Raw genomic sequence first — 71,401 nt, 5'->3', positions numbered from 1 at the left:
GCGTGGTGGCCTCTGCACGCTGGTTAGTTATTGTAGGGTGGCTTGATATTGCTGCACCATGCACTCTGCTTTCTTCTTGCAGGGTCATTATGTGCACTCAGCTGCTGTCACTTAAGTGTTTCAATGTTTAAAATAAATCTCTGGTTTAGAAAAGAAAACAGCCCAAATTGTACAGACTGCTCTTGCAAACTGACAGGCAAGAGAAAAGGACACTCTTCTACCCCCTCCCCCACCGACCCACCTTGCCTGTGTCCCTTTAAATGTGTGAGGCTGCAGCCATGCCAGCAGCCGAGCTGAGCAAGTCTCTCCATGCTGTGCCAGAACATAATCGAAATCTTATTCTCTCCCAGGGTGACAGTGAAATTCATTTTCCAGCCTTTACTTAACGTGGGGGGCGGCTCTAGGTTGCTTTAGTTATTAATATAATGCAAGCCTGATGCACAGCGCAAAGCAAGAGACATGTCTGGAGGGAGGGGGATGAGGAACGGATCCCCTCCTGCTTCGTGTAATCCTGCGTTTCTAGGTTATCTAAACAGCGGCTGACACTGGTGTCCTGCCCCTGTGTGAACTGCAGCGGCTACTTCTCAGATTAAAGGGCTAATTTTATCTCGCTCAGAGCTGGGCTGAAAATACATGAATGATCCATGGCTCAGCCATCTGGGGACGGGGCGGGGGAAAAGAGTGGATGGAAAAATCCAGACTCAGCTGGGGGGGAGAGGAGGGGAGTGCCAGGGCTGGGCTAGGTAGAGATGGCCCCTCGCTAGCTGGAGCTGGAAATCACATTGAAAGGAAGTCACGCCTAAGAGCCAGGGGCAGGTTGTGCAAAAGCAAGACCTGCCTGCTTTCTGGTCTTAAGTCACGCACACAGCAAACCAGCACCCACAAGTGGTGAGGCCCTGCATCCCTAACCCACTAGTAGGGACAGACAAGCTTTGGGGAGAATGGGTGGGGGGGGGGGTGGCTCTTGCCCTGTGAGGCCTTTGCGCCAGCTTGGGGGTGTAAAGGGGCAGCTGAGCAGCTGGAAGCCCCCCGCCAAGCAGTGTATGGCAGGGGTCAGTGCCCTCCAGGCACGATGGGACCCTGCTGTAGGAGCCGTTGGTGCAGGGGGCATGCCAGGGCCTTCCTACTGCTCCCAGGTAGTGCAACAGCCCATGGGGGGCCAGTGCAGCTAGGGTGCAAGTTAAGGCAACCCTCAGAACGGCTCTAATCTGGGCCAGGGCCTGAAGCGGCCCTGGGGAGCCCCACAATAGGGAAAAGTGCATTGCCTATGCCCCTGGCCTATCTCCCAGGCTCAGCACCTACTGGAAGCGAAGAGAGGCCGCAGTCAGCTCTGGCTTTGATCTTCTCTCCAGAAGAAAATTCCAGACCTGCAACTCCCCACCAGTGGCTGCTGCATTAGCAGCAGCAACAGCGGAAGCACTATCCTACACTGCCACTTCCACCGCCAGAGCTGCACCGGGAGTGAATCACAGGCCCCAATGTGTTAGGAGAGGCACAGCCCCTTTGTCACTGGCTCTTGCTTAAAGCGCTTGGTACAGCAGGAAACATCAGATTCCTCAGGCTGTCTGCAGCAAGAGCGTTCTTTGCATAGGGAGTTGTCTGCACAAGGAAACTCAGGAGCGTGTGATACTACTTTGTTTCCCCAGAGCATCTGATGCAAGTTTCATGCAGGAGAAAGCCAACTGGCATATCTCCCCCTTGGAATTCTTTTCTTTTCCTGCAAGGATGTGCCTGCATTTTGCAGTCACCACCAGAAGGTGGAGCTTCCTTTAGTGAGTCCCTCCCCGCTGAGTAGCACAAAGGTGTTCAAATACTCCACTCTGACTTTGCATTCTCAATACCCTTACTGTTGTGTATTTGGTTGTCATGGGTTTTGTTACTATGGCAACTGAGTTAGACTATTAAGGGATAGCTCAGCCGGTTTCAACCGGCTGAGTGAGCTCTCTGTTTCTGTAAATAAAATGGAGGTTTTGGTTAGCTGTCTGCTCTCTGGCCTCAAGTGATTGTTTCCTACACCGGCTGCCCCAAGGACTTAACACTGGCGACGAGGATGGGATCCTGGTGCTGCTCCAGTAACAGAAGGAAGTAGAAGTCAAGGTAAAGACCAAACAAAGAAAAAAAGCTGATTGTTTGCACTGACTGTGAAAGTGAAACTAAAAATCATGGCTACTCTGACCAGGCCCCTGGAGCCTTTTGATGAGACTACAGAGCAGTGGCATGTGTATACTGAGCGTTTTGAGCTTTTTGGTATTGCAAATGACATTACAGAAGCGAAGAAGGTGCCAATATTCTTAACTGTTGTAGGGGCTAAAACCTACTCTCTGCTACACAGCTTACTGCACCCTGTTAAGCCTGAGACTAAATCTTACAGTGACATTGTGGAAATCCTGGGGTCTCATTTCTCCCCAAAACCACTGGTAATTGCTGAAAGATATAGGTTCCACAAAAGAGACCAAAAGGAAGATGAAACAGTTGTACAATTTGTAGCCATTTTAAAAAAGCTAGCAGAACACTGTGAATTTAAAGAGATGTTAAATGATGCCCTGCGTGACAGGTTAGTGTGTGGCCTCTGCAGTGAAGCTATACGGAAGCGCCTACTGACAGAGGCTCAGCTTACATTACAGAAGGCTGTTGATATTGCTGTCTCCATGGAACTGGCTACAAGAGAGGCACAATACATCGGTGCATCCCCTAGGGTGCAAAAAGTGTCACAAGAACTGACCCACAAAACGGTGCAGAGTCAAGAATGTTACCGCTGTGGTAAGCTGGGTCACCAGGCATCAGAATGCTGGTGTAAGGACCTGGTGTGTCGACACTGTGGCAAAAAGGGACACATTGAGTATGCCTGTAAACAAAAGAAAAAGAGGCCTGTGGTCTGGCCGACAAAAAGAGGAACCTTGCATACCCTAGAGCAGACCCAGGATGATCAAGGTGACACCTCCTCACAAGAGGAAGTGCCACTGCATGTTTTGTCTTTGGCAGCGGGCTCACATGAATACTGGGTAACCCCCTTATTGGAGGGCAAACCTATACGCATGGAACTAGACACCGGTGCAGCTGTCTCGCTGGTTCCTGAGACTGTGTATAAGGAAAAGCTACAGCATCTTCCGCTTAAGGCAACAAAAACTGTTCTGAAGACGTATACAGGTGAAGCTGTGCCCATGTTGGGCACTATTGATGTTAAGGTGGAGCTCAATGGAAAGGCGGCTAAATTGCCACTGTTTGTGGTGAGAGGTAACTACCCAGCCTTAATGGGTAGGTCTTGGCTTGGGAAGATTCAGCTGAACTGGGCAGAAGTGCACCGGATGACTAAAGAAGAAACCAGTCTAACCCCTATACTAAGGAAACATGCTGCTGTTTTTGGAGATGATTTGGGAAGTATGAAGGGAATCACAGTGACATTGAACATTAAACCTGGCAGTCCACCAAAATATCTGAAAGCCCGAACTGTGCCATATGCCATCAGGCCAAAAGTTGAAGCAGACCTGGAGCGCCTGGTCACCAATGGAGTCCTAATACCAGTTACCCATAGCTCATGGGCCACTCCTATCGTTCCAATAGTGAAGAAAGATGGCTCTCTCCGGATTTGCGGTGATTTTAAAGTCACTGTCAACCCAGTGTTGTGTGCAGAGCAATACCCGCTTCCCGCATCGATGACCTCTTCGCAGGCCTGGCTGGGGGACAAAAGTTCAGTAAGATTGATCTGAGTCAAGCATATTTACAGATGCACGTCGATGAAAAGTCCCAAGAGCTGTTGACTATTGTGACTCATAAGGGGCTTTATCGATACTGTCGCATACCCTTCAGAATCACATCGGCTCCCGCCCTGTTCCAGAGGGCTATGGACCAGATCTTGTGTGGCTTGTCAGGAGTTCAGTGCTATCTGGATGATATCCTGGTCACTGGAAGAAATGAAGAGGATCACTTAAGGAATTTAGAGGCTACCCTACAAAGACTGGAAGAGTATGGCCTACGAGTTCGCAAAGACAAGTGTGAATTCTTCAAGCCCTCTGTTGAATATTTGGGACACATCATCGATTCTGCAGGTCTTCATAAGGCCCCTGCAAAAGTTAAAGCTATTGTGGAGGCTCCCCCACCTCGAAATGTAAGCCAGCTGCGCTCATTTCTAGGACTACTGAACTATTATGGAAAGTTCATCTCACAGTTAGCCACACTGCTAAAACCACTTCATGAGCTCCTTGGGCAGAACAAGGCCTGGAAGTGGACTGAAGCCTGTGATGTTGCATTTAACAAAGCTAAGGATGCATTGTTAAATTCTGAAGTTCTAACGCACTTTGATCCATCCTTACCCCTGCAATTGGCCTGCGATGCTTCCCCTTATGGAGTGGGAGCGGTCGTGTCACACATTATGCCTTCGGAGAAGAAAGACCTATTGCTTTTGCTTCACGCACTCTAAGCAAAGCAGAAACTAACTACGCCCAAATCGAACGTGAGGCATTAGGAATTGTTTTTGGAATTAGGAAGTTTCATCAGTACCTGTTTGGGCGAAAGTTTACTCTTCTTACAGACCATCAACCTCTGACATCAATTTTTGGACCCTACACAGGCATTCCCCCATTAGCTGCTAGTCGTATGCAACGTTGGGCATTGATACTTTCTGCACACACATATGAAATCAAATATCGGAAATCCACTCTGCACGGCAATGCAGATGGCCTCTCAAGGTTGCCTTTACCGGTCAAACATCAAGATAGTGCCCAAAAGGAAATCTTCTACTTTGAACAGGTAGAGAATACACCCATCACTGCTACTCAGATAAAGAAGGCAACCCGCGTTGACCCAGTATTATCCCAAGTTATGGACCTGGTGATGCATGGAAAATCTCGACAAACCTCTCCGGTCTCACCCGACCTCGTTCCCTACATGTCCAGGCGGACGGAGTTATCGGTCCAATCTGGTTGTTTGTTGTGGGGGAGGCGTGTCATTATTCCACCACCCCTGAGATCACAGATGTTAGAACAGCTACATTCTGGTCACTGTGGAATAGTGCGCATGAAGGAAATTGCACAAAGCTATTTTTGGTGGCCTAGATTGGACAGTGCTATTGAAGAGAAGGCAAAAGCTTGTATGTCATGTCAGAGTGTAAGAAATGCATCCCAGTGGGCACCCCTACACCCATGGGACTGGCCTGAAAACCCGTGGCAACGTATTCACGTTGACTTTGCTGGCCCCCTTGAAGGAAGCATGTTCTTGGTGGCAGTAGATGCCCATTCTAAATGGCCAGAAGTCTCTATAATGCAGTCCACTACTGCAGCGAGTACTATCCAAAAACTACGAGGACTCTTTAGTCGTTTTGGTCTGCCAGAACAACTTGTGAGCGACAACGGACCGTAGTTCGTCTCTCAGGAGTTTCAAAATTTTATGAAGGCAAATGGGATACACCACATCACGTCAGCACCATATCATCCGTCCACCAACGGATTAGCTGAAAGATTTGTGCAGACAATGAAAAATGCTTTGAAATCAGCAAAGGGACAACACTCCATTCAAAAGCGTCTGGATACCTTCTTACTTTCCTATAGAAACACACCTCATGCTACGACCCAGGCTTCCCCAGCCTTTCTAATGATGGGACGACAGCTACGCACTTGCTTTGATCTGCTGAAACCTTCTGAACCCAGACAAACTGTGCAACATCAGCAGCAATATCAAGTCATCAGACGGGCACCCAGAGCAAAAGACCGAACCTTTAGCCCAGGACAGCCAGTTTTGGCTCGGAATTATACTTCCAGAGCTAAATGGGTCCCGGCCACAGTCATCACTCAAACAGGACCTGTTTCCTATACAGTCCGGACTGCAGAGAATCTTACCTGGCGGCGACATGTAGATCAGCTGTTGCCAGGTCATGCCAGTCTTCAGGACCCATCTGCAGTTGAGGGGTCTGACTTCACCCCTCCTGGTGAGACACCGAATCATGAGTCACCTGTTCCTGACTGTTCTCCTCCATTACTGCCGGCAGCTGAGATACCCCTTTGCCCAGCACGAGCTGATACCACCTCCTCACCTATTCGTGCTGCGGACCCTGAGCCCCTAGTACTTTCGGGTGCAACAACACCAGAAGTTCGCCGTAATCCACCTAGAGACAGAAGGCCTCCTCATCGGCTGGATCTTTAGTTAGGGCGAACCCACGGTTATGGGGCAAAATAATCCCCAGGGTTTAGCCGGGAATGGAGGCAGTCTACCCTCCTTCTCTAGTTTAGTGTGTGTTTTATTTAGGGGTTGTTCTTATTAGGGGGGGAGGAATATGTTGTGTATTTGGTTGTCATGGGTTTTGTTACTATGGCAACTGAGTTAGACTATTAAGGGATAGCTCAGCCGGTTTCAACCGGCTGAGTGAGCTCTCTGTTTCTGTAAATAAAATGGAGGTTTTGGTTAGCTGTCTGCTCTCTGGCCTCAAGTGATTGTTTCCTACACCGGCTGCCCCAAGGACTTAACACTTACCTCTTGTAAATGAATGCAATTCAGGCTGGGCCATTTATAATCCTGCTGAATCTGCCATGCACGGGGAAGTACAATGAAGGCCAGCACTTGGTCTGGAGACCAGGAGGCATGAGCCCGATAGAATGATCCTTAGGAATGATGCACACGGAGTGATTTATGAGCTAACGCCCCGGCACCAATCTGCGGTGCCTGCTCCTTTTCTCGCTCACACGCAGACGTCTCAAGGCTCAGCTTTCGGTGTGAAACTCAAAGAGTTTTCAGACCGTGCCTGGCTGTTCGATGTCGATGCACAGATGATCCCCATGTTCCACTCAGCTGGTGGAGTACCTCTTAGGCACTAGGCGGGCCGTTTGAGAGCATTTTGACAGCAGGACTGCGGAACTCCCATGTGGTGATCTGACCACCTGGCTGAGAACAAGTCTTTTCTTCTTAGGTGGGAACGTAGGGGGTGGTGCTGACTTGACACTCGCAGATGCTGATGTTTCATTTGCCCATGTAGAGCCGTGCACATCCATGACACAGAGAGAACAATCAGGAGAGCCTCTATTTACCTACAGGATGGGAAACGCAAGGGTTGTGCAGGCATGGCCCGTGCTGCCAGTGCACTTTGCCCCGGAGCTGGAGTGAGAGGGGAGTTCAACTTCCATGGCCCAATCTAGTCTTGCCTCCTCTGCTGAGCCCAGTAACAGTGGGGCTGTCGGGTGCCAGTCATGGCACTTACCCACCCACCCAGGGTGGCGTGGGTGGTTAATGTCAATGGAGGGTTTGACCCTTGGTCTCCAAAGCTCTGATTGGCCAACTGCGTCCTTCTGATGCTGTCACTAACTCAGAAAATTGCATATATGGGACCTTATGCCTAGGGAAAAAAACATGTAAACAAACCAACAATCACTATGCCACCGCCTGGCTTCCAGCAGGACACACCCTTAACCCATGCTGCTTCTGAGCCTGGGGCTGCTTTACTGCACCGGCGAGGGATGACAGCCACCTATCATCCACTCACTGTCTCCTTTCATGTCTCCATTAACCTGCTGGTACGATAGCCCCTTTTTTTGTACCATGAAATGTCCCCTCCCGACATTCTAATTTTTCTTCTTCTAGAATCCAGCTGTTTTTCTGGAGTAGTTAGTGCTACATACAATACTAGAGCCTGGCCCTAAAGGAGATTTCCAGGAGCTAAATGTTATTCAATGGCAAAGACACTTTCTCCCACTAGGAAAGGTGATACTGAGAGACTCCCTATACTCCCAGCAAAGTTGCTAGAGGATATTTAAGTATCTCCAGGGGAGCCACTCCCATTACAGTGGGAGAATAGGGATCCAGGCCCATAGAAAAAGTTCTGTGCTTGCTATAGTTAAGTTATGCCGTGAGGCATTAAACTATCCCTAACATACCACCACAGGGTGTGCATTACTTAACCACTGAGGCCTTGCTCTGGGATCTGAGCACAAAGCCAAACGCAACCCCAGCCACGCCATTCCAGCTCTGTTGGGGCTGATTGTTTAATTCTCATAAATACTTTGCCAAGTGATGTTTAGGGGAAGGCTGAGAAGTCCAGGGGGGCAAGGTACAGTCTCCCACTTCCAGCTTTTGGCACAGGGCTCTTAGGCTGCGATAGGCGCTGTCAATGACATTTGCTATAGGAGGTGGATGAACAGGTAGGTCTTATGCTGCCATCAACCCATCTGTGGCCCAGTGGGAGAGCTAAATCTACTCAGCGTAGAGCTCCTGGTGGATGAATAGTGCCAGGTTCGAATGACAAGCTACAAGCAAAGGAGGGAAGCTCTTTTAACATCAGCTGAGGGCTAACAGACCAAGCTGGAGGTACATGAGCACTAGAGGCCTGATCAAAACCACTAAATCAATGGGCATCAGTGGGCTTTGGATCAGGCTCTATCTGAACCCTCTAGGAATGGTCCGAGCTGCAGCAGTCTGCCTTAAGAATAATTTGCTCCAGAGAGGTTGTTTTTTGGTGAAGCAGCATGGGCTAGTGGTTAAAGCACAGGATGGGAAGCCCAGGGATCTGGCTTCTATGTAGCCTTTTGCCACCTTTTCTACCTGTCACCAGTGGCACCTGTCTCACCGTGGCGTTGAGGCTTAATTCACTGGAGCATGTAAAGGCTTTTCTGATGCTTGTCCTGAAGGTACTGTACAAGTGCAAAGTGTCATTCTCGAAAGGCTGAACGAAGTTGCAGTGGAAACCCCGGAGCTGCTCGGGAGGGATCGCTTGAGACAAGGGGGCAGCCCTTTGGAGGTGGGTCCCTTTGGGCTGATTTCACTGGATGTTCTTTTTATTCTTTAGTTCATGATGCTCTTTCCAGCAGAACTGGCACTGCTCCCTAACTATGCTTCCCATAAATAAAGCACAGCATCAGCTGTCATGTCAGTGGGAGACAAAAACATTTAATATGAAAGCCTTTAAACGGAAGAAGGAAATAAAAAGATAAAGGGCAAATTTTATTTTAGTTTCCTTGCTGGTACATTTTTTTTTTTTTGACAACAAGGGGATGTGAAGGCTTTATCAGCCCACCGTTTGAGGATTTATTCACAGAGTCTTAATGCTTACAGAGAGTGGGGGAGACTTTAAAAACGATAAAGTCAGTACAAGTGGTAAGGAAAGCACTGAACAGATGAGATTGATCAAGTGGCTGAATGACCATATGGAAAATGGGGACTATTCTTCACCTTTTGTATAAGCACTCTGGGATCTATAAAAAGTGCTGTACAGGTGTTCTGAATTGTCAGTACAGTTTTACAGAGCAAGCAGGAACTAGGGTTCCTAATGGAGACAGACAGGAAGGACAGCCGTAAATTAGTTATATAGGGTTAAAGCCCTCTTCATTTTCAAAAAGTTTTATTACCCAAAGCTTCCCCAGGCCCATTCTCCAAGGGATCATTACGGGGGAGTTATTGGCAGTTCGGGTTTGAAGCAGGCAGACAGACTGCACACCTAGGTACACCAAACCCCCAGACTATTTCCTAACCCCGCATCTATCCCAGCTGTAACTTAGCAACCTGTGCTGGGCACTAGCATCTAAACAGAAATGCAGTCTTGGAGGAGGGAGGTTTAACCTTTCATTAAGCACCACTCCTCTTTCTACCCCTTTCTGTTCACATACCTAGCAACAAGAGAGGCACTTCAGAGAATATTTTCCAAAACAGCAAAAGGAGTTAGGTACCCAATTCCTGTCGGCTTTCAATGGGAGATGGGCAGCTAATTCTCTTTTATGCCATTGAAGATCTGCCTCTTTGTCACCAAGACACACATTATGAGATAAACAAACATATCTCACCAACCCAGAGCCTATGAGTCAGCTGTGGCCATAGACGTTAAGTGTTGATGATTCAAACTCTGCTCGTTTCAAGAGCCTGCTTGTGAAAGCTACAAGTTAAACCCACCGTCAGCTTGTGATGCACAGTCATGCTGACCCACAGGTACTCAGCTAACAGAGATGCATTAGAAATACTTGGATGGATGGATACTAGCAGGAACTTAGAAGGATTAATTCAGGCTTGCTAGTGTTCTTGCAAGATTTAGAAACTATTTCTACCTGGCAGACTCTTTTGAAGGATGGCCTTTCAGTTATCTAGGAGGTAGGCTGGGACTTTCTGACCTTTTCCCTTCACCCCTGTCATGGCTATTTTCTCCCTGCTGTCCTTGGCAGAAGTGCTACCATGACATGAGTCTTCTACGTCAGACACACAAGGGTAAAGAAAATAGTACTATCTACCACTCATACAGCCATTTCAACAGTAAGTCTCAAACTGCTTTACAAAGGAGGTCAGTATCATTAGTCCATCTGTAAAATGGAGAAACAGAGGTGCAGAGAGGGGAAGTGACTTGCCCATGGTCTCTCAGCAGGCCAGCGGTGGGAACAGAATTCAGATCTCCTGAGTCCCAGTCCAGTATCCTATCCACTAAGCAACACACTCGCTTCCCAGTTTTTCCTACAATAGTTCTTGGCATTTAAATAGCACTTTTCATCTGAAGATCTCATGGCACTTTGGTCAGGCAGGTGTCGTCCTGTCTCTCAATTAAGAGTAGAAGTCAAGTGACTTGTCCAAGGCATCACCGTGAGTCAGTGACAGGTTGGAATAGAACCCGGGACCACGATTTTCAGAAGTGACCAATGATTATGGCTGCCCAACCTGAGCTGCCTTAAAGGGACCTGGCTTTCAGAGAGTGGGTACATGACACCCTAAATGCATGGCACCCAAAATCAATAATCACTTTTAAACATATTACCTATCTCCTTGCTCCCACGTCTGCAGCTTTAACCACTGATGTTGTGGCCAAGTGTTGGTCAATCGGCTGTTAGAAGTTAATGTTGGTAATATTTCATTACATATAAAGCTGTCAACCCCTTTTACACAAGTGTCCTCATAGGATTAATCCTTCTCAGTCTACACCTTTCATGGATATCATCATCATTTCCCCACAGAAATCAGTCCTGCCTACCAAGAACCTGGCAACAGCTAGGCTCCTGGTGTGCTAAGACCACTGATTATCATGCTGACCAGTAGCGTCTCACTGGTTCCTTGCGCTTGCCTGTTGGCTCGTCTTATACTTAAGACAGTAGGCTCTTTGGGGCAGGGACCGTCTTTTTGTTCTGTTTGTACAGCGCCTAGCACACCTGGATCTTGGACCTTGACTACTGCAATACAAACATTAATAAATAATATTAACAAATTTATTCGGCAATTAAGTGTATAGACACAAGTTAAATGTGTAATAAATAGCACCAACTCAGTGAGATTCATCCTACAAAAAGAGAATTTCATCAACAGTACAAAAGATACGTGCAGTGTTTGGCCTTTTTCGCTCTAGATCAGGTGGTTTAAAAAAATTACAAAATCCATATGTATTTTAAAAAGATATAAGACAGGAGGCACGATGGGAGTTGTCGCAAGCACCAATGGATATGAAGAGCTTGTCCTAGCACATTAAAAGAATAAATGCTGCCTTTGTTTATCAACTGTTTTAATCAATAAGGTGTGGGAAAGATGGTTAATGTCTTGGACACAGCTGTTGAGTTTCCTCTTTTGTTCAAACACCCTGCCTATGCCATAAAAGGGAACACGGGGATAAAATTCAACTCAACATGAGATTTCTCCTACTTAACTAATAAGACCTCCTGTTGCTTTGTTTCTGGAGACTGCTTCTCTGTACTGAGTTTCTCTGACAAGCCAGCAGGATATATAATGAATCTGAGGCAACCAGCAGAATGCATAGGTGAAAAAGCCCCAGCAATCCTTCAATCTTCAGCGTGGCCAGCAGGGGATGCAGAAGTGCAAGCTTCATGGTTAGAACACACTTCCATACATTAAGGAACCAGTTCAAACCTTCCTGGGTACTTTATAAAATTACTTCTCAATGCAGTTCCATGGACAGGGAAGCCAGGATTCAGTGGCCTTGTGAAGCTTGCCTGCTGATCCCGAATGTTGAAGCAGCTCTCCATGAACATGGGCACACATGTATCATATTTAGGACACTAATGGAAATAAAATCCACTGGTTATAATGGGTCCGATCACTGCTGGCATAAGGGGGTTAAGCCAATGGAGTTATGCCAGAAGTGAATTTGGTCGTGGCTGTCTGAGTGGAGATTGGGATAACAAGTTTATGATGTTGGGAAGCCTGAGAACAACAGTATCTCAGTCCTGCCTAGGTCACTACACTCTGGTGCTATTTTCTCCTCAAAACAAACACTTCTTAATTGTACATAAAACCAAATATATGTAGCCAAACAGCTGTATACACAAAATACAATGCCTGCAGTGCTCATGGAGAATTGATCTCTGCTCATTAAGTGTTGTGGCACTGCCACATTAACACCCGCAAACTAGCCCTCCATCAACATCATAAGCATTGTGTATCTGCTCTCCAAAAGAATACAAACACATTGCAGCTGCCCGGTATAGACATGTACATTCACCCTGGATGTTCGTTCCCAAGTTCTTTTTTTGTACATACGGAGCGATCGCTTTTGGCTGCAGCCATAAGAACATGCTCCTTATGTACACCTGTGTTCTGTCATTTGCCACCTGTTCCCGGTATAAGACACAGCACAACGAAAGCAGACATACAAAGCATAAGAGATCATCACCTCTCCTCCACCCCCCGCCCCCATATCCCAAATCTTTCAAGGCACATGACACTGCCCTCACTCAATCCCACCCACCCCTTATAAGGGCAAAACAAATACACAACTCTTCTCTGTTAAGCGTCAGTTAAATGCTTGATTCTTGGTGTGCTAGTGAGATAAAAGCATTTTTTAAACTAATGGATCCTAACTCCCATTCCTGATGTTTCCATGGGAAATATTAATTCTTTTAAAAAACATTTGCTGAGGGGTAAAACCACTTGTTGGTCTTCCCACAGTAAAGGTCAGCTTTAAACCTTCTACCCCTTGGGCAAAGAGATCCCTTGCCCCTTTCTATTAGGTATTAAAAAGAGTGATTATATGTTTGTTTACTCATGGAGCTCAAACACTCACTGGACAGCTAGCTTTGGTGTGCTTCTGGCTCCTTCTCTAGCTCAAGTCCATCTTCTCACAAGCCAAGATTATTGCCCCAAAAATAATTTGTTAAGTGTCTCTCAGAAACAGAGGGAAAGGGGGTTGGGGTGATTCTAAACTGAGAAATTTAGAACTCCTGTCCACCTCTTCCCACATCCAGAGAGGGAATTGTCCCTTTGCACAGACTGAACCAACGGCTCCTCCTTTGCTCCTGGTTAGTGCTCTGAATCAGAGACGTAAGAGGGCTGAGTCCATCTCCACACCAGCATATCCTCTCCTGCTATCCTGTGTGACTCTGTCTGAATCCGTGATTCGTTCGAAGCCAGGAAGTCCACAGCTCTGTTCCAGACCCGCTTCATTTTTTTCCTGAAAGCGGGAGCAAAACGGAATAGTCATCTCTGCCTTATGTTTTCTTGCTTAGCGCACTTGTCACTGCCTGCAAAGTGACTCTTAACCTCCTCCCGTTGCCTCTCAAGATAGAGTAAAGGAGATCAAAGCTAACATTCAGAGCTAAACCTGAGACAGGGCGTCAAGGCACAAACTCTTTATACACAGTTCTAATACTGTGGAAGCTGAGCCCTCCAGGCACTACAAGCAGGCTTATAGATTGCACAGAATTCCAAACCTGAATTGTGGTGCAAGGAGACCCCAATTAGTAATTTTCCCCAAGGACACCTGCAATAACGTTTGCAGAGCTCCCTTAGATTTTAGAACACAAAGTGGAGCTTGCCCTGTTCTGGATCTGTGTCTAGTTATGCTCCCAACTTTCAGTTCAGGATCCCATGCAGGCAAATGAGCTCAAACCTTTTTGATCAGATCAAACCACATCAGACCTTTTTCCTACTGGTAGTACTGTGACTGATTATGGATGAGAATGATTAAGGCTTTGTACTTCATAACAGCATGGATCTCAAAGTACCCTACAAAGCAGGGATGATCTCCATTTTACTGAAGAGGAAACTCAACTTTAGAGACGAGGCAAATGGCATACTGCAGCAAAGAAAAAACAGAACCCCGTCTACTAACTCCCCATCTTGTGATCCCGCTACTCAACCATGCTGCCTCCTTGAAGAGCAACAAACCCAGCAACCTACCTGTAACTGGACAGCATCTCCCATTTACATCTGCCTAATTAGCAATTGCTTTGCTCTGGCCAGTGGGAAACCCAAATTTGATTAGTGATCTTAGTCTCACTCCCATGGCAGGCAATGCACAGAGCCATCCAGGAAAGAGCTACTCTGATGCTCTGGCTACACACTGGATGCCTCATTCTGAAAGGCACAGCACTGCAGTCCTCCTGGTCAGATGATATGACAGAGCAGTGGTGATGTTCAGGAGAACATCTGATTCAAGTTTAGATGACGGAACACAAATAGAACACCCCAACACCCAGGAAAAGCAAACAAAAGCCAATTTCTGCTTGATATGACAATGACAGTACACCTGTGAGAGTGTTCAAAACGTCAGCACTAGGAGAAGAGCTCTGCGTGGCTCGAAAACTTGTCTCTCTTGTCAACAGATGCTGGTCCAACAAAAGATTATCTCACCCACCTTCTCTCTCTAATATCCTAGGACTGACATGGCTACAACTACACTGCATAGCACTAGGAGTGTCACATTTATCCCCAGTGGGTTACAACAATAGTCTGGGTTATGTCAGAATCCTTTACAATCCCAAAGGCCAGACTCATTCCTCTAAAATTCCTCACACCCCGCTCCCCAAGAAGTCCGCTTCCAGTCTGTTACCCACAAAGTGCACTATGACCTGAGCTGAAGGCCCCCTTCCTAAAGGAAAAGAATTTGCTCACCTGCTTTGGGGTGGAATGAGGGTGTCTCGAACGTGAAGGATTCCTACATATGGGTATCGCTCCAACCTCTGTTCCCACTCTTTGTAGTGATCCTGGACAGCATCTGTAGGAGGAAACAGAATGAGGCAAAGGGGAGTGAAATTATCTGAAATGAAGAGACCATTTTAAATCAGATCGCCAAAATGCTGTTGGGTTCTACCTATGATTTTCTTCACCATTTCATACATGGCCTGCTCCTCTTCTTCCATCTTCCGCCAGCGATACTTCAGGAGTAACAGGATCCCCCAGAGGGCAATTAGACCTATGAGTGGACGAACAAAATGGAAGCATATTCATGTGTTCAGTGGATGTTAGCTGCTCTATTTTCTACTCTTATCAGAGACAGTTTTTATTCTCTGCTCTCCAGGACCTGCCCAGAACTATATCTGTGTTATTCATGTTGTTTATTGTGGCAATCACAACTCATGGGAATTCTGAAAATGACAGTGCCTGAGTCAAACTCCCAAGGGGGGAGGGATTTCTTGGCAGACCTCACCTGTAGTGTTCCCTTTCTGCCAGAAAACTCAGGATGACTACTGGTCTCTACAGCATTAAAATTCAAGACACCTCACTTTGACAAAGCCTACCCCACAATGATCCAGAAGAACAGACAGGCTTCACTGCTCTCAAAATAAGGGGTCAGAAAGGAGAGGAAGCAAGGCCTTGTGGTTAAGGCACCGGACTGGGACTCATGATATGTAGATTTAAGTCATCACTTTGCCACTGACCCCCTTTATGACCATGAACAAGTCACTCAGTCTCTCTGTGCCTCAGTTACCTATCCATAAAATGGGAATAATGATACTTCCTTTGTCTGTCTTGTCTATTTAGATTATAGGCTCTTCACAGCATGGCAGGAACTGCCTCTCACTATGTGTCTGTACAGCACCCGGCAGTTGGGCCCTGATCTCAGCTGAAGCATTTGGGCACTACCACAATACAAATTGACACAGAAATACTACAACTCATTAACAGATGCCAGAAAACTGAATAGTGTTGTACATGGAAGGGATGAGAACAGTTTTTGGACAGGTTATTAATAGACTAACTTTGCAGGCCACCATAACAAATGCTTGAGAAACACTTAAATGAGATGGACAGCTCATGTACTTGCTGATTTGAAATAAAGGAAAAGCACTTACTGCATGACAATGTGTCTCTACAGGTCTCCTTCTATTGCTAGATCACAGGTTAGAGAGAAATTAACTCACCAATTCCTTTAACATTTACCACTAGTTTAATGTGGTTGTGGGAGTGTGAGTAGGGACAGGGAAAGCTCAGCTATTAAGGCTAAGGACTTACTCCAGAAGAAGATGAAAAGGTTCATAATGGCGGTGCTTACTGCCCGGCGGAAACGACAGCCTAACCCCATCCGAGGACGGGTGGATTCGAGGCACACCACCTGGTCTACACTGGTAACCGGTTCTGATGGGTCTTCCCCTTTTAACCTGATGGGGAAAGGCAGAAAACCACCCCTGAAGAGTGCACAGACTCCAGCAACAGACTTTAATCAGGACAAGGTGAGCAAACATATTGCAGCAGCTGTAACTCTTTCAGCACACTACGTAGAAAACACTAAAGCATTCTCACTGCTGGTCTTTCCAGAACATTTCAGCACTGGCTGCTTAGCAAGGGAGGAATATGGCTTTAGAAAAGGCAGCAGGATCAGAACTCCCACTGGTAAACTGAAGTCTCCCTCTGCAGACACTTTGACAGCACTTCTCAGTGTGCAGAAGATTAAACTTTAAATTGGATTCCCATCTCTCAGCATAGAGAAATGGAAATGTTTACTGAGTCACTCATCAGCAGTTGTGCAGAGAGCAGCTGAGAGAGTGTGAATGTCTGTGGAGGCTGTACTGTTTTCCTTGCTACAGATGAGTATAAACAGTTTAGCTGGAAAAGTGACACCAAATCAAATATGGCTAACGTAAACCAGACAACTTGGAAAACATATATGGCACAGTTCATAACACATTCCCAACTTCACTCGTACATGCACTATTCAATCAGATACCCTTTGCACTTATAGCACAGATAGATAGATTAATCTACATCTACGTTTGCTTCCTTATTGGATCTATTAAATCAGTAGGCATTAGGTAAATTCAGCCTAAAGTGGTCCAATTTGTAAGAGATGGATTAAGAATTTTTTTAAAGCTACCAATTCACTGTAGGGTTGTAATGAATAGCCCACTGTAGACAGGCAGTGCAAATTACTTGAACCCTTAGTCTGGCAGCATGCAAACAACAAGCCACTGGCAGGTTATAGTTGTTTAACTGAGCCTTGCTGTAACTGGAGATATCCAACTGTTTCACAACCACTTTGTCTGATTTATAGTCCAAATCTTAAATGAATGTATAGAACAGGCAGCAGAATTACCAAGCACAACGATCTTATTTTGTTCCGTTTTTACCAGTGCGCAGTCAAAATAACTTCACTTAATGTCTGTTAAAAAGCCAATAGCAGTTTTTTAGCACACTGTACATTCTTATTGAGTTTCATAATGAGCTGCCAAACACTGGATCAATTTGGTGAGCTGTTGATGAAGTTGTTAATAATGCATCTGAAGAAGTGGGTTTTTACCCACGAAAGCTTATGCCCAAATAAATCTGTTAGTCTTTAAGGTGACATCAGACTCTTTTTTTTTTTTTTAAAGAAATAGACAACACTTGGAACATTAGATTACAGCAGTAGCTGTAGGGGGCAGGTTAGGAGAAAAAAACCAATGGAATTCTACTCAAGCTATGCCCACAACTCCAGTGTTTCTGCTGAAATGAGATAAATAGCAGTGAAACAGCTAACTATGTTGACATTTAAATTATCATTACTAGACCCCAGAGTTAATACTGAATGGAGACAGGTCACATCTTTGTGAGCTATGTTAGTATGTCCACTGACTCAGGAAGACAATACCGCATTAGGCTACATTAGAATGTTATATTCAACTATAAGGGCTACAGATTTAATATTCTGTTTCCCTGCATCTATCAGAAACTGATAGAAACATGAAATGTGCTGGTATGGCATAACAATTCACGCTAGTTCAATATAATCTCTGATAACTGCAAAGGGGGCAACTTCAGATTGCTAATATTTTCCCACCTTGACAGTTCTCCAAAGAAAGTTTGCTTTCAAATAATGTATCAGCATTTTGGTGCTTTAAACTACATTTATAATGGGTCCCTGCCTACAATTAGTGGTTCTTAATATCTCCCACACAGTCCATGAGGACATCCGAATGAGACAGGCATAGGAGCCTTTATAAATATACAGAAAGCACTTATACAGCATTTTATATTTTTCAAAGGGCTGAACAAAACCTTAAGCTGATTTTCACAGGATGATAATTTTGTCTAGTTAGAAATCCAAGATTGTCAAACACAAATATTCCTCACTCTCCTCTCAAGTGTTAAAATCATGGCTATCCATGAAGCATAAGAGGAAATACTCTATCTTAGACAGACCCAGCACCCAGTGAAGGTAATGGGAGCCTTTCCATTGATCAGGTATTCTGTTAGTAATACATACTTATGCTGACACACTCTGAAGATGCCATTCACATTTTTTTTTTTTAAATAGCAACCTTCATCCTCAGATCGCACAGCATTTTACTAACTAACAGGATTGCTTCAGTCAGTAATGACATTCAGTCACCTCAGCGGTGGAATGTGGCTGCACATTAGAACACCAAAGCCCCATTTTGCAGCAGAAATACTGAAGAGAGCAGTATCCAATGAAAAGAGTTGGGGAGAATTTTACAAGGCAGATTCTAATCACACAGATTTGGAACACGGGCAGGACATGTGGACTAACACTTCAAAAATTTTTGCAGCACTGTTGTAGCAGGGTTGATCCCCAGATATTCGAGAGAAACAGTCGGTGAGGTAATATATTTTGCTGGACTAACGTCCCGGTTGGTGAAAGAGACAAGCTTTCGAGCTACACAGACCTGAAGTAGAGCTCTGTGTGCTTGAAAGCTTGTCTCTTTCACCAACAGAAGTTAGTCTAATAAAAGGTACTACCTCACCCCTAAATCTTGCAGTAAGTGCCAGGGGATCTTTAATAACCACAAGAATTCAGGACCTCAGATTTATCCATCATTTGAAAGACAGCAGCTCCATGAGCACAATGCACCCTAACGCAACGCTGGGACACTGACTCACCTATCGAATCACCAACAGTTACTGCAGCACACTATTTTTAATTTGGAGGTTCTCCCATTCAAGTACTGACAACCCCAATCCTGGATTATTTTATGAGATCTAACAGGATAGGTGATAGTCCAACAAGCCAATATACACTAAATATCAAATTACATCAGAGCAGCCAGTGCTGTGAATTATAACGTGAACAGCTTGTACTGCTACTCACTCACCATATCCCTAAATCATTGTTACTGTTCAGTATCCATTGCAGGGCATCTTCAAACTTCTCTGGGGAACTGCCGGTTACATTCTACATAGAAGAATCCATAAGAAGATTAATTCTGCATTCATTTGAGAAGGTGGAATAACATTATTGCCTTGCTGTAATGGGAGAAATTGCTCTACCTGCATCCTCCCCCCCCCCCGCCCCCCCAGCCCCGATTACCTCTTATCATCAATTTAACTAACTCGGCAAACTGGCAGAGAGGTAAACCAAATCTACACACCGGCCTGGAATCTTGACTATAATTTATAACTTGGTATATCATACATGAAGCACACTGTAAAACAATATTCTCCCTACACTTCTGCTAAATACAACATAATCTTGCTGACAATTTTCTATGAAGAAGTGGAACATTAGGTCAAAGCAGCCTGCCTTCTATCACTTCGGGGTGAGTTGGGGAAAACCTTACTGCTGCCAGTACAGTACAATACAGGGACATTTCTGGCATCAGAAGACTGACAACTAAGGAACAATCATTAGTTAGATTTACAACAGCTAAATCAGTGTTGTCAGAGAGATGGAGTAGAAGATTGTTTTCTGAAAGAAATGCGGAGAACAGGACTGGCCAAAGGAACGACTGGAAAGACTCAGAACCAGATGAAGAAATGAACCAGATGGTACATTGTTTTATAAAGCAATAAATAACTGATAGAAAGACATTAACTACAATACACAACAATTAACACTCATTCCCATCCTACTTACCGCCACATGATCCTTTGCTTCACTAACCAGAATGCATTTACTTTTTAGCTTCTCAGGGTTTCCACACTCAAAACTACCTAGAAAACAAGTCAAGGAGATAGAAACAACCCATAAAAAAACCACAACTTAGACAATCAGGAAATGCCCTGAACGATCTGGAAGCGTTATTCTTTTAAATCAGTTTTAGCTGTAGCCAAAATGCTTACACAGAAGATTGGAGTTAAATATTCTAGCCAGATAATGTTATGACCTTTAATAAAATTTGTAGCTACTGTATATAGGCTAAGACAAGGGTTCTCAAACTGGGGGTTGACCCCCTCACAAGGTTCTTATATGGGGGGTCATGAGCTGTCAGTCTCCACCCCAAGCCCCACTTTGCAGCCAGCATTTATAATGGTGTTAAATATATAAAAAGTGTTTTTAATTTATAAGGAGGGGTCGCACTCAGAGGCTTGCTATGTGAAAGGGGTCACCAGTACAGAAGTTGGAGAACCACTGGCCTAAGATAAGGGCAATCAAATCTATTGCTTCAAGGTATATGCTACCCACCACAGGAGCCAAGAAGAATACCATCATCTCAGTCTACAAAACTGCGCATTTGGCCAAATGCACTAGGAACACTTTCCATCAGGTATGGTGCATGTTCAACTTGACTGATCAATGTTACAGTGGAGTATACCTCCCTGCTTCAACCTTCTACTAGAACAAAGACAAATGTTGAAGGAAAGTCCACAAACCCAGAGTATGAAAACCTGACTTGAAAAGAAATCTGAACATATTAAATAACTGCTACTATGCTATTGAGTACAATTTTTAAAAGTGATTTAGGCACTTAGGCGCATAAGACTCACTGAACATGTAAAGGAGTTGGGCTCCTAAGTTACTAAATCACTTTTCAAAATGGAACTCAAGCACTTTTGACAATTCTACGCATTAGCACAATATTAATAAGATTTGCTTGACTGAATAATGAGAAGATATAAGAAACTTCTAACTGCATTTCCTTCTCCAACATGAAACCATTAGTCATTGACCTGGGTAGCCACTTGTATTCTAATGTTTAGTTGGACTGTTTTGGCCAGTGTTCTAAGACAATGTTTTATATAAATATATGGAAAAGCTCTGCTGTTGGACTCTGGTATCTTGCAAGCATTTGAGGCACTGGGGTAAAAAAGTTATAAAGTTGAGTATTTGCATCTCAAATTCCCAGTATATGATCTGCAAACAACAGCTCCATACAAACACAGGTACCTAGGCAGTGACATAAGTGCATTAGTAAAGCACAATTCACATTTAAAGAAAACATTTTCTTCACCTTTTGCCTGCTTTCTCCGTGCCCCTCAAGTCATTTGCACAAGGAAAATGTCCAGCCAGCTGGGAGATGCAGTTTGCTGAACCCTCCTAAGTGCTTTATAATGACAATCAGAACTTACCAGCTTGTATTGCCAGGTAGTTATATAATTCATACAGCATGGTCATTAAAATGTCCTTCTGTTTAGCTTGACAGAACTGAAAATCAAAAATAAATAATAAACATCAAAACATCAATAGCAACAAGATTGCAATTAGATCAGCCAAAATACAAAAATAAAATGCTAATGAAAGTGTATGTTCAGTTGTGCTCTACTTCATCTGGTAAAATTAAAATACAGGATTACTGAGGCAAAAAGTCTAAGGGCCTAATCCTGTAAATTGCTGAGCACCTCCCGTGAAATGCAATTACTTCAAAGTCCCAAACATCACAGCCTTCTACTCCAACAGCAGCTGAGGGAGCAGTTCCTTCAAACTCAGGTACAGTAAATAGATTTATGATAGACTTCCCCAGAACATCACAAGAGACCAACTATCAATTTACCAGCATATATCACCACACTGAATTTGATACAGAAGTCTGTCTCTCTCAATAGTGCATTATGGAATAAATCAGGGCTGCACAAACACATCTCAACAGAGATTAGGGATTTAGCTTTATTAAAGCGTCTATTAGAAAAGCTGACTATATAGGTAAAATCTCTGTCACAAATCAAAGTCACTTATGTTACAATTAACTAAAGAAAATAATACCAAGTGATTCAGATCTTCAGTAGTTTAAATCTACAACTTTCAGATTCTTCTATACAGTCACAATCTAGTCTGGCCTAAAAACAAAAAACAAAACAAACAAAAAGCCTATTAAATCTAACTTTGGTAAACCACTACATTCCTCCTGTAAAATGATACAGGCTATTTGGCAGTGATATTGACAGTAACTGATTTGTGAAATTTGCTAGAATAGTTAACTGTCTGTGAGATGGATGCCCCTACCCTACGGATTTTTAAAAAACGAACTTTAAATTTACACTTACATCATCTGTCCTTGTCTCACAATCCACAGTTAACAGTTTAACTGAGAGAGAGAAGAAAATAAGGGTTAGTCAGCTGGAAAATAAAAACTCTGACAGAGAAAATAACTAGTGATTAAAGCAGTGGTTAAAAATAGCTACTTTTAAAACATCTGATTCTTCTACCATTCATCCCATTGAGTATTACCTTACTAGTCAAACGATGCTTTTGAAACAACTAAAGTAGGCCATATCGAAACCTAAATTAGTAACATACACATATCAGAGCAGAAACAAGGAATTTTGTTTAATAGGCAAATAGGCTGGAGTTTACAAACCATTTTGCAAATAATTCTAGAGAGAAATGTTTTATGCTCTTGCCGTATTCACTGACTTTGAGAAAACAGGGCAGCGTGCTCACCTAGTCAATGCACAAAACACTCACACCCGTGTTGCGTTTTGGCAACCACACTTTGCAACCTCCTTCCACATACCCTTTTCCTTCATTTTGGAACCAGGCAAACAACATTTCTGTGAATTTAATCTGCTACAGTAGGGCTATAGGATGTCACTTTTTTTTTTGCATATTTAAGATCAAATATTCTTGGAGGTAAGCAGCAGAAGGCAATTTCAAGTCTTGTACTTTTGAAGTGGACAAGATCAAGGACACTGGATGACTGTGCTTTGTAGAAAATGACATTAAAACAGATGATGGGCAATTACACGGGTAGTACATCATTATGATGGAGGATCATAAAATATGTCCTCAGTGCTAGATGAAAATTTAACTCCCCATAAAAATCTATGGATTTGAAGAATCTCAAGCCAAGTTCACCTGAGAGGAAAGAGGGAAAAAAAGAAGGAAAAAACCCCACCCACAAGACACTTTTCCATGACTAACAAGGTGTCCCAAGGTTTGGGGAGACAAGAGGCAAAGACAACACATGAAGACAGGGAGAAGAAAAATAAATGCAGTGAAGATGGACAATAGAGGGGATGGAAACAAGAGGGGACTGAAGAGAAAGGAGAGAGGAAAAGGGGGGAAGCGATTTTAAAAAGTGTTTAATCCCCCACGTACGGTTCTCCTCTGCCCCCAGAAGCCAGCCTGGCCCGATCATCTTCACCCAGAGGATGCCCAGGAAAATCACCAACAACACCAGGGTGGCCAGGTACAGGAACCAGGACAGGTAGAACTCCAGACCCTTACCCTTTCCTACTGCCCCCTGCTTGGGGGCTGCCCCTGTCAACTGACTCATGGAGGTTAACCCTTCTCCCCCTGTCCTCCACGGGATCCTGCGGATTAATCCCCCTACTACTGTTGCTGTCCCCCCCTGGGTGCTGGGGGTTAATCCCCCATCTCTTGTCCACCACTGGGTGCTGGGGGTTAACCCCCCATCTCTTGTCCCACTCTGGGTGCTGGGGGTTAGCCTCCTTTCTGTCTCCCATTGGGTGCTGGGGGTTAAACCAACATCTCTTGTCCTCCACTGGGAGCTGGGGGTTAACCCCACATCCCTCGTCCCTCGCTGGGTGCTGGGGGTTAACCCCACATCCCTCGTCCCTCGCTGGGTGCTGGGGGTTAACCCCACATCCCTCGTCCCTCGCTGGGTGCTGGGGGTTAACCCCACATCCCTCGTCCCTCGCTGGGTGCTGGGGGTTAACCCCACATCCCTCGTCCCTCGCTGCGTGCTGGGGGTTAATCCCACATCCCTCGTCCCCCACTGCGTGCTGGGGGTTAACCCAAAATCCCTCGTCCCCCACTGTGTGCTGGGGGTTAACCCAAAATCCCTCATCCTTCCCTGGGTGCTGGGGGTTAACCCCACATCCCTCATCCTTCCCTGGGTGCTGGGGGTTAACCCCACATCCCTCATCCTTCCCTGGGTGCTGGGGGTTAACCCCACATCCCTCATTCTCCACTGGGGCCTGGGGGCTAACTCCCTTTCTGCCTCCCACTGGGGCCTGGGGGTTCTCTCTCTTTCTGCCTCCCACTGGGGCCTGGGGGCTAACTCCCTTTCTGCCTCCCACTGGGGCCTGGAGGCTAACCTGACGTCTCTGGTCCCACACTGGGAGCTGGGGTTGAACCCCCTTTCTGCCCTCCACTGAGTGCTGGGGGCAAGCCCCCCAGGGGCTGCTGTCTTCCCCAGCTGGGCCCAAGGGTTTAGCCCCCCTGCTACATCCCTGCGGGGAGGCTGGTATCCATCATCTTCTTCCTCCTCCGAGCCCTCCTCCTCACTCTCCCTACGGCCCTGGGCTGCTGTCTTCCCCAGCTGGGCCCAAGGGTTTAGCCCCTCTGCTACATCCCTGCGGGGGGGCTGGTATCCATCATCATCTTCCTCCTCCGAGCCCTCCTCCTCCTCCTCACTCTCCCTACGGCCCTGGCTGTGGGCGCTGTGTGCTTGGGGGCTGGGGTTGCGGCGAGGGTGGAAGGCCGAGGCCGGCTCAGGCCTGGAGGCGCTGCCCGTGCTCTGGCTCCTCCGGCCGGCCGCCCCCTCCGCCCGCAGGCGCCTCAGTTTCTTCACGTAGAGCTCGCGGGTGGAGTCGGTGATGGGCCCCGGCTGGAAGCCCAAGGCCCGCAGCTCCCTGCCGAGCTCGGCGTCTGACAGGCCGGCCATGCTGGGGGCTGCTGCTGTCTTCCCCGACTGGGGCCTAGGCGCCTCCTCCCCCCGCAGGCGGCCCAGCTTCTTCACGTAGAGCTCGCGGGTGGAGTCGGTGATGGGCCCCGGCTGGAAGCCCAAGGCCCGCAGCTCCCTGCCGAGCTCCGCGTCTGACAGGCCGGCCATGCCCGGAACTGCCGCCCAAGCAGAGGGCCGGAAGCGCTCTGTGAGAGGGGAAGCGAGGACCGCCATCTTGGGAGAGGCGGAAAGGCGGCCTCTAGCCTCCATCGTGGGAAGGTCAAGGTAAGCGCTGTGCAGCGCCGAGCCGGGCTATTGAGCCCGCCATCTTGGAAAGGTCGAATAGTCCCAAACACCTCCCATGGACGCCATCTTGGGGAGGTCAGAGCTCTGGTCCCAAGGGCCGGCTCTCAAGCCCGTATCGTGCAGGGGCTGGGCTGGGAGGCTTTCTGCCTTTCACGGGAAACAAGATAGACACAGGGGGATAGGGTGACCAGATGTCCTGATTTCATAGGGACAGTCCCGATTTTTGGGTCTTTTTCGTATATAGGCTCCTATTACCCCCCACCCCCCGTCCCGATTTTTCACACTTGCTGTCTGGTCACCCTAAAGGGGGGTAGCGCAGCCTTTTATTTGTGATTGCTGCAGCTAGATGCCCTCGTGTCACTGCTTCCGACGACCCATCGGTGGCACAGTGCATTGCAGGGCGGTGACACTTGGCTGCCAGGTTGCACTGCAGAGGGTGACCGAAGAGATGTTGCATTGCCATGGGGCGAAGCTTTGGTGGCAGTGCCATCCTGGGGGGAGGTGGGGCTTTGGCGCCAGGCTGCCGAGTGACATGGTGGTGGCTTTTGCTGCTGCAGGGTAACAGGTGGACACTTCTATGTGCCTTGGCATTGTTATGCAACAGCCTCTTTGTACCCTATGCCATTGCTGAGCAGGTTACTCTTTTATGCCACTTTTCAATACAGCAAGAAGATGTGCTTGAGGTGTCACCAGGGTGCACCAGATTTGTCCCCGAGATAAAACCCAGGCACCCTAAATTGCCTCTGTTTTAAAAGCAGTCTCTCTTGTGCCGTTTTATATTCCCAGTGAACACTTGGTTAGTGATCAAAGATAGTGGAATAGGTAGGAATGGCCCTCACTTGAGGAGACCCAGCTTTGAGAACCGCAGACTGAAAGTAGTTTGACGTCAATGAATCCAGAAAAGCTTGGTAATTCTGCCCCTTGCCACGCCCATAGTTGTGTGTCTTCCTGTGTTCATCGACAACTGATATCACTGGTGCAATGATAACAGTGGGGAACCTACCAATAGTTGACATTTGTGAAGAGAAAAAGACAGCTCTTAACGCCAGATGTCCCTTCTCAATTCTCACTGGTCCACCTAACTTTCTCCTTATCGAGCCCCCTCTCAGCTTTCATCAACCCTTCTTAAATGTATTAATTTAAAGTATGAATCTGCACCACTGAAGCTGATGGGAGCAGGAGCAGGCCCCTCAGATTTATTGGAGGAAAGGGAGTTGTTTGAAGCTTATAACTTAAAAAACCAGCTTTGATTTGAAAATTAAATTTGTCATCAGTGATGTAGAGTAATTGCTTTTTGCTGTTGCATATAATAATACAATCAAAGTGGCTGAAATATTGTTTATTATTGGAATGTTATTAAAGGTAACGAGGACCTTGTGACTAATGCACATGCACAGTGCCTACATAGGAGTTTTTATGATTAGAGCTATGAGGACCACCAACCCGCCATCTGATATTAGCAGCAGTGTGTAACTGCCAAGCTGGGTAAAATAAATGTAGTGATCACATGCTGCTGCTTTTCTGGAATAGAACGTAATAACCTTAGAATAGATGTTATAGGCATGCATGCATATGCATGCTCACACACACATTGGGGCATGCTCCTGCTTTGTGTCCGCACAGTTATTCTAGGTGACATCAGCTTGGCACTGCCAGAGTGCTGGTATGTTAAAGCCTATCACTGTTGGTTCCAGCAGTACAAAAATCTTCTTTCTTCTCCTCCCCTCAGTTACACAGGTTTAGGTTCCCTTTTAAGTTGAGAGGAGACCTTTGAAGTGTGAAACATTTCTGCTGGATTCCACCGGGTACAGTTGGCTGGATCAGCAGGAGGAACCATTACAGAATCATGTCATCTGATTAGAATTTGCATCTTGTACAGTTTCAGGGAGTGATTGTGACTTTGATTTTATTTGATGTTTTAAATAAGAGGAAAAGTTGGTATGGTTGCTTCTGTCTCCTAGTATCCTCCTTTCATACTCATTTTGTTCTCATCACTTATTACAATTTAGGCCATCAGATCGAGCCATTCTAGGTCTTCCTGAAGAAGGTGGTTGCAAAATACTCTACAATTTAGTTAGCAAACACAAACACCCGCTTAGCAGACACCAGGCGGTCCAGTGAAGAATCACACTCCATTCTGCTGGGAAGTCTGGAAGTGCTAATCTTAGCCTCCTGTGTTCACTAACTGGAAAGCACAATTAACAGCTAATAATTTGGAGCCATGTAAATACAGAATGAGAATATTCTGCTAATGCTCCATTTCTGCAGACTCAGGGGTTTTAGCTAGTTTGGATAAACTCAGGCCACGCATGCAGACTTCAAATCCACCCAAGCATGCAAACCCAGTCCAAATTCCACCCATTTTAAGGGCACCTATCCCTAGTTAAGAGACCAGGCCAAATTCATGCCTACTGCAACCTCACATGGATGTCAGTGGGGATATGCCAAAAATGAGTCTGGCCCAGCATTAGGATTCACTGGGTGACTGCCTGTCTTCAGAAACCACCCTGAAATATAGACTCCTGGACTTTAAGACCAATCTTCAGTCCTGCCCCCATCTATTTTAGCAGGCTATATTCTTTAAGCAACTGATTGTTTTGGTCCCGTGAGTGAACATTTAAGACAGGTTTCATTATAATTCCTCTTGGCTGTTACCTTTGCAATTGAATGGCAGCTACAGTGGGATAATTATATAGATAATTATGGGCTGGGTTGGCCCATCTTCGTCAGTGAGTAGAGGGGTCCCAGAACTGGCTGGTGAGGAAGTGTGTGTGTGTGTGTGTGTGTGGGGCACGGATTTGTGGCTCCACCACTTCATCCCTACCACACAGAAGGGAGGATGAGAGAGACTGGATGAGGAATGCGTAGGGGCTGACCTTGTGCAAGATGAGGCCTCCATCCCCTGTGTAGGACCAGGGAGGCTGTCACCCCTGCTCCTTCTGTGGAACCCAACCGCCCCTTATAGAAAACTAGTGCACACTGAGTCTCCTGGAGTGACCTGGCTGCCCACTTACCCTTGCCAAAGGTGCACAGATACCACGGTGATGGGCACCGTCTAAGATGATAGATGGCTACTTCTGTTTGAGGCTGTAGATTGGCCCGTAGTACCATTAGCTGCTAAGCAGCTACCTGTTTTTTTCCCAGTGTCTCACCCAGAGTGCAGATTAGAGATACTGTTGGGTCTGCTAGTTGTAATTTCTACGGGCCCTTTTCTGTCACTCCTGCTCACGTTGTGTGGTACCATAGTCCATGAGTAGCCCCAATGATTTCAAAGGGGTTACATGCAGAGTGAGGTGCCACCCAGTGGGCATACAGATGGCAGAATCAGGCCCTAAGAAGTTTGCAGAGACAGGCTAAAATGTTCAAAGCCACCTAAGTTTGAACCCCCCAGTTCCCATTAAAATTAATAGAAACTGGGCCTTCAAGTCCCTGTGGTGACTTTGAACATCCCTGCTTTAGTTACTGTAGGATTGACCATGGCTGAGACTAACGTGGCCACATGGAGGGAGCAGGGAGAAGTTACTCCCCCACAGCAGCATGACTGCATTAGATCTGCCTAGATTGTGGTAGCGGGCCAGCCGGAGCAGCTTCTCTGATGCTCCCTACCTGAATGGAGAGGAAGGTTTGAGTGAGTAGATAGATGTGGAGTCATGGATGCACCATCCCCATGCACCTCCTGGATGCAGGGGGTGGGGGAAGGGGGTGTATCCCACATCACGAAAAGGGGTGTAGCCGATTAACTCCCACCCAGTACAAGAGGGAAGGTAGTTCCAAGCCCTGACCCAGCTCTCTCTAGTTACATGGTTAATTGGCGACACCCCTTTTTGTGGTGTGGGATACTCTTCACTTACACTGGATACTCACAGGGTATTTGTGCCTGCCAGACACCCTATCACTCATGAGCGCAGCACAAGTGCAGCTGGAACTTTTCTTATCTCTGGCCAGATTGTGTGACATGTCCTGAGTCTGCCTGGCTTTCTGAGGAGGTTAAGGCCCTGTATTTAGTTCCTCTTTTTCATTTCCCCACTCTCCAGCTTAGCTAGAGAAAAATGTGATCAGTTTCTTGAGAGGTGAGTTCACAGCTACCCACGTATTGGCTTGCGGTAAGGTAATGGAGTTTGCTGCCCTGGAAACTGGATGAGCTGCTGCTAGCAAAAGGAATGATTTGAGCTGATGGTGGTAATCGAATGCTGACAATAGGAGGAAAAAGGGAAAGGAAAAGGACTGACACTTCTAAGCAGCCGGCTGGGATGCTGTGCATACAGATGGGTGTGGGAGCCGGCTTTCTGTTTGGTTCATTACAGGGGTGCACATCAGAGGCAGGAAGATTGAAGGGACAGGAAACAGGAGTGTGTGTACAGAGCACCAGCAGAAAGGAGAAGGCTAGTTAAAAAGACCCTGTCAAAATAGGTCAGGCCTAGAAAGGGGCCCACTCTGATGATGGTGAGGGTTAGAAAAGTGACTGTACATATGTCCCCTTCTTACAGCTCAGAACTGTTTCATGTGTGTATTTGGAGCCAGATCAGCCAGACAAGGACAAAAGTATGTTCTCATTCTCTCTCTCTCTGTAACTCCCCTTAGCCCTGCAGAGCTACTGGAGAGGGAGCTGGGTTCTACTCTGGCTTGTGCCTCAGCTGAAGAGTCATGAGCTACGTGCTGACTGGCGAAGCCAACTTCTGCCCAGGTAAAAATCTGAAGTGGGAGGTCGCACCCTTTAGAGCCACAACTGGATCTCATGCGTCCTGCATGGGAGACAGGGTCAACCATGTCCATAGCACCAACCACCCCTCCCTTAGACTCCATGGAAGTCTCCTCAGGTTGTGGGCTCCACCCCTGGGGTGGTGAGATTTTGCCTCGGCCCCATTGCCAGCCCTCAGGACAAAGCTCAAGTTGCTACAGTCAGAGGTTCTTTTGGGGAACCTCCTCTGCACTGGGCAGTGTCCCTGCATGGGGGGAGCTCTGGGAGCATCTACCAACTGGGGAAGCCCTCACAGGGCAGCGTCACAAAGAGGGGAGTGAAAGAGATCGGGCGGGTGCAGCCTTGTGCCCGGAGCAAATCTGAGACCCACACAGCTGTCAGGAGATCTGCAGGGCTTGGGAGCAGAACCTCATAGGTTTTCCTTCAAGAAGAGCCTCACCCAGTTTTCCTTCCCTGTCCCGTGGTTTTCCCCTCGTAGGAGGGAACAGCTCAGGTTTGTAGTGAATGCCCCATTAAGAACAACAGGCCTGTCTCTGATCTCACTTACGCTGTAAATCTGGTAAGTCAGTGAGCCAGATCCTCAACTGGTGCAAACTGGGCTGGCTCCATGGAAAGCCAAAGATCCTGCCCTATGAGACGGCACTGTTTTCATTTCAGCCTTGCTGAATGCATCACATTCATTATCTTCTCTCCTCAGATTCAATTACCAGTGATTTTATAGTGTAACCTGCCCCTTCACCAACAATCCCTGCAAAACTCCAGCTATGTTAGCCTGATCAGTCTGTGCAGTGGAAATATGAGTTTGAATTGCCTGTTAAAGTTGGTAAGCACTCCTGACTACGTGTACTGTTACATGGGAGGAGATTTATCTTCTCCTAAGGGGGGACTGGCTTTCAAAACACAAAGTACAGAGCAGTTCCAATTGCATGTGTGTTATTTTGGCACTAACACTGCAGCTATTTAAATGATCCACAGTGACAGCAGAATTTATGTTAAATTGGGAGGATAAAATTGGATTGGAATTGGATACTTGTCACTCAGACATATCATTTGTCTCACTATTTCACACCTTACAGATGTTAAATTCCATGGTACCTATAGAGTGACTGTTCTTAATTGAGCAAAAGGCATGTAAATGCATTGTAATTAATATTACATTAAAGTGGAATTAATCATTTACATTCAGTTGTGTTTGCAAAGTAGAAATAAACATGGATCTGTGCGTGTTATTGCACGGCAGAAGTGAGCATGGACCATAAGCCGTGTGTATTCACAGTGTAGTAGCTATGGGTAAAGTGCACCTGACAGTAAGATGGATCTTCATATAGTTATGGTGAATTGCCAGTATTACCATGATGTGTGGTCCAGCAGGAGGGAGTGTTCTGTAGTGATTAAATCAGGGAACAGCAAGTCAGGACTTCTGGGTTCTGTTCCCAGCTATGGGAGAGTGTGTCCTCTAGTGGTCAGACTGGGGAGCAGAGAGTCAGGACTCCAGGGCCTATTCCAAGCTCTTGAAGGCAACATCCTCTAGTGATTAGATCAGGGATGGAGAGTCAGAACTCAGGGGTTTTGCTGTTTGACCTTAGGCAAGTACTTAACCACCCTCTGCCTCAGTTTCCCCATCTGTAAAACAAGATCAACAATATTTATCCACATTGGGGTGAATGACCCTAATTACTTAGTGTGTGCAACGTGCCTTGAGCTCTTCAGACAAAAGCTGCTATTCTATATACCTAGAAAGCATCATGATGTAGAGCCATTTTGATTCTTTCATGCACTTGGAGCTTGTCGTCTGATTATTAAAGACATTTGAAAGAAACAAGTCATTTATTTAATTCATCTGCACATTTTATTAGCTCGCATCAGAGTTTTTTCTTTTGCAGCACTTCACCGAGTTAGTCTTGCAGAAGCGTAGACCTGTAGTCCAGCAGGCAGCATCACCCTGCTCTTCTGGGTCTGAGGATATCAGTTATCTGCAAGGAGAGGAAAGAACAAATTCAGTCCTTCATAGGCTTATATATATATATATATATAAAATAAATAAAATTTTTCCAGTCCTTTATAAGCCACACATACACTGCCCAGTCCTTTATGTACAATGTCCTGTCCTTTATAAGCCTTATACAGTCCTATACAAGATTCACTCCACAGTTCCCAGTCCTTTGCATATAATTCCCAATCCTTTATAAGCCTCACGTACAATTTTCAGCCCTTTACAGCTTTATGTGCAATCCCCACCCTCCTCAGCTTCCACTCTGGAAGAAATGATGACAAACTGAAACCAGCACAGTTGAATTGGAACAGTAATCCCACAGAATGGGTGGAAGCCCTGTTGCTAGGGTTATTTAAACCTAGACTGGAGAAAGCCCTGGAGAACTGACTGTAAATCACAATCCCGTACTGCTCCCCAACAGTGCGTGCATGAATTGACTAAATAACTTACTGTCACAGAATTTTTCTGCCTCTAGTTTTTACATACCGAGGGCCAGCTTATCAGAAGAGCTCAGGGCTAGGCTTTCAAGTGCTCAGCAACACAATTGGGGCCTGAGTTTCAGAGTTCAGCTCACATTCAGACACCTAAATAGAGGCCAGAAGTCCAGAGAGCTCAACACCTAACTCCTTTGAAAATCTGGCCTCGATTGCAGGTGCTGAGCAGTTTGGCCAATGTGGCCTAATTTATGGATGCTGCATTCTGCTGAAAATTTCACCCTAAAGCCTGAGATCCTTCGTTGTTACTCACTGTTTAGTTGGGGCTGGATTGTGCAGTCCTTTTGCATACTGCTCTGCTGAGCTTTTAGTCACGTAGTCCCATTGGTGGGGCGACTTGTGTATGTGCACAACAGTGTGAATAAGAGATGTGTGAGCTGGCCCTATGTCCTCACTAAGGCAAACCTCATTGACTTCAGGGCCGAACAATTAGAACCTCAATTAGCCCTTAAGTTTCTATGTACAGCAACGTTCCCCAAAATACCTACAACTTGGCAAAACCAAGAGCCTGGTTCTGATCTCTGTCAGACCCCTGTAAACAGAGAATATTTGCACTGAAGAAACTGGAGATACACTGATGTGTAACTGTTATAAAGGTACGATCCAATGCTCAAGGGAGACAATGGAAAGTCTCCCTTTGACTTCAGTAGGTGTTGGGACAGAAAGCAAAGGCTAAATTGTGGCTGTGCCATAAGCCCCATGTACAGAACAGCGCTGAGTTGTGCTGTCTAAGCAGTAGACTGAGAAGTAGACTGTGCCCCCTAGTTTCTCCTCCTCTGTGGAGGCGAAGGGAACTTACACGGTGTCAGGCTTACAGCTGGTGCAGTGTGTTACGACTGCACCTATATTTTCCCCTTGTGGTCCAGCAAGGGCACCCCCTCTAGGCTCTCAGCCGTCTCCTCTCCCGGGGGCAGATGGATTTCTCTCTCCCTCCTGACCGGGTTTTACCAGGCTGCACAGTCCCCTGCCTATACAGTGAGTTCCTCAGAAAGTCAGACTGACTAAAAAGATCTGCTTTGCTTCTCCCCAGAGGCTAAAAGGAACGTAATTGCCCACAGGTACAAGCTACTACACAGCCCTTTCTAAGCAAGCACATTTATTCTTAAGGCAAAAGCATTATAGAGAAAACATTAAACACTAAAAGAACCTACACATGTGCCAATAAGCCTACCAGAGATCACCCCCCCGCAAGTTCAACAAAGGCTCTGGTAGGAGTCAGCCCTTCCAACCCCACCACGGGGTTTTTCTTTGTTTATAACTTCAGAATACTTTTTGCTCAGAACAAGAACCCCCATGAATAGGTCAAGTCCTTCCAACCCTTTCCAGGAAGGGCTGGGGTGTCCCTGGGACAGAAGGTCCTATCCGGTTGTTGGATCAGAAAGTAGGCCCAGAGTCACTTTAAACTCAGGCTATTTATCCAAAAGTCTTCTGGTCTCTAGAGAATCCAATCTGAGCCAGTATAGGAGAGCCCTCCCAGGGGTGGGACCTCTCGTGAGGTGAATTTGCCTCATCACCCACCCCTGTTCTTAGCTACTGGAGGGCTCCCTCAGGGAATCATATACAATCCCTGGCCCACAATGATGCATAATATTTAATACCGTAAGATCACCCATAGATATGCCATCTCTGACACACAGAGGATGTCCCCAGCATGCTGACTCAACTGCACTGATTGCATTGTGGGGTGGAGCCGAAGCTCCACTCGCACATGTATGTGGACTGGCAGCCCCATGGAGGCTGCTGTCTCCTCTGCGTTGGTACCCCTGGTGTGAGTAGACAGCTCAGTGGAGTAAGGGGGGGTCTTACACCCTCTTTTAATCCCCTGGGTTGGTGCGTAGGATGGGCCACACTCTGGCCTTAAGGGAAGAGAGAAGCAGACTCAAAAACCCAGTATTTAGGTACCTAACTCCCACTGAGTTCCCCTTAGCTATTCAGTGCCCCACCTGGGCTGGCCTGCAATGTGCGATTTGCCCTTAATGCACATTCAGGAGGAGAAGGCAGCTCCTCCGCCTTGCTTTTATGTGGACACATTTTCAAATGGCTGGAACAATATGTTCGCAAGATTGTCCCCTGGCCACGGAGGAGGGACATGAACGCGGGGAGCAGTATCAAGGGTGGCTGCTTGGAAATGGTGCAATGTCACTGTAACGATCGAAAGCAGCACCGAGAGACCGTCTGGGCAATGGGAAGGGAGCTTAACGTTCTTAAGCGCAGAGTGTATCCATGGTGGAACGGGGGGACAATGAGGATTCTGTAAAGGGAGCAAACATGACACAAAAGCCATTCCCACAATACAAATATCACTAAGGGAGGGAGAGAGGCACAGTTCAAGTTCCTTACAGTACCATTTCGAGCGTCCAGTAGCATCTCAGTTAGCAGTTCCTCCAGGACGTGTTGGTATTTTTCCAGCTGCCTAGCGTCGAGCCGCATTCCAGTTTCTCCAGGAGCAGTCAGCTGTGAAGGAAAGCATGGTTAACCAAAAAAGGAAAATGGAGTAGGGGGAGATGGATAACCACACCTCCTACTTCATCAGTGTTGAAGAACAAGGGATCTTGTGCACAGAATTAAGTGCTACAACCTGCTGGAGTTTTCCCCACCAACCCCATAGACAGCCACTGGAAGTTGTAGTACGAGGAACAAGCTGTAAGTTCCGTCACATGGACTAAAGCTGGGCTGATTTAGTCTCCTATTTGGGGTTTGATCATGCACCGTTCAAATCAATGCTAGTTTCCCCATGGATATGAATGGGAAGAGGGACTGCACCCTTAGCAGGGGTGGCTCCAGGCACCAGCGCTCCAAGCGCGTGCCTGGGGCAGCAAGCCGTGGGGGGCGCTCTGCCGGTCGCTGCTAGGGCGGCAGGCAGGTTGCCTTCAGCGGCATGCCTGCGGAGGGTCCGCTGGTCCCGCGGCTTCCCGTGGGACCAGCGGACCCTCCGTGCTTGGGGCGGCAAAATGTCTAGAGCCGCCCCTGACCCTTAGTATGGTGGACACTGACGTGGACTGGGTCTTCACAAGAGATAAGTGGCCTTGAGGGCAGTCCTTGAACTCTTTACTCACTCTTGGGTTGCTAGAAGTCCCAGAGTTTCAATCCATTGGGTCATCTAGATGTTCGCTTGGAAATGTAGGCCGGATAGGCCACTGGCAACGAACAGCATACGGCCTCTGCAATTAGCAGAGGTCCCAAAGGAGAAAGTGATCCTTGAACTTGATAACCCCCCGGTTTGCAACTCGTTCTCAGGCCAGTCATTCTATTGACTCCGATGCCTGAATAAGAGCTGTAGGACGAGGCACATTTCTGCATCCAGCACCTCAGGATAGCTGTTGCTAGGATGTAACAAAAGTGAACGAGTTGCTCAGGCCACATTTGGGGGTGGTAGTCAGACTCCAGGATGTGCCTGATATTTAATGTTTAAGACTGAGAATGCTCAGTGTTTAGACACTAATATTGGACAGTTTTGAAAGAGCAGATGTGTTAACTAATGTCCTGGCCAAATTCCAACTCAGCTAGACTTTACATCCTACTCAGCTACATTTCCCATGGATCCACATTCTTTCTCCTTCCCTTTTGCTGATGATGAAGAATAGTGATGTTTCCAACTCAGAAGTGGCTGCACTGCCTGGTGGGTGAAACTATCCCTGGGCTGTAATAGAGGAGCCCAATTTTCTAACTTGGATGACTGAACAAACGTGCTGCTGAGGGCTCCGATCGGCACGTAGATGCCTAAAAAAACTTGGACTTTCAGAAAACCTTTGACAAAGTCCCTCACCAAAGGCTCTTAAGCAAACTGAGCAGTCATGGGATAAGAGGGAAAGTCCTCTCCTGTATCACTAACTAGGTTAAAGACAGGAAACAAAGGCCTGGTCTACACTAGGGTGGGGGGTCGAACTAAGGTACGCGACTTCAGCTACGCGAATAGGGTAGCTGAAGTCAAACTACCTTAGTTCGAACTTCTTACCTGTTCAGACACCGCAGGATCGAAATCCGCGGCTCCCCCGTTGACTCCGCCACCACCCTTCGCGGTGGTGGAGTTCCGGAGTCGACGGGAGCGCGTTCGGAGTTCGAACTATCGCGTCTAGATTAGACGCGATAGTTCGAACTCCGAGAAGTCGAACGCTACGCGTCGACCCGGCAGGTAAGTATAGACCTACCCAAAGAGTAGGAATAAATGGTCAGTTTTCAGAATGGAGAGAGGTAAATAGAGGGGTACTCCAAGGATCTCTACTGGGACCAGTGCTGTTCAACATATTCATAATGATCTGGAAAAAGGGGTAAACAGCAAGGTGGCAAAGTTTGCAGATGATACATAATTACTCAAGATACATGCAAAGCAGACTGTGAAGAGTTACAAAGGGATTTCACAAAACCGGGTGATTGGGCAACAAAATGGCAGATGAAATTCAGTGTTGATAAATGCAAATTGGAAAACATAATCCCAAATATACATATGAAATGATGGGATCTAAATTAGCTGTTATCACTCAAGAAAGAGATCTTGAAGTCATCGTGGATAGTTCTCTGAAAACATCTGCTCAATGTGCAGTGGCAGTCAAAAAAGTGAACAATGTTAGGGACAATTAAGAAAGGGAAAGATAATAAGACAGTACGTATCATAATGCCCCTATATAAATTAGTGAAACGCCCACACCTCAAATATTGCGTGCAGTTCTGGTCGCCACATCTCTCAAAAGATATATTAGAAATGTAAAAGCTACAGAGAAGGGCAACAAAAATGATTAAGGGTATGGAACAGCTTCCACATGAGGAGAGATTAAGAAGACTGGGATTGTTCAGCTTGGAAAAGAGACAACTAAGGGGGGATATGATGGAAGTCTATAAAAATCATGACTGGTGTGGAGAAAGTGAATAAGGAAGTGTTATTTACCCCTTCACATAGCACAAGAACCGGGGTCACCCAATGAAATTAATAGGCAACAGGTTTAAAACAAAACAGAAGGAAGTATTTCTTAACACAGTGCACAGTCAACCTGTGAAAATAATTGCTAGGGGATATTGTGAAGACCAAGAGCGTAGCTGGGTTCAGAAAGGAATTAACTACATTCATGGGGAATAGATTCATCAATGGCTATTAGCCAAGATGGTCAGGGATGCAACCCCAAGCTCTGGGTGTCCCTAAGCCTCTGATTGCCAAATGCTGGGATGGGATGATAAGGGTCGGATCACGTGAGGATTGCCCTGTTCTCTTCATTCCCTCGGAAGCACCTGGCATTGGCCACTGTCAGAAGGAAGAATGCTGGGCTAGATGGCCCAATATGTTCTTATGTTCTAAAACAGGTATTTTTCTGCCCCAGGGTGCTGATTTAAGAGTCCAACAGTGAAGCTGGATGGACTCAAATTTGTAAACTTGGTACCCGCGCTACAAGGTCCTTAGAAATCCTGCAGGTTCAAAGGTGCTGGACAATTCACAGTGATAACAAGACTACTTTAGTAAATATCCAGATAAATCCCAAACCAAAAGCCAGACGCAGACTTGCAAACTCCTGAGCAGCAGTGGGAGGTGTTTATTGAGAGGTAAGTAAAAGATCAGTAGATTTTTCACCATCCGTATTGCCAGGCAGGGAAGTAGACTCAGGGGCTGAGCTGCTAAATTTTCGAGACAATTTTTCAAGGCTGAGGTGCACCCTGCACCCGTCCTCTGATATAAACTTGCTCAGTGCCTGGGTCCAGTTTATAGGAATTGGGTAGTATCCCTTTAAACAATTCCTAAGCCTGCTAGTGGCACTCACTCACTGTCTTCTATTGCAGAAGCCATCAGAACCCAACAGAGCAGCAGCGTACACATATAGATAGGCCTCATATGTTTGTATCTGGTCAGCGAATGTGGTTATTGGATACCCAATTGCACCTGTGTGGTTTCCTCATATACTTAAGGGTCCCTGCCACCATTCCCCTCACCTTGATGATCTCGCCCTCATCCACACGCTCCACGTCAGAGAGCTCGGTAACGTCTCCACCTTCCGATCGCTTCTGCAACATCAGGGATTTCTTCTGCGCTTTGTTCCTCTGTTTCTCCTGAAGCCACATGGCAAGGTACAGTAACGAACAAACACCAAGGATCAGGAAGGTCACAGGGACAAGGGTCGGGGTGGGACAGAGTGGCTGCTTGTTCAGCAAAGGGTGACGCGCGCTGGAGTAGGGTCCATGGAGCAGCTCCATGGCCGTGAGGTGACCTGGTGGAGGGGAATCCACATGCAGCGGAGCTCTCCAGCAACAAGCTGAGTGACTTGGGCTAAGAGCAGGGGGCAGGATTTGGACCTTGGTTTGCAAAAGGGAATTCCCTTCCTTACAAATCCCCTGCTCCCTTTGCATGGATCATCCCTTACTGGTGACGCCTTGTCCTTGCTGCTGGTGCCGCTCTGACATGACACCAGCTGTTATTTTGGTACCAAGCGCATCCCTTGGCAGATCAAGAGGGCCAGCTGGTACATCCTTCACCTGTGAGAACTGCCAACCTGAACAGGGCATTGAACCAGAGAAATGAGAAACCAGCGAAACCTAATGAGTCACCTTTAGTCCATCCCCTGGGCACCAGTGCAGGATTATTCCCCACAGTCCTCCTGATCCAGTGCCCATTGGAAAGACTCCCATTGATTTCAATGGACACTGGGTCAGATCCTATCGTACAGACAAAAAGTCAAAGAGTTGGTGTTCCTTGGGCGGGCACTGGGCTCAAACCAACCTTTCAGTTAACAGCCTAAAGCTCTACGGGGTGACCCAGTAGAAGGTAACTTCCTTGATCTTCTAAGAGACGTGGATGCGCACTGGTGGCCAGAGAAGCACGGCAGCTGAGTGGATTGAGCTTGGGGTTAGGCATTTCTGACTCCTAACCCAGGTTCTGCCACTGGCTCCTTGTGTGACCTTGAGGAAGTCGTGTCAGCCCCTGTACTTCTGTTTCCTCATCAGTAGAATAAATACTGATACTCAGCAGCATCGTGGGAGCGGTGCTGAGGTTTAATTAGTCTATTCCTGTCCAGCCCCTTTGCCAACATCAAGCACATCACTCGTGCTATGTGTTATTAATAGGCCATTCTGGGGCGAGTTGTGTTGTCCCTCTATGATATATGCAGTGAAATCCCTCCTCAGCGCAAACCCCAGGAGAGCAGCGAAAATTGAGGGGGGTTGAAAGGTTTCATACTATGGCTTTGGGAACCCACTGTGGGGGTCTTTGGAGTGGTTGTTCAAGGCAGGGTCTGTCTATTGGAGGTGGGGCCATAGTGCTGCCCTAACTGCCACACTGAATTTTAAAAGGGGTATTTTCAGTGTGAGAGGCAGATTTTGGACAAAAAAGGGACTCCTCTCTCGCCCCAGAGGACCCTTGATTGTGATGAGCACCCCAGGGGGAAGAGAATTTGTATGGGCTACTGCAGAAGTCCACATCAATGTACATTCTATAGGCCAGTGCTGAAACACAATGGGGAAGCTTTCATAGCTGCTTCCCATTTCTCATTAGTTTGCCTTATTGTTTAAACTGGATCCACATACTTCCCCTTGCCTCTGATAGTGGTGAAGAATGACCATACTCCACCCAAGAAGTGGCCGCATGGATGCTCAGCAGACACACCAAGGGAAGAATAGGTCATCCCTGCTAATTCCTAGACAGGGTGTGAAATCCTGGCCCCATTGAAGTCAAGGGGAGTATCGCTAATTATTTCAAAGGGGCCAGGATCTGACCCATGGTCTCTCCAAGATAAAGCACGTCAGTGAAGTGGAGGTGGAGGTGGAGATGGTGGTGGTGGTGGGTGAGAAGCTTGCCAGTGCTGTGTGAAAACAGAGAACATTAGGCTCTAGGGCTGTCAGCTTGGCATCTTTCAGCAGCATTAGTTTCACATCAAAAGAAAAGGATTTTCCTCTATGCGTGTCCCAGAACTGAAACCTATTTGGTGCATGGTTAATTATTTGTTAGAACAAAGAGGCACAGCAGAATTATGACGGGAGACTGCAGCTTCTCCATAAAAATCTGAGCCATTAGCAATTATAAAAGAAAACCGTTAAAAAATATCCACAGACAAATGTAAATGGGCCTTTTGTTTCCACTATCCTATTTTATGTTCAACTGAATCCTGGCTCTTGCAGTCTAATCCTGAGTCTTTCACTCAAAGTCCTCTGCGGGACTGGTGAATAAAGTGCCTCCCACACTTTGAGGATCCTGTAAGTTGCCCTACCGAGCTCATCCTAGTACTGCCGTGGGACCTGTCGTGCTATGGGGAGTCTGTTCCAGCTACATTTCCACTAGAGATGAACTTGAGAGAGCTGGTCTGAACCTTTGACCCACTGAGAGCTTTACATGAGCGACAATTATGTTGGCCTGAGGTTCGTCTCCCATGGAAAGCCCCAGCTAAGAAAAGCATTGCTCTTCAGGCAAGCACATAAATGTGTGTTTAAAGTTAAGCCGAGGCTTACACGATTTCCTGAACCAGGGCCAAAGTCAGCACTCTGAGCATGCTTGTAGACTATCACTCTGTAAGTACAGTCTTAGGCTATTGCCTGACAGGTTGGTGGTTTGAACCCTCGCAAGGGATACCAGCTCCACCGCAACACCACTGAGAATAAACTGAGCCAGTTCCCCTGGACTTGCTCCACTTTTCCAACAACACAGGCTTAAAGAAATCATCCCCCTTGTCTTTTCTCACCTGTGCTGTGTGAGGCCTGGCACTGGCGCACTTGAGGATTTAGTGGGTTAGCACACTAGCCCTTCACCTCTGGAGACTGGTCGTCTCAAGGCATAAGAGAAATGGGTCTGCTGCTCTCAGCCAGACCCTTAGTGGATGATGAGGGTCATCTGGGTATGTTCTCAATTAATCAATTCCCTGCCACTGCAGGGGCCTCAGGCATTAGTGCACCTCAGTGCCTCCTGTTCTCTACCCATGGCACAAAACTGTTTAGTTTCATGGGATACTTTGGTCTAATTCTGGTGGTTGGGGTTGGCATGGAGATGGCTAGGTTGTATGTAGTGGCCTCTGCCTGACAGGTGGTCAAACTAGCTCTGGTGGTCCCTTCTGGCCTTAAACTCTATGAATCTATGACTGGTAACATCATGAAACCATCTATCAAACAGGCACTGTCTCTGCTCAGAGAGGATGAACTATGAGCTACACATGGGAAGCATGCACAGGATGTGCCTTTCTGCACCACACGGGGCTCTGGCCATTGCAGTATGGTGCTCAGGGGTTACCTGCATCCTCTCGATGTCGCTGCGAGTGAAGAAGGCTAGGTAGCCTTCAGTCTGTTCAGCCAGCATGGCCACCACGTACACCACCAGCAGAGAAGCCACCACCTTCCTCGAAACCATCATGGAGCTTGAGAAAGCCTTAACAACACAGGAGACGGGAGGGTCAGAACATGCCAGCAGGGATGGCTGCTTCCTGCGGTGCACAGCGGTTCAACCAACATCCAGAAAGGAATAACCCTGAGTTATAGTTCAGACAATTTATCCTTCCTGGGACACGGAGCTTGGGTTTAAATAAACAACTTTCTTTGGCGTTTATTTCTGATCAATAGCCATAGACTTCATATTTGCTCTCCAAGCTGCTTCTGTCACTGACATTAGGTGTTGAGTGACAGTCTAACATCCCCTCGAGGGCCTGACCTCCAGCCAATGGTCCAATCCTAAGAATGATAAACACTCCACAACTGCAACTCCCACTTCCCTACAGGATTCACCTCCACATGGTCTACACCCAGTGAGCCATATGATTTGGCAGCTGGGGATGCTTACCTGGTATAGGAGGCAAAGTGGTCTCAGCAAGCACTTGGGTAAAGATACCTGGGCTTGTTTGCACCTGCTTTGCACAGCACAGAGCTGGGAAACTTCACCGGCTGAGAAGCATTTCTCAGTTCATACAAAAGAAAACTGCTTTGGAGACTGAACCTTTTCATTTAGATTTTGCATATGGGAGCGCTCTCCTGGCATGCTGCTGAAAAATGATCTGGAAGGAAGGTTTCCCCCACAAAGTCCCCAGAACTCTACATTGCTGAACAAAGCAAATGTCTAAAGGTTCGGGCTGAGATTTCCAAAAGTGACTGGTGATTTTGGGTGCCCAACTTGAGACACCTTAAAAGGGGCCTGTTTCCAGAGGGCAGGTGCTCAGCATTTCCTGCATATCAGGCCCCTTTATACTGGGCAGTGAATCCCCAAAATCACCAGCTGCTTTTGAAAATCTTGGCCTAAAAATGTATGGAGCAACTGCAGGCTGAGGAGGGCCGGGTCTGACTTACACTGAGATGTGAAGTGTACATTTGCATGTCTGTAGTTAGAATGACGTCCTGGCTATAAGGCGCACATACCCATTGAGTTCCCCACCTTGAGATGGGTGCAGTGTCTAGAATGTCTTCCCTTTGGCAAGCAGAGTTTGGAACTGTGCCAGCTTTTGATAGTCTGCTTTGACTATTGCATCATCCTAAAACACACGAATGCTCTCTGAACCTGCAGCAGCTGTGACTGACAGCCGCCTCGTCTTCTTCATAGGAGGGTCATCTAAATCGACTGGACTTCTAGATTCCCGCCTCTAGAACACAACAGTTTTAGGCTCTGAGTCAGCAAAGGACGGACTGGTTCATAGGAACATTGACTTCACTGGGCCTCCTTGCCTGCGTAAGACCCTTGCTGGACTGGGGCCCGACTCAACCAAGAGGCAGTTTCATTTTCTAACCAAGAGCCAGAGGAAGGGCCACTTCCAAGCACCTCTGTGCAGTTCAAGCCATGGGTCTCTCGACTCCCAGCCTGACTTCTAGCAGCCTGGAAGATGAACACAGAAGAGGATGTGGGGCAGGGGAAATCAGCTCCAGAGGGGAAATCCTGCCTTTATGCAGTGAAAGGGAAGGTTCCACGCAGCCCTGCCTAGAACTCCGCCAACAGACTCCGGTTTAAGTGTGGGCTTCCATGAACCAGGTTCTTATGTAATACCAGTTGTTTGCACTTTAAATTGTATGCACAGCACTTGATGAATGCTTGGGTTTTGCTAGCTGGATAATTAATAATCAGGTTTCATATAACACTTTGTATTCCTGACCTAGCACGTTGCCTCCAAAGATCTCCAAGTGCTCTACTGCATAGTCCCCATCTTACAGTTGGGGAAACTGAGTCATGGAGAGGCAAAGTAACTTGCCCCCGGTTACTGAGTCAATGGCAGAACTGGGAACAGAACTAAGGGGTCGTGCTTTAGGGAGTGGGGTCTAGTGGTCAGAGCAGAGTACAGATCCTATGCTCTCACTTCTGTCCCTAAGTTGAGAATACAACCCAGGAGTCCTTATTAACAGGACAGCTCTCTAAGCACTGGACACTGCCATTTCTCATGAATGGGTCTGTTCCTGGGCAGTAACTTCCTATGTTTAAAGCACAGTCTTATGGAGCATTAAATACCTATTCAGTTCTGCCAGCGTTACGCCTCCATTACGGTGTGTATGAAATCCAGACTTGCCCAGGGGAAAATGCTTCAAGCTACCGCACTGAGCTTTCATAGTGAGAGAAGTGTCATGATTTGGCAGCTTTAGTATAACTGTTTTATTATAATTATTTTTATTTTCCCTCAATAAACTTTAGGGGAGGAGGGAGATCAAGCCGGCATGCTAGTGACTCTAATCCCATAAGGGACCTATAAGACAGTATGGGCAACTCCCACGGGGGGCTGAGCCCCTTAATAAATCTTGCTAGGTCATACAGTGCTGCAGACATCATTTGCCACCCGAGCTCTACAGGAAACCAGTTTAAAGGGATTTAAAAAACCAGTTTCCAACCTGATTTAACAGCAATTTCACATCAGAGGGAGGATTTATGTAAACATTAAATCTCCTCTTTAAATATTAAAGCGTTCTCTCTTGAACACATTTAATGAAGTCTAGTCCCACTACGTAACTGCTTTACTCAATTTTTTCCTGATCCTTAATTATTTTTAAAAAGCTTTTGGTTGAGGCATTATTAAAGGGACACTGTCAGGTCAAATCTGGCCCCAGAATTAGATTTCATGTAAATATAAACTTGCACAGACCAATAGAAACTAACAAATATTCCCTCCCACAGCGTTTGCCACCCGATCGTTTTGCCATTGTGCTAGCACAGGAAAGCCAAGGAAGAGCCATCGTAGATGCCACTGAATAAAAAACATTAGAACTTATGTATCAGATCACAGTCTGTGCTGGTCTTGGGTCTGCTTCTCCACTGTTCTGCACTACATGCTGTCATTTACACCTGTGCAAAATGCTACTAAAACAAAATGGTAGGGCCAGATTCTAAGGTGGTGTAAACTGGTGTCGCTCCATTGACATCAGTGGATCTGTGTTGATTTACACCAGCGAAGGATCTGGCCCAGTAGTGGATTACCCCATATTGCAATCACTTTGCACAGGTGCACATGACTTTATGAGGTTTGGGGCAACAGAGGTCTTGGCCCCCCTCTGCAACAGGGGCCAGTCCCAGTTGCTAAAAACGCCCACAACAGACAATTCTGTAATATCCTGCCCACATGATGCAGTTTCTTCCTGACCCTAGGCAGTTAGTGGCTGGCTTATCAGACCTCCTGATTGCACTGGGGGATTCTGCTGTTAAATTAGTTGTACCACATGACCCAGTGACGTGCAGCAATCGCTTCACTGTGCTGATCAAAAGGGGATTGCCTAGGTCTTTCCTTAAAACAGGATTCTACCGGGCTTATGTCCTGATGCACATTATCTTTCAATAGGATAATTCTTTTGTGTCACCTGATTTATTCCATAACATCAATAAACTGCTGCCCCTCCACCCCAAAATACCCCAGTCACCTTCATCTCCCACTTACTACCACTTTGTGAAGCTGTTCTCTGCTCCTGGAGAAAAGCTCCTGCTTTTTTACTTTATCGAGCCAGCCAGTCTACTGAACATCCCTTCCACACTTTGTAAACAGGACACGTCTTTCATATTTTAAGACTCCAGCTCGGCGCCGCCCCTGGTGAATCTATAGCTTGCTGTTTGTGAGTTACTTTCACTGGTAGCATTTGAAAGTGCCAAGAGGGAAGATCCCAGGGTGGGCATCAGTACAGCATGGTACTCTGGGCACTTTGGCCCAGATTCTACATTGCCCTGCACCTTGCATTGGCATTTCCGGTAAAATGCCATCATTCTGATCTGGGACCTTTGGTCCAAATGACGACACAACACACAGCACAACGAGCAATCAAGCCCTTTATCCTCTGAGCATTGGCTCAGGATCAGTGAGGGACATCAAAAGGTTAATTTAGGCAGAAGTTGCATCTGCTCCATCTCTTGTGTTCAGGGCATCTCCTGGAGCGCTCTATTCCTGTACGGCTCCCTGAGTCTCTGCCTCATATTCCACTGTCTGATGGGTCTAACGGGCAGGTAATGAGAACAGAGTCAGTTTAATCAGTGCTCATACAGAGAGGGAAGTGCAGAAAGCAACTTCCTCCTGGATGAAACAGTGATGTTGATCCCCCTTATTAGGCTTGAGGCATCTCTCCTGTTTAAAAGTTTCTGTTGAGCTGCAATCAACTAACTCTTGCCGTGGCAGCTCTGCGGGTGGCAGGGTAGGCTGGATTGGCCCTTCCTATCTCTGAGAGTTCAGCAGGATGTATCTGGATGGAGACTGAGAGCAGCAGCAGCCTCATCAGCAACAAGAAATTAAACTCCATGGAAAAATGGATGCAAGAAATCCAAGACGAGAAGAGCTTAAATACCATGATAATGGGCATTACCGGAGGGGCAGGAGGAACTAAGAGAGAGAAATTGTTGGAGGGCAAATGATGTTAAAGGAAGGAAGAGAGGAAAGAAACGAGGGGACAAAGCACAATAATAACAATCGTCCCAAAGTGGAAAGTATCTTCCACCTGAGGAGCTCAACATGCTTTAAAATCTCCAGGGTGAAATTCACTGCAAGAGATCTATGTGCCATTTAAGCCCTACTTGTAATAGAATATCAGTCTTGTGCAGGATCTCTCCACAGGGGTGAATTTCACCTAGCAGTGAACTAAATCTCCATCCCCGCCCCCCATGAAGTGGGTAAATATTATCATCCCCATCTTATAGAGAGGGATGTGAATCATGGAGACCCCCCCAGTCCACAAAACAAGCTGGAGAACCCATGAGTCCTGAGTCCCCGTCCTCAGCTGTAGCATCGGGACCATCCCCAGATGGGAAGAGCTGTTTCTCTTATTAGCGACATCCAGTTCCAGGCGCACGTAAGGGAACCAGGAACGATCACTAGAACCGGTGAGAGAAATTTACATGGAACCATAGTCCACGGGAACATGCAGCTCTGCCAAAATCAAAAAGCTCAATTTTGTCAGAATTTTGTTTTGGAAGAAAACCAGAGGGAAAAAAATAGTTCTGGCAACACTGAAATGTCCTGTTTTGACATTTCCATAATGAAACTTTTTGGTTTGATTTAAAAAACCCCTGTATTCGATCATGTCTAAACCATTTTTGTTTGTTCGGAATCTTCCTTCATGGAGAATTCTGAAAGGTTTGGTTTTCCGCTCCCATTTGGAAAGGATCTCAAAATCCTTCATGAAATGAAACTTTTGTCCTCTGCTGACCCTGTCTGAAACCGCTGAGCTTTGACTGTCCATTGCAGCATTATCACAAGCAGAAATGAAGACACTTATCACTTACCTAGAGAGTGCAGCAGTCTCTCCTTGGCAGTCAGGGATTTCTGGTCTCTCCTGTGTGCTCCTGCTCAATCTCTCAGCCCTTTATAGGCCAACCACAAGCACCCAGTTACATCACCAATAATCAATGGTGCCCGTGGCTCCCAGATGCGGTCACTGGATACTTTGGGTGCATAGAAACGGGTTTGTTGTGCAGGCAGCAACTTCTTCTGCAAGGAATTTTTTTTAAAAGTTCCCAGTTTCCAAGGAAGATCACATCCCGCCCCCACAAGTGGCTGTCCTCAGAATGACTCTGCTGTTCTGAGTGCTGCCCACACCGGGACCGTACCTTAGCTGGGATCGCGGTAAGCAAACCATCCCAACTACTTGCAGACCCTCACACCCCTCTGCACCCTGTTTTGCATTGCACGGGCAGGGGTACTCCTGGGCTGGCTCCTGTCTACTCATCACCTAGGAACACAATGCTTGCGTGAGGACATCATGAGTCAAATCCTGGCCCCTTGGAAGACGACAAAAGTTCTCATTAAAAGATTTGGCTCTATGGAAACACTGTGGGTCAAATTCAGAGCTGACCTATATCTCATGCCAGAGAGGAAGGATGAACTTGTGGTTATGACAATGGATTTCGACTCGGGATATCTGAGTTATATACCAGGCTCTGCCACAGACTCTTTGTGTGACCATGGCTAAGTCACTTAAAATAATCAGTTTCCTCATCTGCAAACAGGGGTAATAACTAAGGCTATGTTTTAGTCACAGGTATTTGTAGTAAAAGTCATAGACAGGTCATGGGCAATAAACAAAAAGTTAGGGCCTCGTGACCTGTCCATGACTTTTACTAAAAATATCTGTGACTAAACTTACCTGCTGAGAGGGGGATGCTCCGGAAGACTGCTGCTGTGGGGGCAGGCAGCCTGGGACCCTGATGCAGCTGGAGGGAGGGCTGCCCGGGGCCCCCTGCCACTGGGGGGGGGCTGCCCGGGGCACCGCTATCGCTTCAGGCAGGGTGCCTGGGGCAGCCTGGGGCCCCACTGCCATCGGTCTGGATGAGGGATGGCCCAGGGCCCTGCCGCCATCACCGCTGGTCGGGGCAGGGGATGGCCTGGGGCCCTGTTGCCATTGCGGGTCCGGGCATGGGGAAGCCTGGGCCCCCGCTGCTGCCACTGGTCCGGGTGGGGTATGGCTTGCAGTCCCACTGCTGCTCGTCGAGGCGGGGGCAGCCCAGGGTCACACGGACACTGCTGCTGGTCCCAGACCGCTGCTCCAGGGCAGTGACAGGGATCAGCTGCCTGGGGCTGCCAGAGCAGTGGCCACTGCAGCTGGCCACTGGGCTTCCCCAGCTGCTGGGGTGGTCCTGGGGTCAGCTGCACCAGTGCTGCAAAATTCACGGAGGTCACAGGAAGTCACAGAAGCTGTGACTTCCGTGACCTCCATGAATGATTTGCAGCCTTAGTAATGAACCTTCCTTTCTCCCAACCTTTGCTTGTCTGGTCCATTTAGATTGTGATCTCTCTGGGACGGGGGCTGTCTCTTACTATGTGTCTGTACAGCATCTAGCACAATAAAGTCTGGATCTTAACTGAGGGCTGTAAATGCAACCGAAATGCCAACAGATAACAACAATGATGCCACTGAAATAAACGTAATTCAGGATAAAATGTAACCGATGATATTACAATTGCATGGATTTAAAGGAATGAATGACCTAGAAGAATGTAGAGCCAAATATTAAAATAATAAATAATGTTTTACATATTTAATCTATCTATCACCATTCATCCCAGAGCACTTTATGGATAACTTGAGCCTTTTAAAGTAGTCTAGGAGGTTGATCTATCTATTTGTATGGTTCCTATTACCATAATATCTGAGCACTTGCCATTCTGTAATACATTTAACCTCTCAACCCTCCTGTGTGGTAGGGCAGTGCTATTATCCCCATTTTACAGTTGGGGAAACCGAGGCAGAAAGACTAAAAGTAGCATGCCCAAGGTCACATGGGAAGTCTGTGGCAGGGCAGGGACCGGAACACAGCTCTCCCAAGCCGAGGCTAGTGCCCTAATTACTGGGTCATCCTTCCTCTTTAGATACCATTAGACACATATGCTCAGATTCTGTCACGCTGCACCTTGTGTTGTCATTTATACCTGTGCAAAGAGGGTGCAGAATGGTAGCATTTTACACCCACTGTGCACTGGTGTAAATGATGACAGGATGCAGAGCAACAGAGAATCAGGCCAGTCAATCGCCTGGACAGCTTAGAAAATCCCAACTAAGGCTTGTTTCACCCATCACTGAAATGCAGCTGCATCTAGGGCAAAAAAAGAGTCAGCTCCTTAAGGGCCTGATCCCAAACCCACCAAGGTAAATAAAAAGATTCCCATGGACTTTGGCTCAATCCTCAATGGCACGTTGCAAAGCCATGCAATTTAGGATAGGACCTGAAGACTATCTTGTCCCACAGAACGGCCGGGGAATATTTCAGAAGGCAGTCACCCTCTGGCCACTGACCCTCTGACATTGACCCTACAACGAAACCCTACAGCTCTCCTGACGATTCCACAGGATCTGAAGTGATGGCAAGCGGTCAGGACCTCAGCTTCACATCTCATCTGACGGCTGGCAGCTTACAAGGAAACCTGAAAATAAAAGAGCGAGAAACAAAAGGATAAACAAGTTAGCCAATGTATTAAATCCCACTCTGCTTAATGGCTTTCTAGGGTGCTACATCTGTTGTTGAAGTAGAATTCCTGCCCCTCTGCCCGAGTGCCGAGCACCTGCAATATTTGCCAGGTACAAGCTGTGTGTGTGTGAGAGAGCGAGCGAGCAGGGGGAGCTGCGAAACAAGTTAATTAAAATGTTTTTTCTCTTCTGTTCTGCATTACAGCTGGTCAATACAATGTCTACTAACTTTAGAACCTCACCTGTGTTTTACAACAGGTCCCCCGCTGTCATCTCAGTCAATAACTCTCCATTTGGTCCAAAACACTCCTTAAAAAATGCACCAGTAGTTAAGATGCTTCCAAGATCCCTCTGTATTTATTATGGCTTATCACAGGGCCCGCAATGTGGGCGCAGCTGTAAAACTTCAAGAGAGATCAAATAGCTTTGCTCCCAGGGACCATGTGTGCGTTGAGGGCAAGGGGAGGAGGGTGCAATCGCTCATTAGCTTTTCTTCCCTAAAGAACTTGTGAAAACTCATTTGACACCAGCTTTCATTTTAATTGAATTTTCCATTTTTTATATGGCTATGATGGATGCGCCTGACGAGATGGCAGAGGGAGTCTGGAAGCAGCAAAAGAAAGGTCCCTCTTTCCAAGTGCCAAACTTTCACACATCTCTGGCCTTTTTACCAGGGCAATGTGGCTGCTTGTCAGATCACCAGTCCATCAGCCGTGAGATCTCCCACTCCAAAGGAACAACCTTTAAAATAGAAGGGAAGACCATAGAATTAATCAGATTTGCATTAACTAGGTACTACAGGTCGGGTTCTCAGCTATAGGCCAGTGCCCCCATTTACCTAGGTAACAAGGTATGGCTCCTCTGAAATCACAGGCGTCGCTGCCGCTCAGGCAGACACACCCGTGCTAGCTTTAAGCTCGTTAGCATGGAGAAAAATAGCAATGAAGTCATGGAGAGACAGGGTTTAGCACAGGCTATATTACCCCTCCTGCAATCATGGGCACCTATACAGAATTTAGAAGTAAGGGGCTAAAATCCACAACTAGTGTAGCTCTTTTGACTTCAATGTAACCATTGCCTAGATTGCAAGCTCTTTGGGACAGAGACTGGGACTGTTTTTTTGTTCTGTGTACAGCGCCTAGAACAACAGTGTCCTGGTCCATGACTTTAGTCCCCAGCTGAGGAGCTGCTCTGCAGTGTAGTACAGGAGAAGTGTGACCAAAAATAAAATACCCAACCCAGTCTTTGGCCTGCAACGGCTCACAAGCTTCAGTTCCTCTAATGTAGCTTCCTTCCAAGGAAGGCATGTGCAAAACTGGCTTTGTAGCTAAAATAGGCTAAACATTCACCATAATGTGGGGTAATTTTAGAAGAGAACAGGCAGTGACTGTAAACCCCCTGGAAATGTATTTCAATTGTAATGTCAAGGAATAATGGCAAAGCTAATTCCCCAGGTCTTCTGCACTGAGCTCGCGTCTCAAAGTCCTGTACTCTCCCCCTTCCCCTTTTTGTCTTGTGCTTGGAGTGTTGCGGCAAAAGGGTTGCATAAAACCATGGGATAAGAAACCGACAGAGTTTGAATCTCCCCTCTAGGGTAACGCAGTGAGCCAAGCTGCCTGTAGTGGTGTGTGAATGTACAGTGACTGGACAGCCTCAATCTGCCAATGATATTTGTATGGGTTTTCCTGGAACACCCTAGACAGGCAGACGATCTGTACCAAGATTTAAGCACCTTAAATTTGCCTAAAGTGAGTCTGTTAAGTCTGTCTTTGGATACCTAAATGAGCAGCATGATTTTCAAAGAGCTGCACATGCCGCAACTCCTGTTACCTTCAGTAGGAGCTCAGAACTTTTGGAAAAATCAGGCCCATTTATTTGGGCAGCTAAATTTGGATGGAGGGGGCCTAATTTGAGACACCAAGGTTTGAAAGTCTCGGGTTCTCAAACTTCATTGCACCGTGACCCCTTTCTGACAATAAAAATTACTACACAGCCCCAGGAAGGGGGACCAAAGCCTGAGCCTGCCCAGACCCTGCTGCCCTAGGCGAGGGGGCCAAAGCCTGTAACCTGAGCCCCACAGCCCAGGGCTTCAGCCCCAGGTAGTGGGGCCCAGGCTTCAGCTTTGGCCCCGGGCCCAAGCAAGTCTAACGTCAACCCTGGCGACTCGTTAAAACAGGGTCCCGACCCACAGTTTGGGAACCGCTGCATTGGACAAACCACGCTCCTGGTTTGTTCTGCACTCTCCGGGCTGTTCTAGGGATGCATCACCAAGCAGGCATTGTCGTCGACGAATGCTGAGCCTTACTAATGAATAAAACGCCTATGGGAAATTTTAATACATTTTCCTTAATATTAAAGCTATATAAATATTTGAAATTCATGGGCTTAGAACGCATGCTAATTTGTGGCATAAATATTTCAAATGCACAGACAAACTCCTGGCCCCATCCCCTCCAAGTACACTGGTTAAATTTCTCCCGACTACTTGGGCAGTGTAATTCATGTTAATTCACTGGTGCGTAGCAGGGGATGGGAGAGAGAATCAATAGCGGGATTTAACTCCTGCTGATTTTAGACATCACTTCACACTCCCGCTTGTAGCAGCAAATACTGATGCCATAGATTAATGCAGAGTTTATCTGTTGTTGTTTTCTCTCCCTACAGTGTCTGCCAGGTTTACATACCAAATCCAGAGCACCAAGGGCCTAATTACTGGGAGTTTTCCTATTGACTGCAGTGAGCTCTGGATCAGGCTCCCACATCAGCTGCATCCACGCTATGAATGGGTGTCAAAGGAAGCAGTGGGAGTAATTTTGAATGAGTTGTCATCTCAGTACCTGGTGGCGGAAAGATCCATTTTAGAGCCAGCAATCCCAGCTTTAGCTTAAAGCAGAAATCTGTTTAACCCTTACAGCACTGATATTTCCAAGCTACTACAAATGTAGAACTAGATCCTCAGCTGGTGTAAATCAGCAACTGGCTTTGATGGAGTTACACTGATTTCGACCAGCTGAGATCTGGTTAATTATTTAAGTGGCATGAACATAAAACAGAGTCAGGAACAACTCTGCTGGATTTTGGAAAAATCAGTTTGAACTAGTACATTCAAACCTCCCCAGTGTGTGTGTGTGTATGGGGGGAATATACTGTTCTGGAGGGGTAAACACAAATGTGATTCACCTTAACCAACCCCCATGTTTTTTAATGCTGGACAGAGCTGTGGCAACTCTCCCCCTGGAGTAGAACACAGTTAGACATAAATTGACTCCCAAAGCCCTCCAGGAGACTGCATAGGGTTGCGATATCTGTCACACACGTAATGGATGACCTGGCTAGGTCCTCCACAGGCAACTCAGGGAAGGCTGGTAAATGGAAAACATCGTGTGCATCTGACCATTTAAATCCTATGCCCTGGCTCTAGGGGCAGGTAAGTCACTTAGCATTTCAGAAAAGAGTTCATTTCTCCACTGCCAGAGAATATTTATTAGATTTCTCAAAAGTGCAATGTAGCCTTCATACACACTGGGCACCCTCTGACCTTTTATTTTCTTATTTCTTCTCCCTGCCCCCTCTCCTCCCCTGCATTGTTCCCAGACGGAACAACAGAGCGGGTTAAGCATAGCAAGATGAAATGCTAAGGCACTGAGAAGTGCATTAAATAGCTCACTCGCAGGGGCTTCTTGCACAGCCGAATCGGCCAGAAGATGACGTATGGAAGTCTCTCTCACACCGAGGATCCAAAATGAGGTCCTGGTTAGCCAGTAGGAGAACATGATCACTGGACTCCAGGCCCCGTCCTTCCTTGGGCACAACCCTCCCTGAAGCCAATGGACGTTTTACCAGAGGAAGGAACAAGTCTAAACCCACAGGGGAAAGATTCAATCGCGAGTATTTTGTCAGCCTGGCCCAAGGAGATTATCTGTCAATGTGCGAACTGTCGCATGACAAGAAATAGCTGTTCTCAGTGCTGCTGGGTCCCTAGAGATTTTCTGATAGCTTGAGCTGGATTAAGCCAGCCTTGGATGCATAGGATTTATCAGCACTTTCAATGGAGAGGTGCCTGTTTCATTCCAGGAATCCTTTGTGGTGAATGTTGCAGTTTATCTGCAACTAGGGATAAGAATTCTCTATTTATTTCTTTATCTTGTTTCAGACTGGCAGGGCATTGATTCGTTCCGCAAGGACAAGTGGAAATCCAACCACATGCCTGCAGGGTGAAAAGAGAGGTGAGACTCCAGCAGGAATAATAATATCTAGCTCTGACACTGTGGAGGGACACTTACAAGGTGGGGCAAAGGGGATTCTGAGCTAAAAGACGGTGCTGCAACCTGTGTGAAATCATCGTTCCACTGACGTCAATGGCACAGCTCCCACTGGCTTCACTGCGACGACCCTGACCCTGCAATCTGAGCTGTACGGGCTCAAGGGCCTGATGGCAGGATCTGCCCCACACCTGGTAAAACTCCCATTCAGGTCAAGGAGAATTTTGCCTAAGGAACAAACTGCGGCATCCAGTAGAGCCTCTTTCATACAAACAACCTCAAAATGCTTAAGTTAAATAGTAGAGTTATGGAATTACAAAATGAATATCAACAGAGGGAGAGAAAAAGAATTATCATGCTGTTCGTAATTGGCTCGTTATTACCTTCTGCTTCCATTCCATTTATTTGTTGTATTTACCCACTGTCTCTCGCCCAATCACAAGGATTTTTAATGAATCTGTTAACTCCGGGGTCGTACCCTATGACTGGAAAATTGCAAATATAGTACCTGTATTTAAGAAAGGGAAAAAGGTGATGCAGTAGTTTGACCTCCACTATATGCAAGGTCTTAGAACGAATTTTGAAAGAGAATAGTCAAGGGCATAGAAGTAAATGGTAATTTGGATAAAATGCAACATGGTTTTACAAAAGGTAGATCATGCCAGAGCAACCTGCTCTCTTTCTTTGAGAAGATGACTGCTTTTCTAGACAAAGGAAACGCAGTAGATCTAATCTACCTAGATTTCAGTAAAGCATTTATACAGTTCCACATGGAAATTATTAGTTTGATTGAAGAAGATGGGGATTAATATGAGAATTGAAAGGTGGGTAAGGAACTGGTTAAAGGGGAGACTACAACGGATCATGCTGAAAGGTGAACTGTCAGGCTGGAGGGAGGTTACTAGTGGAGTTCCTCAAGGGTCGGTCTTAGGACCAATCTTATTTAATGTTTTCAATAACGACTTTGGAACAAGAAGTGGGAGGGTGTTAATACAATTTGCAGATTACAGAAAGTAGGGAGGTATTGCCAATATGGAGGAGGACCGGAATATCATACAAGAAAATCTGGATGACCTTGAAAACTATAGTAATAGAAATGGGATGAAATTTAATAGTCCAAAATCATGTAAATTTAGGGACTAACAATATTTTTTTGCTATGAGCCGGGAACATATCAATTGGAAGCAACAGAGGAGAAAGACCTGGGTGTATTGGCTGATCTCAGCATGGCTATGAACCACCAATATGATGCAGCCATGAAAAAGGCTAATGCAATCCTAGGATGCATCAGGCAAGTTATTTCCAGTAGATATAGGGAGGTGTTATTACCATTATACAAGGCACTGGTGAGTCCTCATCTGGAATACTCTGTGTAGTTCTGGTCTCCCATGTTTAAGAAAGATGAATTCAAACCAGAAAGGGAGCTGAGAAAGGCTATTTGAATGGTCAGAGAAATGGGGAACCTACCTTTTGAGAGGAAACTCAAGGAGGTTGGCTTGTTTAACCTAACAAAACAAAGGCAGAGGGGAAATATGATTGTTGTCTATAAATACATCAGAAGGATAAACACCAGGGAGAGAGAAGAGTTATTTAAGTTAAGGGCCAAGGTTGGCACAAGAACAAATGGATAGAAACTGGCCATCAACAAGTTTAGGCTTGAAATTAGAGGAAGGTTTCTAACGATCAGAGAAGTGAAGTTCTGGGTCAACTTTCCAAGGTGAGTAGTGGGAGCAAAAAACCTAACTTGTTTCAAGACTGAGCTTGATAAGTTTATGGAGGGGACAGTATGATGAGGTTGCCTACAATGGCATATGGCACATCCGTAACTGCTATTAGCAAATATCTCCAACACCTGGAGATGGGACACTAGATGGGGAGGGCTCTGAGTTACTATGGAGAGTTCTCTCTCAGGAGTCTGTCACATGGGTCCTGCTCACAGGCTCAGGGTCCACCCGATCACCATATTTGGGGTCAGGAAAGAATTTTCCCCCAGGTCAGATTGGCAGAGACACTGGGTTTTTTATTATTATTATTTTTTTTTGCCTTCCTCTGCAGTGTGGGGCACAGGTCATTCACTGATTTGAACTAGAGTAAATGGCGGATTCTCTGTAAATTGAAGTTTTTAAAACAAGATTTGAGGACATCAGTAGCTCAGCCAGAGGTTATGGGCCTATTACTGGAGAAAGTGGGCGAGGTTTTGTGACCTGTGATGTGCAGGAGGTCAGACTAGATGATCATGATGGTCCCTTCTGGCCTTAAATTCTATGCGTCTATATACTTAGATTATAAGCTTTTTGGCGCTCATGCTATGTGTTTGTACAGCACCTAACACCATGGAGCCCCAAATCCTGATCAGGGCCTATAGTTGTTAGCACAATACAAATAATAGTATTAAAGAAAGTGGCATAGGCAAGAGACAAAAATGAAAAGAAACTTACATTTGAAACAAAGAGTCAGCAATGTGCAGAGAGACAGGGAAATGGATTCAGATGGCATGAGCTGCAAATAAGAAGGTTCTTGCAAAAAGGGACAGATTTAATGTCCACTGAAATCAACAGAGAACCTCCTGTGACTTCAATGGGCTTTGGATCAGGTCCAAAGAGTGGCAATACAGGGCCTGATTCTCCTCATATTTCCTGCTACTTTGCATCCTTGCACCACCCTTTGCACCCATGCGAAGTGGGTACAACCTGCTGCCAAATCAGAATTCGTTGCTCACTCCCACTTGTGGCAGCATTTTTACATCCACTATGCACAGGCAGCAGAGAATCAGGCCCCTTATGTAAAGAGACAGAGAGGAGGCCAACATGAGCGGAGAGGAAGGAAAGAATCCAATTACGGGATAAAGGGCAAAGAGAGAAGGTGCATGAGGTGGTCTGGAATACATCCATACGAGGCTTTAAAACAAGGAGGGCAAAACTAAAGCACCTGTAACAAGCTTAGAACGTGCTTCCCCCACTTAAACAAGGATCAATTAGGCATCCCCAAAATTAGAGGCTGGCTGATTCATTTTAATGGAGGGCAGCTACCAGTCCAGTGCCAGCCTCACTGTACTTTAGGTCTGCGTCTCCTGGCATTGCCACTAGAGCTGGTCATCTTTTTTTCCCGCTGAAACATTTTTTTCAAAGAAAAATGGCTTTTTGGCAAAATGAACATTTTCATTTTGGTTGCAATTTTCCAGTTCTGACATCCCCCTGGGCCGCGCCCATCCCAAGTTATTTGGTAAATATCTTTTGGGAAGAGTTTTCAGTTTACTGGTCTATTTTTGATAAAAAAAAATTTTTTGGTTTTTGAAATGAGATTTTTTTTTTAAACAAAATACAAAATTATTTCTCAAAAATGTTTCTCAAAAACAATCCCACATCCCCCAGTGAAAAAACTGGAAAAAAAATTCTTGTGGTATTTTGAAAAAACAAACATTTTTGGTCCAAAAAACCTTTTCCCCCCAAAAATGTATCACAAAAAACTGGCATTTTTCAAGAAGCTCTAACTGTTCAAAAATCAGGACCTTAACAATCATGAAATTTAAAAAAATAATTATAAATCTTGGGTTCTTTTTATTTGTTGTCTTGTTCCTGAGCCTTTTAGGATTACATTTTCAAGCTTTTCTCTGCAACCATGCGGACTAGACACTGACTTCTTTTCAATGAAAGCTGAGATTCTCACAACTATATGACTCCAGGAGTTGAGGCTTTAAGAAAAAAACACAAATATCATGAGACTCATGACAAAAATGGCAAGAGATGGCAACACTTGTTCTCCCCCTGCTTTTGAGAGTGAAATGAGGAGTTGTTCCATTAGTGTCAAGGGAATTGTGCTGCTTTAAAACTGGGATGAGTGCTCAGAGAATAAGACCTTTCATGTTCAGGGGGGTCTCACTTTCGGGGGTCAAAGTCTGTTAAGTGTTAAGGCCATCTCTGCGTTAGAGAAATTTGCTCCAATAATGGTGCAATATAAAATAGACAGGACCAAAGTTCACTTCCAAAATTACAATGGGAACAAAAATACCTACAAAACATTTCCCCCCCCAATCCCTATAAAAAGATATTGCATTATTCAGGGGTTCTCAAACTGGGAGTCGGGACCCCTCAGGGGTTGCGAGGTTATTACATGGGGGGCGGGGCGCGAGCTGTCACTTTGCCTCCAGCATTTATAATGGTGTTAAATATATAAACAAGTGTTTTTAATTTATAAGAGGTGGGGGGTCGCACTCAGAGGCTTGCTCTGTGAAAGGGGTCACAGGACAATAGTTTGAGAACCACTGTTCTACAGGGATTTTCTAAGGATCTGTCTACACTGCAGTTAAAAACCCACAGCTGGCCCATGCCAGCTGACTCAGACTCGCAGGGCTCGGTCTAAGGAACTATTTAATTGTGATGTAGATGTTCGGACTTGGGCTGCAGCCGAAGCTCTGGGATCCTCCTACCTTGCAGCACAAGCCCCAACATCTACACCGCAATTAAACAGCCCCTTAGCCTGCGCCTGCTGGCACGGGCCAGCCACGGTTGTCTCATTGCAGTGTAGACATACCCTCAGACTTCACTTTTTACAACCACGATCCTAGAGTATTTTGGAGCATTACGGTAACTATACCTACTAGCAATAATTAATGTTTTTCACTTGTATTGCGCCTGTAATCTGAGGATCTCAGAATGGTTCACACAGAGTAATTAAGCCTCACACACACCTCTGAGCTATTATTATACACATCACACAGAGTCCGGCACAAAGAGGTGAAGCCCAAAGGGTTCAAACCACCCATAGTTAGGCACCTAAATAAATGGCCCGATTAGAAGGTCTTTAGGGAAGGGAATATCCTTTTGTTCTGTGTCTGTAGAGCAATGGGGTGCTGGTCCATGACTGGAGCTCCTAGACTAGAGATAATAGATAACAACACAGGCGCTGAGCACCCACAACTCCCATGTAAGTCCAAGGGCACTGTGGGCTCTCAGCACCTTTGAAAATCAGGCAGTTTTTGTTTAGGTGCCTAAAGTTAGGCACCCAAGTCTGAACACGTTGGTCTAATACAGTGACTCAATGGGAGAGGCAGGAACAGAGCTCAGGTCTCCTGATTCCTTCTCCTCTACTTCTACCACGAGGCAATGCTGCTGCTTGCCCTGCCCCTTCTACAATATTGGGTGATATTTTTAGAAAGGAGAGCAAAGCTGTATGGAAGGCTTGCTCAGAGTTAATTTCAGTAGCAGCAAGCGAGGGAAGGCCTCATGGGAACAGACAACATTTTCCTGCTTGCATCACTGATCACCCATGTTGGAAGATGTCTTTGGTTTGTTTCACAGCAGCTAACAGACACATGAAAATGTGTTTGTGATGCATTGGGTTAGCAATACCCATGTCATGTAGCAATATACTAGGTATGAAGTGATATTATCTAATCTGTGTCTTCTAAGGCAATAAAATATACTACATCCTGTTTTCCTGATTTTTCTAAAATGTTGACAGTGCCACACACAAAAAGACCAAGGTCTGCAGCTGTTCTGGGATCCCTCGTTCTGTGGGCAGGAGACGACCGTGTCCCGGAGAACCCTACTTTTCCATGTCAGCAATTGCTGGGGCTGTCACAGGGATGCTATTGATCAGTAGTAGTGAGAGGGGAGAACCATGGATGGGAGAGGAGATGGGGTATGCTTGATCCACATACAACACATGCAGCTGACCGATCTTTCAAGGGCTCTTGTGTTTTTGCGGTGTACCTTGCAAACCTGTGCACTCCAGCAGGAAGTTTGGAGAAGGAGCCATGAGCAGGACCCTGAGAGGAAGCAGAGACAGCAAGCCTTGGGCACAGAGCCCGCTGGGGAGGCCAACACAGGGATTTCTGAGCAAGCTGCCTGCGGTTGAGGGAACACTCAGTAATGTGTTGAGGGAAACAGGACTTCAGGGGCATCTGTCTGTAAATAAAGAAGACTACACCAAGAACGTACCTGACTCATAGCATCGATTTCTCCTTCTACTGAAAACAACCCTGTAAAGCCTGGAATATGGACAAACCATGCAGGCTAAAGAGGAACAGTCTGCACCCTGCAACGCGTGTGTTCCTCTAGCCACCAGAGGGCTAGGAGCTTCTGCTTAGCACTGTCACCTGCAGTAGTTAATCCAGACTTGAAAACACCGAACTGAATTGTAATATATATCTGTGCTCTACTTCTCCCTGTCACACATTTAAATCTATTTGATCCAGCCTAATGGACTGATCTACTGGCTTGTGGACACACATCCTGCTTTGGGCAGCACAGCCGACAGCATCTCACAGATCATGACCTGTCACTTCTAGTCAGGCTCACCTCCACCAGGAGCTTCTGGGAATGAATCCAATTACAGGCTAAAGGGTTTTCTTCCCCCTTCCATATGGTCTCCATAACACTCCGGCTTTATCTCATTTTAACCCCTTTCCTGGCAGGTGAGCTCACAAGCCAGGGATAAGCAGCTCAGCTCACAAGCTACGCACAGATTCTATCTGTCATGAGGAGGGGGGCTTCTTTTGGAGGAGGGGAGGCAAAGAAACATGCTACAGTCCCAGATTTGCCCTCTCCCTCCCTAGGAGGAATGCACAAACCTTTCTGCAAAGTGGTATCCAGGTCAGGGCATTATTTATAAACTTGGCCAAATGCACATAGCAAAAATCTGCACCATGGGCCAGGCTTTCAGCACTGGCTTCTGGTTTTTAAGGGCAGAATTTTGCACCCACAGATAGTTTCACTCACATTTATCCACATGGCTTACTGTGGGTGGCAATGTTCCTAGTTAGACACGTCTAGCCGCTAGATGAGCAGTCGGATGCCTTCACTGAGGTTGCCAAAATACATTCTAGTGGAAGACTAGCCTATTGTACCAGATTGATTGGGGGGGGGGGGGAAACACGGGGCTGCAAGCATTAATGGGGTGGAATGTTTATATTTTGAGTTTATTTTGGGGTGGCGAGGATTGTGGGGTCAGGGCTTGTATGGGTTGGGGAAGGGTTGTTTGATTCCTGATGAGCTTTTATTTCTTTACATGTGTTGAAAGGATGGGCTAATGATCTGGGTGCTAGGAAGAGGCTTAAGAGTCCTAGGTTCAATTCCCTGCTCTGCCACAGACTCCCTGTATGACTGTGGGCAAGTCACTTAGCCTCTCTGTGCCTCAGTTCCCCATCTGTAACATGGGGACAAGAGCCCTGCCTTATGGGCCTGTTGGGAGGATAAAAACATTAAAGTTACTATGGTAACAGCCATCTAAGTACCTTAGCTGGATACCCTGCTATGCTGGGAGCAGGGCCAGCGTAGAATCCTTACAGCAGATCTACACCAGCTGAAGGGGCCTTACTGTGACCAAGGGCCTGTCTACACTTGAAATGCTACAGCAGCGCAGTTCTCCTGTCGGCATAGATAATCCACCTCCTGGAGAGGCGCTAGTTAGGTCAACAGAAGCACTGGGGGTTAGGTTGGCTTAACTACACTGCTCAGGCTGGGGGAATTTTTCACACCCCGTGTGACGTTTTTAAGCCGACTTAATTTTCTAGTGTAGTCCCGGCCTCTGAATCAGACCCCAGCTGTGAAAGGACTGGAGCCAGTCGGTGGGCTGATGCTGCTGGACTACACAGGGAGTTTTTGCCTCAACGCAGTTTGCTCACGTAGAATCTTCCCACCGCACAGGGGACAAATCACTTTTCCTGTTATTTAACACACAAAGGCCTCCTTCCTCATCGGAGAGTCACCGAAGCATGCAGCCGGGCCAGCGGTAACATTGTCTCATCATTCCCGACGGCTCCTCTCGGCCATGCACCTTTCAAACCCTACTGTGCCACCAAAGCCTTTCCCATTTGGCCTGCACTAAATCGTTTTCTCTTTGTTAACCTCTGCACACCGGTCGGAGGGAGAGAGGATGTTATAAAGCAGGGAAGGGGGTGGTCGTTGAGGTTCACAAGCTAACCACGTCAGGTTCCTGAAAAGGTCCAGTGTTTGGAACAAAGGCGGAAAGCAGAGAGACGGCTCAGGAGGAATCCATTACAGAGCAGGCACTGAGACATGTGACCCTTTCAGATTGGGAGGGGAGCATTCGTGGCATCGATTAGAACGAGGTAGGAGAGCTGGAATTGCATTTCCCTGAAATGCCCTTGACCTTTGAAGAAACAAGACAACTCTGATCTTGGTAGGGATCATGACTTGAGCTGCTTGTGACTCAGACTCTGGGAAAGTTTGAGCTTTTGCCTGATGAAAACTCAGCTGCAAAAGAACTATGGGGACAGATCCTCAGCTACGTAAACAGGTGCCCACGCCAATGAAGTCAATGGAGCTAGACCGATTTATGGCAGCTGAGGAGCCGGCATGATACAATTTGGGGGACCAGATGGCCTAGGTAACAGGAGAGAGGACTTTTCCACTCTGAATTCAGTCATCATAGAGGCTGAAAGTTGTTGCCATCTGATGGTAGCTTGTGTGAAACGAGTTGGATGGTCTCAGTTCCATGCATCCCCATCACAAATACTGCCACTTCCTTGCTGAGTCTCTCTCAGAGAGGACAAAGGAGTGAGTGGGCCAGGGACCCCAAAGTCCCCTCTCAACCCTAGAGGAGGCAGGTTGTAGGGAAGTTTGAAACACTGCTATCTAGGTACTTATGTGACCCTCACCACCACTGTATCAGAGCACCTCACAATCACAAATGGACATTTATCCTCACAACTGCTATTACTCCTATGGTGAGGCACAGAAACTAAGTGGCTCGCCCATGGTCACACAGGAAGTCTGTGGCAGAGCTGGGAATTGAACACAGGCCTCCTAGGTCCTAGTCCAGTGCCTTAATCACTATCCCTCCTCCTGCAGTACCTGGTTCTGCAGACAGAGGAGAACTGGGATTCCCAGGGCTGTCAATCCAGTGATTTAAGTCATTTGGGGTGTAGCCTCTCATCCAAGTACAACACATTTCACAGCCTTTTAATGAAGGTTTCCCATTTATTATTATTGCTTGTATTATGGTAGCACCTTGAGACCCCAATCATGATCAGGGCCCCTTTGTGCTGAGTACGATACAAACACCTAGGAAGAGAGAGTCCCTGCCCCAAAAGAGCATCCTGAAGTGTGTGTGTCGGGTGGAGAGGGGCTGGAATTGCCAGACAGGGCCCAAATTCCCCATTTACCTGTCTGGTATGATGATGTTCATTAAATCGTGCAGATCTCTCCAAGAGGTGTCATATGAGGTTTCCTGGCCTAACAGAGATCAGATTAAAGCTATCACTTTCCATTTTCGTTACTGGTGCATAGAAGGTTCGGGGAATCCAAGTTCACATCCTGGAAAAAAAAAACAGCCATCCTCCCCTGTATCATTTTCCTCCTCCGAGTTGACTTGAGGCCTTTAGGTATCGCTCTGACTGCTGCTGACCTAGTGAGAACTCTAAATCCACGTCAACCGAGGACTAGAGCTTGCCGCACCTTTGCTCTACCTACATGTTAACCTTAGGCTGCAAAGGGAGAAAACTGAGCTCATGAAAATAATGATGATGCTGGAAAGACATCTGCCAGCCTCATCCCCGGAGCCCGAATAGCAGTCAATGGGGCTAATCTGAGTTATGTCTGCTGGGTTTCTGGTCTTGAGACTTTATCTCTGGGTGCCAGCAAACATGGAACCTACCAATTCACCAGCATCTGGATGTTATATGTAAAACTGGGTAAAATTTTCAAACACACCTCAGTGGTTTATGAGCCTAAGTGCTACTGAAAGCCCATGAGATTTGGGTGAATTTGAAAATTCTATTAGCTTTCCTTAGTTTTGTAGCTACAGGCTGGTGCATGGGCATCTGCTGGAATTCGATCTCAATACCCGACAGCTTTGGTAAAGTTCAAATCCAGATACAGGATCTAGGTATTATTATTTCCCATATTTTGTGCTCAATCCCATCTTTTAAAGGGGTCAGTCTGTACCTCTGGATTCATCCATCCTTCACCTCTATGAACATTTGGAATTGGATCCAGGTCTGAACTTTATGGCTGGAGCCCACTTCTACTGAAAAATCAAAGAGCTTTTTCTATGGCATCATATTAGATCAGGTAACATTCATGCCCATGCGCATGTGAGGATGCAGGCACACTGAGTTACTACCCAGGCCTTTTGCTTCAGGAGACCCAAGTTCAAATTCACATACAATCTTCTTGACTTTCATCCTCCAAAACTGAATATAAGTCCAGGGACTTCTAGCTAGTCCTTCATGTAAACTGGTCCACATATGTGAATCTCTTTGGATACAATATGACTTTCTTCTCAAACTCCAGATGAACCTTTCTTAGAAGTCCAAAAATATCTGCCTTAGTTCCTCCTCCTTCCCCAATTATTCTTCATTGTGTGTGTCTACACTTCTAAAGAGAGGACATGGAAGCACAAAAATGTTGTCAGGATGGCTATTTTCATGAAAATATGTCTGGAAGGTGGAAATGCACATTCCCATGAGATTCCCAGCCCACATTTTCAGAGGTTGCTCAAGACAATCTGCCATCCTAGGCAAAAGTTCAGTGTCCGCTCCACTCCTCATAGGCCTAGGGTGGGAGATTTGGCCCAGTTGCCCCTCCTTCATGACCCGGGGTGACTGGAGCAAATCTGAGTGGTATTGTGACCCCATGTACCAGGTCGCAACACCATACACTCAGATTTGGCCCAGTCACCCCTCTGTTATGATGAAGGGGAAGCCAGACCAAATCAGCCACTCTAGATAACTATCCAAAAATCTGCTGCCCTAGGCAGCTCCCTAGATTGCCTATAGCTAGACTGGACCCTGACTGTTTGCAAACAAAAGTTCAGAGAAACATATGAACTTTTGGATGCTCATCTGAATGGACCCTGAAGTATGAACCTTCTGAAATTGGCTCATTGTGGGGGAATCCTGCTTTGGTACGTTTAGAAACCTCTGCCACTTTCAGGAAGGATATAAAATACCTTCAAGGAAATGCATCTTCGAGACATGATGGCAAGGGAGCTCTCTGGAATGAAGGGTTGTTTGTGTTTTACCACCGAAGATCCCGAGGAGAGTCTAGAGAGGAGACAGGAATCAGGTTGGATCATTTTGTGACTTGGTGCACCACAGCTACTTCTCACTCGTGTATCAAGATGGCATTAGCCCCTTTCCAAGGGGGTAGCCTTCCTATCTGGAACCCTTACCCCAGGGCACCCCTGGCTTCAATGACCTGATTATTCTGGTCTCCACCAGCCATGTCCTACTTCTCTGTCCTTTCAGTCCAAAGCTGGAGGATCAGAGCATGCCGGCGATAAAGATATCATTCTTCCTACCCCTTGGCCTTCCGTTCCCGCCCTGCAGCTCCCTCTAAAACCTCCCTCCGCCCCGGCCCCACGCACACACAGCTTTTGGGACGATCTAGTTTCTCCACGGAGACAATGTTGACTTTTTCCATCCACTCACCTCTGAGGAGGGCGGGTGGGGGGAAGGGACCGAAGCTTACAGTATTAACAGATCAGGGTCATGTACGCCACCATATGTCACAGATTAGCGGGAGAGCTCTGCTAAGAAGCCTTAGGCAGTTCTCCCATTGCAGCAGCGTCCAGCATCCTGAACTAAAAGCGGGGAGCTCGGACAAGGAAGGGAGCATATGAGTTTGGGGCTAGTTCTGACCCAGTTCTGACGGATTTCACGGAGCGACGTAACTTCCCCTTGACCCAAATTCAGCACTGAGGAGTCGGGGAGAAACCATCCTTTCCTTCCCACTTGCTCCCTCAGTTTGAGTGTGGAGCAGCCATGTTTTTTCTTGCCACTCTCTCTCATGCCATCTCCAGACCCTCTCCTGCCCAAACAGCCACCTCCTAATTGCGGATCATTCACCAGCCTTTCCAGCTGCTGCTTGGTTGGCTGTCCGTTCTCCCTGCCTGGGTACAGTTCTGAACAGCACCCAAGCAGGCATTTGCCAGGCAGGTAGGGATGCTACCAGCATTCCAGTCACTGGGGACAGCCTGCACCCAGTTCCAAGGGAGTCAATCTATAGTCGGTAGGTTTTTAGCAGCTGGTGCAAACAGTATTTTCCTCTTCCCAGAGGGAGTCAGGCCGTCAATTCTTGTACAGCCCTGGAGCTTGGAGCCCTGACTTGGCTGATGCCTCTCCAGGCAGTACTGTAATATAACCGTTAAACAATATAACGCTTCAGTACCGTGTCCGCCCAAGTCTACTAAATGAACCCTTGGTCGCTCCATGGCTTTTCTCTGCCTCAGGGTTGAAATAATATGAGAACTGGTCCTTGTCACTATATTTCCACCATCTGCAATACTTTACATGGAGGCACTCAGCCAAGTGTGGAACGTATATAATGACCATGCTTGGGATGACAACAGGGTTTGAACCCTGGCCCTTCAGTACTGAAAGCACAAGCCACTACTGCTAATGGAGCAACTCTGTTAGCTAGCAGCTGTAGTAGACTCGTTCTCCTATATGGATTAGACATTAAAGTGGGACTCGGACTCACGCCTGCCTAAATCTGGGTGACACATACAATATTTCATCCCTGATGCAAAAATAGAAAACAGCCCAAGAAAAACAAAACACAAATAATTAGGTATTTAGGTTCCTGTGAAACCTGGTGGTGTGTTTTCCCATGCTTAGATAACATTGTGATGAGCACAGACAGACAAACATATATGGACATAGACAGACAGATGCCAGCTTTCTGCAAAATTAAATGCTGATCCACTGTAGCTGCAGTTTCTGGAATGAGTCAAAGAGGCCGGGAAAGACCCAGCTGGGTTAATTCAACCATCTTATTGCCTTGCCATGGCATACTTGTAGACCAGACAGGTTCTTGCAGGGCAGTCCAGGTCAAGGAGCGGAAGCAGAGCCAGAAAGACCTGAGGACTCCTAATTGGCCAGTATGTTGAAATGAATTTTATAACCACCTAATGTGGCTATCTGAGCCACTCCGGGAAAAGGGGACAGGCAGGAAGGCCACCACAGTGTTTTCCCCTCCCCTAGTCGCCACTTCTTGAACAAATAATGGCAAGTTGTCAAGTTGGTTTTAGAGCTGTGGCCAAGGAGCCTCCTTGAATGGCCATACTAGGTCAGACCAATGGTCCATCTAGCCCAGTATCCTGTCGTCCGACAGTGGCCAATGCCAGGTGCTTCAGAGGGAATGAACAGAACAGGGCAATTTATTGAGTGATCCATCTCCTGTTGCCCAGTCCCAGTTTCTGGCTGCCCCTAGTCCTTGCAAAGCTGTGAGACTGATTGGCATCCCAAGCCTGGGAAGGAGAGCAGAGTGCAGGAATGGAGGCACCACTGGGAAACCCAGTGACCTTTACTGCACCTACAGGGAGAAGTGGGGGTGACTACAGACCACAATGGGAGTTCTGCTATTGACTTCCAGCAGGATCAGGCCACTTGGGTGTGTCAGAGGCAACAGGAGTCATCTACTGCCTATACCAGGGGTTTTCAACCTGTGGTCTATGGACCCCTGGGGATCCACAGACTATGTCTAAGATTTCCAAAGGGGTCTGCATCTCCATTTGAAATGTTTTAGGGGTCTGCAAATGAAAAAAGGTCAAAAACCACTGGCCTAGCCTGACTTAAATAAAGTGTTCTCTAGGATTACAGCATGACAGGACTGGGAGTGAGGACTCTGGGTTCTATTTCCACAGCTGGGAGGATATGTGACCTACTGGTGAGAAGAGGTGGGACTGGGCATGGAAGTCAGGATTACCTGCATTCTATTCCCAGCTCTGATAACAATTCATTGTGACGACTCAATACACCCTGATTTACTCATCTGTAAAATGGGGACAGTGATACTTAACTGACTTCACAATGCTCTCCCGTTCCTGACCTGGGAAGATATGATCCTTCTACCAATGACAAACCAGAAACATTTTCATTCAAATTCAGGTTACAGACTGTTTCGCTCAAGGGGATTAAATATATGAACCAACCCTTTTAATAACACATGTGCAAATGCATGCTTGGGACTTTGACGTGCTGGGGGTTCTGCACTCAGGTCATATGCACGCTTGTTGGGATGTATCTCTTTGAAGACGTGGTCCTCGGAATCTCCATAGCAAAATGACATGATAGGGCAGGGCATGGGAAATGACCTATACAGCTTTTCACTTCTAAATCACTGGTTTGAATCCAGGCCAGTTTGGAAATGCTTAGAGATTTAGCCATGTAGTTCTGATCCAGATTCAAACTTCTGTAAAATCTGAGAAGGTTCAGAGCTGGAGTTCTGGTTCAGATCCATCTGACAGGGATGATCCTAAGCCACAAAGTTTGGATTCAGAGCTGAGCATGCCCAGGGTTCTGGTCCAACAACTCTCCAGTGGGCAATGGAATTAATTACTCTCTGGTAGCTGTTCCTTCAGGAGTCTGTGCGGAATGAGTCGATGGATCTGGCTCCATGATATCCTTTTATAAAAAATCTCATCCCCAAAGCAGGGCAGGAGGAGGGTGAGGGGACAGGGTTATACATTCAGCCCACCATGCAAAGTTGAAGGAGGAGATGCTTCCCAGTCACTATATCCCTTCAAAGCACTAGGGTTTTCCAAGTGGAGGATCAGAAGTTCAGTTACATATTTCAGAAACCTAATTGCAACGAAGACCCAGTGCAATCCACCTCCCAGCTAAGCTGCAGCATGGGCTGTGAGAAAGGATTGCATGGAAATGAAAGCCCGGCAGAACCATCTGCATTTGTTCTTGCTAGTTCCATTTGGCAGCCTGGCATCGCAACAGCATTTGGCTTACAAAGTAATTCAGTTGAGATGTCAGCCTAGAAACCCCCAAACTTACTTAGACTATAAACTTTTGGGGGCAGAGACAGTCTTTTTGTTCCGTGTTTGTACAGTGCCTAGCACAACTGGTTCCTGGGCATAACTAGGGCTAGCAGAGTCTCCCAGAACACACCCCAATAAATAACAATGATAATAACGTCCTCCTGAAGGGCAGGAGGTAGGCAGGAGCTGGCTCTGGACAGGAGTGGCTGGTCAAGAAGAGTCCTCTGAAAAAAGAAGGCCGGTTGCTTTCCAACATGTGGACATGCCCAAAGCTGATGAGACCCAAGTACATTTAATGTTGCAATGTTACAAGGCGCCTATGCAGATGCCATTCCATCGGGACATAGTTTGTGTTTCCCAAGCGCTGCAGCCACGATCCAAAATCCAAGTGTTGCTGCTTCCGCCGTCCCTATTATGAGGCGAGAACCTGCAGTGAGAGGACCTGATTCTGCTCAGAATCCAGTTCACTACTACAGCACAACTTGCACTGTTTGAATATTCAGATGTTCATGAAACCCATACATTTCACAAATTTCAGCATGAACAATTATTAATCTGAACATTGGAAGGGCGAGAGTCATTGTTTTCTGTCTGAAGTTTCAGACAGCAAGCCAGTCAGGGAGCAGAAAAAATACCATGCAACTTAAGTGACCAACCACACACGCAAATATCAAATACTGAACAGTCCAAGCAAGCAGATTACAAACAACCCAGCAGTCAGAAATTGCTTTTCCAAATTATTTGCTGAATTTTGGCAACTAACAAATACAATTGCAGAAGCTGGAATCAGGTAAAAAATAGAACCCAGGATTCCTGACTCCCCATCCCCTACACTAACCACTAGACCTGCCCCCCCGCCCATGGAACAGAACCCATTGTATAGATGGGAAAGTGAGGCACAAAGAGACTAAGTGACTTAGCCATGGTCACATGGGGTGTCGGTGGCAGAGCTGGGAATTTAACCCGGGTCTCCCAAGTCTGAAGCCAGTGCACTAACTCCTGAACCATCCTTCCGCTCAAATAATTTGACCAGCTCACCTTCTTAGCTACTGGGCAGTCACAAGGGCTATCATTTAGTTCAAATTCAAGTGGGTACAGAAATCCCTCTCCAATACTCCTGTCTCTGTTATACCGTTCTACCTACCTATCATTCTTTCCTGGTTACCACCTGCCAATTTACCGCTCTGCTCCTGCCTCACCTCACTTCCAAATAAACCAAATTCCTTCAAAGATATTAAACACTTAATGGAAATTAATACGCCTTAAGGCAGGTTTTGGGGCCAACTAGCTGCTTAGAAGGCGCTTAAACCATCAGCCCCTCTCAATCCCGTTGTCCTTGTCATACAAACTTAGCCTAGACCCTAATCCTCCCCTGCCACCCTCACTCCCTCCTCCACTCCAGCAGAAGTGGGCGAAGGATATAAAAACCCCCATGGGATCCTGGCGCTGCCAGCCCTGGGATGTAGATGAGGGACACCACACCAGCTCTGCATTCTCTTAAGGATTTCTGTTGGGGGTGGGGAGATTTTTTTTTATTGAGGTTGACAATAAAATTAAATTGGTTTTGAAAAGAGACAGAAACAATTAAATAATAAAGAGCAGCTGCTAAAATAACAGAAGGATGAACGGGACAGAAGGTGTCAATTTCTATGTGCCGCTCTCCAATAAAACAGGGCTGGTGCGGAGCCCCTTTGAGTACCCACAGTATTACCTAGCCGAACCCTGGAAGTACCGAATCGTGTGCTGCTATATCTTCTTTCTCATCTTCACCGGGCTCCCCATCAATCTCCTCACCCTCCTTGTCACTTTCAAACACAAGAAGCTGCGGCAGCCACTCAACTACATCCTGGTCAACCTGGCGGTGGCGGATCTCTTCATGGCTTGCTTTGGCTTCACCGTCACCTTCTACACGGCCTGGAACGGCTACTTTATCTTCGGGCCCATAGGCTGTGCCGTGGAGGGCTTCTTTGCCACGCTGGGAGGTAAGAGCTCAGCGGGGGGAGCTGGGGGCGGGCAGGACAGGGGGAATGATGCATGCACTTGCCTGGCTCGAGGAAGGAAGGTCTAGTTTGCCCTGGGTTTATTTCCAGTTGGAAGCATGCTGTCCAGGCAGATGGATTGCATGCAATCTGTTTCTCCCCATTGAAACATGCTTGGCTGCACTAGTAGGCTAGACAGTGCGTGTTTCAGCACGGGCTAGACATGCAAGTAATTACCCAGGGTTCCGGGTACAGCCCCGTGCTGCCACGGCTTCACTGCTCTGGTACCTAAGCTAGCTATGACAGCCCTAACTGCAAATTGCAGTGCAGACATGTCTTATGCGGCATCAGTACATGATGCCACTCCCAGAAGGGTGATGTTGCACTGTAATGCAAAGGTACCACATCAGTATGGCACAGTGACTTGAGAACCAGCGCAGTGACAAGCTACGAGCTGGGCCCAAAGTAGATTGGGGACTTTTAAAAATGGTCCTGGAAGCCCGTGACGACTGCAACCACGTCAGGAGTTTCAGAAAGGTGGCAATGAAAAGAAATCAGCCCAAGCTGCAAAGTTCAGCTAAGGATCTGGGACCCAAAGTTCAGGGGTGTTTGAATTGGGAAGGGCTGGGTTTGAGCCCATCGCTGGGGTCCACACAAAGTCAAGCACATCTTGAGATTAATCTGGAAACTGCCATGGTCTTCGCAAGATCCTCCCCCACTGTTTAGAATGAGCCCTGCTGAAAATTG

At 46.6% G+C, this 71,401-nt stretch overlaps 3 protein-coding genes and 1 long non-coding RNA gene across 5 annotated transcripts in view; 2 read left to right on the top strand and 2 right to left on the bottom strand.

Annotated features, from left to right (window-relative positions):
• Positions 1-11,139: 11,139 nt before the first annotated feature.
• LEMD2 (LEM domain nuclear envelope protein 2) lies at positions 11,140-25,171 on the bottom strand. The gene is made up of 9 exons (XM_045015217.1): positions 23,363-25,171; positions 22,309-22,349; positions 21,397-21,472; positions 19,964-20,040; positions 19,203-19,282; positions 16,129-16,274; positions 14,987-15,088; positions 14,788-14,890; positions 11,140-13,345 (listed from the first exon to the last, which is right to left on the bottom strand). Exons 1-9 carry the CDS (start codon positions 25,161-25,163, stop codon positions 13,195-13,197), a joined length of 2,577 nt encoding a protein of 858 aa, XP_044871152.1. The 5' UTR covers positions 25,164-25,171; the 3' UTR covers positions 11,140-13,194.
• LOC123369531 lies at positions 24,968-30,953 on the top strand. The gene is made up of 3 exons (XR_006579073.1): positions 24,968-25,178; positions 29,781-29,883; positions 30,596-30,953. It is a non-coding gene; the product is annotated as an uncharacterized LOC123369531 (long non-coding RNA).
• An 800-nt stretch (positions 30,954-31,753) lies between these two features.
• Positions 31,754-47,179, bottom strand: MLN (motilin). Of its 2 annotated transcripts, XM_045015906.1 has the most exons (5): positions 47,000-47,179; positions 41,576-41,710; positions 38,299-38,415; positions 34,731-34,839; positions 31,754-31,871 (listed from the first exon to the last, which is right to left on the bottom strand). In XM_045015906.1, the coding sequence occupies exons 2-5, from the start codon at positions 41,693-41,695 to the stop codon at positions 31,864-31,866; spliced, it is 354 nt and encodes a 117-aa protein (XP_044871841.1). In that variant the 5' UTR covers positions 41,696-41,710; positions 47,000-47,179; the 3' UTR covers positions 31,754-31,863. The 2 variants fall into 2 exon arrangements, with proteins under 2 accessions (XP_044871841.1, XP_044871840.1); XM_045015905.1 differs by lacking the exons at positions 41,576-41,710; positions 47,000-47,179 and having other exon boundaries at positions 38,299-41,553.
• A 23,117-nt stretch (positions 47,180-70,296) lies between these two features.
• Positions 70,297-71,401, top strand: part of LOC123368806 (blue-sensitive opsin) — an 8,518-nt gene continuing 7,413 nt past the window's right edge. Inside the window, exon 1 of the mRNA XM_045013912.1 lies at positions 70,297-70,657. Within this exon, the coding sequence (XP_044869847.1) occupies positions 70,297-70,657 (361 nt within the window). The remainder of the gene's footprint in view (positions 70,658-71,401) is intronic.

Source organism: Mauremys mutica, chromosome 4, assembly GCF_020497125.1.
Source record: "Mauremys mutica isolate MM-2020 ecotype Southern chromosome 4, ASM2049712v1, whole genome shotgun sequence".
In the NCBI taxonomy this organism is placed as follows: Eukaryota; Metazoa; Chordata; order Testudines; family Geoemydidae; genus Mauremys; species Mauremys mutica.
This window is presented reverse-complemented; position numbering and strand designations above follow the sequence as displayed.

Bases quoted from the DNA above. Each gene is read 5' to 3' on its own strand.
- MLN (XM_045015905.1), bottom strand. From the start codon at position 38,712: ATGCAAAGGGAGCAGGGGATTTGTAAGGAAGGGAATTCCCTTTTGCAA. The intron at 34,840-38,298 runs GTGAGGGGAATG...TTTCCTTCACAG, and splicing joins ATGAGGGCGAGATCATCAAG to CTGACTGCTCCTGGAGAAAC.
- LEMD2 (XM_045015217.1), bottom strand. From the start codon at position 25,163: ATGGAGGCTAGAGGCCGCCTTTCCGCCTCTCCCAAGATGGCGGTCCTC. The intron at 21,473-22,308 runs GTAAGTGTAAAT...TTTGATTTTCAG, and splicing joins GTGAGACAAGGACAGATGAT to TTCTGTCAAGCTAAACAGAA. The intron at 13,346-14,787 runs GTGAGCAAATTC...TCCCGCTTTCAG, and splicing joins CTCATTCCACCCCAAAGCAG to GAAAAAAATGAAGCGGGTCT.